The following is a 72,089-nucleotide window of genomic DNA, read 5'->3' on the forward strand; positions in this document are numbered from 1 at the left end:
TGCATCGCCAATGGGTTGGATAAAATTTAAAAGCGCAAACCGGGAATGGAAGCACGAAATGAGTAAAATAATGAACCCGGGAATGGGTCACCATATTGAGAATTAAATCCCATCCGTAAGGATATGGGTTAAGTAGATAAAAAGGATATTTCGACAATTATTTCTAATAAATAGTATATGTGATCGGGCTTTCCGATGTCGCATATTCAGTATCAATGTTGTTTTGAAATATTACAAGACTAAGAATAAGTGGTATATAATTTTGCAAAGTGTTTTCTGAAGTCCCGGATCATGATTTTCATGTACGAAAATCGAATAGGATTGAACGGGTAAATTATAAAACACAGCAGCAAAACTGGAAAACGACAAGGCGTCGCCGACGCGGCTATAGCCGTCGCCGACGCCACCCTAAATGTTTCAAAGTTGTCGACGTCGTATCCCACTGTCTACGACTGCATGGCGTCGACGCCTTTTTTATGCAGCATCGACGACGCGACTAGGACCGTCGCCGACGCCGTCCTTGGTTTACGAAATCCTGATTTTGCCATTTTAAATACGATTCACGTTATTTGTTCTATTTGTGTTATAATTCTAATGTATTGTAAACATTTTCAGTTTTAGGTTCGTAATAACTAGTGGATGATGATCAAGCGGCCATTAAAGAACCGAACACGATGAAGAATTTAGCTTCCGTTTATTTTGTTTAATCATATCATGGTTTTGTAATCAATAGTGTTTTGGAAATACTTTACGTAACTGAACGGTTGTTTTAAATAACATTATTATCTAATGTCTAATATTTTCATATAACATTATGGAAATTTTTCTTAAAATAATAGATGTTAAACTATATTTATCAAAAGATTGATAAATAAATAAGGATTTTACATCAAATCAAATCAAACAAAACCCCTTGTGGGCAGAATTAAATTGATTTAGTTAGACGTAGCGAATAAATCAAATAAGCGAAACATAAAATATAAACTTACTAAACCAAAAAGAAATAATTGTCTTGAAATCAAAACCCTTAATGTGTTTGATCGTTTTTAGATGTCGAAATCCCCTAGATTGTTTTATGCGTTACTTTTTTTTTAAAAGCAACCTTTATTAACAACCAAAACAGGCCGAAGCCAAACAACCAATTACAACATCTATATACAGAAACTGAAATCTAACCACTTATCCCACTCTAGATTCATATCAATTTTTAATCCATTAGAATCCAATCGAACGTAACTCGTCTAAAATGTTCTCAACAACAACAACCCTTTTAGATCGAAAAGATCACTTCATTCCTGAACTTCCTGATGAGCCAGCAAGCTAGCATTGACACAACATGGACGACTTTGGTTTTGACCTCCGAACCCCCAAAATAACGGTGCATGTTAATGATATCAGATAGAGAGAACACGAATACCTACGGTACTGCCCACCCCTTTTATTAACCTCAAATTACCAACCTAAATTCTTCTTTGGATTCCCTTTTTTTCTCACGTGGGCAGCCCAATAATAAAGTCCAATAATGTTTTTTTTCTGTAATATATAATATTAAACCCACTTATTTTAGCCCGTATAGAATTTTCCTTGAAGCCCATATTACAATTGCACGTTTTATTTCTAGCATCCCCACACGTTTTATTTCTAGCATCCCAGAATTAATTTCAAGGGAAAAATACATATATCCCCTTATTTTCAATTCAAATTACATATTTAGCCGATCCAAATTTTAATTGATAGTCATTGTGTTTGGGTTTTAGTTCTCAACTAGGTTTAAAAAAGTTCGTCGCGTTGCGGCGAATTTCTTTTGTTATTTAGTATTTGTTTACATGTGTTTTGAAATCACTACGAGCGTGTTGTTAACGGAACTGCTGACAAGAATAATTAAAAAGAAAATGTAGAAAAAAACACTAAAAGATAACCAAAAGAAAATCAACCAAAAAAGTTGTATGGTAATGATGTTGTTCGTATGAAACCCGTGGTCAGAGATGAGCAAATTGTTCTGGGTACCGGTACCAAATTTGTCGAATCGAAAGATCTTAAGTACCAATTCAGTACCGACTTTTGGCGTTCCTGGTACTGGTTCACTACCGTTTTTTACCTTCAAATACCGGTACCGTAACTGGTATTTTCGGTATCAGTACCGATTCTGTATCGGTTGACACCGAGCTCATCCCTACCCCAAAACTAAAAAAAGAAAAAAAAATTAAAAGTTGAAGAAAATCAACAAAAAAAAATTGTACGGTACCGTTGTTCGTACGGTAACCGTGATCAGGGATGAGCAAATGGTACCGGGTAGCAGCACTGAATTTCCCGAACCAAAAGATTTCCAATGTCAATTCGGCACCAACTTTTAGCGTTTTCTATATTAGTGGTGCCGAACAGGACCGTACCGGTTGACACCAAGCTTATCCCAACCCCTGATATTATAAAAAGAATTAAAGTTAAAAAGTAAAGAAAATAACTATTATTATAATATTAAAATAATAAAAGTATTAAAAAAACTATATATTATTATAATATTAAAATCACTATTTATTTCAATTCATTTATTAATATGTACTAGTAATAGTAATAGTAATAATAATGTATTTGTCTTATCGGTTTTAATTGACGTGGGATTTGTTTTGATCTGATTTGGGCTACAAATTGAGGTATGTTTTTTTCTTAAATGTATTTTTATTTTAGTGTGTCAATTTATGAGGTATGTTTTTTCTTAAATGTATTTTTATTTTAGAGTGTCAATTTAAATTTTCGATTCACAAGTTTGAATAAAAAATACATTCTGATATAATAAAACGAGTTATTGTAAATGAATTTGTGTTGGATCTGTGAATAGTGGTAGAACAAGACTTTTTGGTTGAGATCGGTAACTTAGATTTAAATTAGTTAATTCGGTTTCAACTGAATTTGTAATTGAATTCATATTCGGTTCGGTTAGGCATTTATTCAAATTGGTTTGGTCTGGTTCGGTTTTCGGTTACAACCGAAAAAACAAAAATGAATTAATCGGACGTAACTAACCAAATTAATCGATCCGATGAACACCCCTAGTTAAAATAACAACCGTTTTCTGCTTTATCATACAACCAATATTACCAATACGACTCATATGATGTGAGTCATGTGACAGACTCGTGTACAAATTGAGCTATCATAAAACACAAGAGGGATACTTTTCGATAAAAGACACCAACACATGGACCCATTTATATATACTCTAACTTTCAACATTTTGGTGTTGTATGAGTTGTACAGTTTGCATAAGTTATGTTTTGTGCTAATGCATGTTGTATGTTATGTAATATTAGATGTACAATACTTTTTAGAAGTTGTGCCCTTCCTTTTGCTGATGCATGTTCCAGACTTTCACTTTTCCCAAATTTAGATCTAGGGTTAATGAGAGAGACGATTCTGGAGAGAAAGATTCGCCGGCCACCGGATACACAACCCGTCGACTATCTGGATATATTGATAGAAGTGGGTGTGAGTCCAAAGAATGCAATATTGTGAAAATCATCAGGAGGATCAAACCAAAGGCTATATTTCCACTTCATTCAAACTCTAATTTTACCATCCTTCTAGAGCTTTAAGAAGAAGAATCAAAGAAGAACGCAACTTTCCACTGATCTCCACTTCATTTAAACCCTAATTTCAACGAAGGTCCACCGTAGCAAGTCATAGGCTCGTAATCTTCCTGTACCAAAACCCTAATTTACAGATTCATATGCAATTTCATCATCGTTACTGGTGCTATTGCTAATTGTTCCGGGGTTTCGTTATTTGTTCATGTGTGTCAGGGAGATTTGGTTACAAAGATGAATAATAATGTTTTTCTTTCCAACGTGGCTTCTGTGGTTAAACGAGTGAGGAAGATGACCGACAGAGTTTCGTAAGTTCTTTAATTTTGATGCTTTGTTGATTTTACACTTCTTAATGAAATTTTTAACCCTGTGGGTTGTGCAAGTTAGGACATACTTATTGTTAAATTGCTTGCAGTGGTGTCTCAGACTCTCAGCTGAAGGAAGTGGTGTTACTGTAGAGGGATCTGCTTCTTTCACAGAAGAGGCTGATACAACTCCTGTTGCTGACACAAAGGTATAATGATCTTAGTTTTTATCATTTTTTTTGTTAATCTGTCTTTCTTATTGTTTGATGATTTGTTATGTGGTATACTGGTGTTGTATTTATCACTTTTTTTAACCCTCACTAAAATGTGATTTCATGCTCATGTATGTATTATCAAGGTTGCTATTGATGAAGATGATGACTGTGGTGTGGATCTTTTTGGTGAAGAGACCGAAGAGGAGAAGAAGGCTGCTGAAGGTCATGCAGTTGCAGTTAAGGCATCTGGAAAGAAGAAAGAATGTGAGTTTTTGCTCATATTCTATATTCTTGATATTTACTATATCTCTGAATATTACTTTTCTCAACATGGTTTCTGTTTTATTTACTTTTATTCTCTTGGTTATGTTATTAGTTGGAAACTCTTTAGTCTTGAATTGATGGATGTAAATTGGTACAGGATGCTAATATCCCAGTTCTGGATATAGATTGTACCAATTATAACTCTTTAAAAGTAACTTTCATTTTATAGGATGTTAACATCCCAGTTCTGCACCCATGTATATAAGACTATGGGGTATGGGGCGGGGGTTGGGGCGTGGGTTGGGTGTAAACGCCCAAGTCACCACCCCGGGTGGGCTTGGGTTTCGGCGTGGCCCCTTGGGCGGGGGTTTCAGCCTGAGCGTTGGGCGGGCCTAGCGATCTTCCGTGGCCGGCTCTCATTGGCTGGGTTGGCTAGGCTATAGGTGTAGGATTTAAATTTAAACAATAACCATTTGGCCAAGCCAAACCGATACCCCAAGTACTGTAAAACCCCCCCACCACCTGTCCACATCGCTACCCCAACCCTTCACTCCCCCTACCCGAACCCACTACCCACACTTGAAAAATGGCCTCATGGACGCATGAGGAAGAGATAGCACTTGTAACGAGCGTCGTGGACGCGATGAAGGGCCGCCAACCCGGTGAGACCCGTTACTGGTCGGAAGCTTTCGCTTGCTACCGGCACAACGTGGGCGCACGAGGAAGAGATAGCATTTGTAATCCTTTTTTTGGTAGGATTTTGTAATTTTTAGGAAATTTTAATAATAATTTTAGGCTTTTTTTAATTTTGTGTGTATTTTTATAATAATTTTAGGCTTTTTTCAATTTTTTTTATAATAATTGACACGTGGCCAACCCACGCGGGCTAGCCACGCCCCGCCACACCAACCCAACCCACACGTGTCAACCCATGCCCCAAACCCCCGCCCCACCATACCCCACGGTCTAAATTATCAAGGGTTGTTTAAAAGTAACTTTCATTTCACTTGGAACGAAAAAATATAGAGATGGAAACTTGATCTTTCACGTTACTTTGTAGTTCTGTGTGTTAGTTATCATCAACTTTTAATTTTGATATATCTAAACATAGCAACTCAGTAGCAAGATGCTAGAAACAGGTGAGTCATTTAAAAAAACAAGGCTTTTTCTAATACCAGATTTTTCATTCAACGCAAGTATTATATCATTCAAACGTATTATGTATTAGTTAACTTCACTCCATGATTGATAATAATTGTATATCAGGGCTCTGGAGGTACAACTTTGTTTCAACTACAAATTCTCTTGCAAAATGTTTGACAAAGCCTAGCATTTACATTCCTATCAAGATACAAAAGGTACATATCACAAACTTCTTATAGATTTGTGGATCTGGCTTTTGTGTTACAGTTGAATTACAAATAAAATGTGCTGAACCATATGTATAAAAATATAGATAATTAATTTATAATTTTGTTTAAATTGGCAAGAACTACTGTAGCAACTACTATTTTCCTAAGCTTAATGAGATTTGGGTTGGGTTGGTGGGTTACTATGGAACTTGATCATAACACTAGCTTATAGAATACAATAACCGACCCGACTGTCAGTGGCGCATCTTTTATAGGGCGGGCGGGAGGGGGCGGCCGCCCCACCGAACTTTTCGCTTATTAGTGGAGAGTATGTAGTTTTCGTATAAACTTTTTTTTTGGTATACACGTTTTCAACCCCCCGGTCTTATAGAAATTTTTGGGTATATACATTTTCGACCCCCGGTCGGAAATCTCAAGCTTCGCCACTGCCGACTGTGTTGCCTAAGCTTCAGTTAAAGGAGATGAAAGTTTTGATAATATAGACAATGTTTCTTATGGTACAGTTGTGTGAGATCAAGTCTTTTTTCAAATAAATACGAGTATGAGTGAGAATTGGAACAGTCTAGGTCTGGTGCTTACAAAAGCTTTGAAACAAAATTGTTTTTGAGAATGGGTCAGGTACCTTGGCTGCTGCTATTGAAGGAACATAGGCGATGTCTTAGTTGCAGGTTAGAAACCGTTACCGGGTACTGGCGCTAACATGGGAGCAATGACAAAAGTTTGATATGGGTCAAGTTGGGTAGTGCAGCTTGCTGGGTATTGCTGTTGTATGCCTGTATGATTTAGTTTATTATGTTTGTTTTCCTTTTTGTTTCCCTTGGTGTACTGGGGTGAGCCTCTGGCTTGTGGTTTTTTTATGTGTTAATAATAAAAATGGTGTTTTGTTTGCCAAACACGGCGGGTAATATATGTGGCCCCGGCCGCAACGCGGCGGATGCTATTTCTAGTTTACTCCAATTGAGCTATCATAAACAATGGCGATCTAGTGGCTACAGCATCCATGTCATAAGTGGGCTACACCATAGTTATGATATTACTTTTGTATGACACTTCTTATGGGAATCCCAACGGTATCAAACTCAACAAATAAATTTAGGTTAATTTTATTTCTAACATGAATTCATATCAATATAAGTAGTTCATCATCTATCTATACTTTCTATAAAAGGAGAAATCCAAATGACATAAGAAAAGCTGATGTGTCAGCAGGAGAGGGTGTCCAACAAGGCTTTTCTTATCTCATTATTACATTATAAAGCCTAATATATAAATCACTTTAAAATACATTTAATGTTCTATCGAACCACTGCTTGTGTATTCAAGTGTTAAAGGTCTGACCCACATTCCAAAGGGCAAACCACTGCCCATCTACAAGAAAGTAGCAGATGGTTCCTTTGGTAAATGTATACCTAGCAGCAGATGTTTTGAAATTGCGGGTAATTTGAATTTTAAAATGCATGGGGATATGTAATTTTCAATTAATGTATGTCACCCGCCAATAAACATCTGTTGAGATTCAAAATTCTGGCTCCACATTCAAAATTCAAAATTCAAACCATATATTCTAACCCTATAAATAAGGGTTAATAATTTGGCTCCACATTCAAAGCTCTCCCGCTCACATCTATGAGCGTGTCTCTCCCTCTCAAATGCATCTTTCTCATGATTCAGCCGCTAATCTCCGATTACACTTCTTTGTTCGAATGTTTGGTGATTATGTTTACATGTTATCGTCCCAGTATCATTGTTCCAACATCGTCGTTTCAATGAAGCTTCCCATCACACATCAACCTTTCAGTATCGATGTTGCAGTATCATTGTTGCAATATCGTGATTAGTTGCATGTGATATCTTCTTCGATGGGAGACTTACATGGTTTTATAGAAAGTATATATAGATTCGTGCAATATCGTGAAAAGTCAGATGTAGTACAACAGTTCTGTTTCGCCCTTTGCATATTAGGTTTGTTTCTTATTTTGATTAACTGTTGATGATGTTGAGAGTTTTTATAGACACTGAAATTTTAAAATATTTTAAGATGCATGTTTATATTATTAAAATGAGCTATTACATAGAAAAATACAAATTTAAAGAAATATTTATAAAGGATTACACGCTAGAGTTAACACTTGCTAGGATTTCATAGACTCTGGCCTTTCTCCATGTGATTTCATGTTCTCTTTTGATTTTCAGGTCAGTTAGCATGTTGCAGATTTTCTGATCCTGTTTTAGAAGTTGTGTCAGAAACCCCTCTTCATTCTTCTGGAACTCTGATGGAGGAGAGTCGAGGACTTCATCGAGCAATGCTATGTTGTTCCAGGTTTTGTTGTAATTAGTATCATTTATTATGTCGACTTTCCTGTTTAGTTCTTCGTCTGTTCTTTGTTCTTTGAGTGACCACATGGAGAAGTGTGTTTTAACATTGCTGGTGTCTAACCAGTGGTAGAAGCTGAAGTTTGCCATGTAGATTTTTTGTTGGTTTTCTGGTTTGGAACAATTTTTGACAGAAAGTGATTTGTAGGACAATTTGTTGATGTTTTGAATCAAAAGTAATCATCAGTCTTTTATAGAGTTTAAAAAACGCGTCTACATGGTAAATCAAGAGGTTAATTGTAATTGTGATAATCTAATTTAGTTCTTTGAACTTCAAAATTTTGTCCCTTGGGTTTCTTGGTATTTAATTTTACAGTTTTCCCATAAAAGTTGGGGTTTGGAAAGGTGTTTGCATTAAAAGATTGATATTTTAAAATATACATTAATTAATATGTTTATATTAAATGTACACGTTTTCATAATACCAAATTTCAGTATATAAACTCATAGTCACTTCACCTGTTTTTCATCACGTTTCCTACGAAGATATCATAATTTCAGGAAAGTCGAGTAATATAGTTTATTCAAATGGCATCATTCACAAATGCAAAATCAGATGATTTCAAGCAACGTTTTGTCAGGTAAATCGAGGAACATGTGTATGAAGATAGGGCTACTCTTCAAGAGTTGAAGAGATGTTTTGATGGATTGCAAGTTGGCCTGTTCACTAGAGAGCAGGTTTCCAGAGATCTTATGCGGATGCCTTTAACCTCTGTTCGTGAGCTTTGTGTTGTCAGTAATATAGAGTGCGGTGATAGAGATGTGGAGTTCATGGCGATGTTGAAGGACATACATCGAGAGGTTCAGCAATCGATGGAGTTGAAGCTAAAGTTTCTTAATTCTTGCTGTTATTGTTAGATTTGACAACTAATGTTGTTCAGTATTTGATGTTATTATTATTATTGGAGTTTTAAGTTTTAATGTTATGAATAAATGAATAAATTTTAGATTATGTTCATGTTGAATTGTGTTTGAACATGTTGTGTTTTGATTTTAGTTATTTAGTGTTTGAGTAAGATTTAGATTATGTTCATGTTGAATTGTGTTTAAACATCTGTTTGGTAAGTCAACAGAGGTTTAATAGTATGAAGGGTTGGTTTGATGGTGAACAGATGATAAAAAGATAAAACAAATGTTTAGAATTTGATCAGAAATAGCAGCTTTTTGAAGAATTTGTGCTCCTGCAAATTACAGAGAGTCAATACTTCGAGTTGTAAAAGGTCTGTTGTAGTTAAAGTTTGGCAAAAGAGAACATTTGCTGATGATGAAAAAACTGTGTATTCTAACGACTGTTGATACTAACAGTGGTTGGGCTAATGATGAATAAGTATTATTATATAACGTCTGCTGTAAGTATTATTATATAATTTTGTTTATCAATAACAGTTTTTTGGAAGAATTTACGGTATATTTTGGTGTTATAAAATTTGTGTTGTAGCTAAAATCTGACAAAAGAGAACATCTGCTGATGAATAAATGTTTGAAGATACAAAGGTCTGCTATGGGTCAACAGATGTTAAAGAACAACAGATGATATTCAATCTGAAAATGCTTAACAGAGGATTTGATATTAACAGTGGTTGGGCTAATGATGAATAAGTATTATTATATAAAGTCTGCTATAAATATTATTATATAATTTTTTTATCAACAACAATTTTTAGGAAGGATTTACCGTATATAATAATGTTATAAAAGGTGTGTTGTAGCTAAAGTCTGACAAAAGAGAGCATCTGCTGATGAATAAATGTCTGAAGATGCAAAGGTCTGCTATGGGTCAACAGTGGTTGGGCTAATGATGAATAAGTATTATTATATAACGTCTGCTATAAGTATTATTATATAATTTTTTTTATCAACAACAATTTTTTGGAAGGATTTACTGTATATTTTTGTGTTATACAAGGTGTGTTGTAGCTAAAGTCTGACAAAAGAGAGCATCTGCTGATGAATAAATGTCTGAAGATGCAAAGGTTTGCTATGGGTCAACAGATGTTAACGAACAACAAATGATATTCAATCTTAAAAATACTTAACAGAGGATTTGATACTAACAGTGGTTGGGCTAATAACAGATGTTAGAATTACGACTGTTGAGTTACACTGATTGAAAAAAAATGTTTTTGAAACTTCTGCTTGCCTAAAAATACATCCACTGTTAAAGGTTACCGTCTGTTGTCATAATTTCTGTTTATCCTAATGATTGTTGATTTACTAAACTGCTGACTGTCATCCATTATGACTACAGAGGTTCTGACGTGGGCAGATGTTAGCTAAAAATAAAACAACTGCTGAAAGTTATCATCTGTTCTCATAACTTCTGTTTATCTAACGATTGTTTGACTCACACTGTTCCCAACGACCAACAGAGGTTTCCAAACAACTGTTATCGGTTGGCGCAAGAGAGCTTCTCATGTGGACAGATCTTAGCCATCAAATATTTGTAACTACTGCCACGTCAGCATTCACTTCTTCTCTCTATATAAAATTACATTTATTCAACCCGCACAATAAACGATGTTCTTAAATATATAACTTTTTATTATTTAATATATAAAATTATATTTACTCAACACGTGTAATAAATGGGGTTTTTAAAAATATATTGTTTTTTTATTTAGTATACAAAATTTCATTTATTTAACCCATGTAATACACGGGGTTCTAACCTAATTAGGAAATAAGAGAAATTTCTAACCATGCAAATAATTCATGTATATAACTATAATATTTAAAATTATTAATTGTTATTTTACTTACAAAAATAGTCTATAAATCAATACCACTTTGAATCTTAGTACAAAAATAGCTTGAAAACTCACTTTAATTGCTAATTTGTCGTAAAAATTTTTTTTAGAATCGGACATAATAATGAACTGGTTGCCTTATCGGTCCCTTGGTAGAACCTGTTAGACGGGTTTTGACATCATAATTACCTTTTAAAACATTTAAATAATACATAAAATATTAATATATCATATTAAATTGAAAGTTTTAAATAAGTATGTTGTTATACTAGTAATATTAAAAAAACATAACTATATTTCTATAAAATATATTTAAAAATAATAAAACAATAATGAAAATTTCAAAAATAAAATATATTAAATAACTTTGGAATGTGTTTAGTTTAAACTAATGGGTTATCATTCGCACTCCACGTAAGGTTCAAAACGTAGATAAAAATAAGCAAATAACCAAAGTGATGATAAAAAAACCACTTGTCCACGTCTCGACGGGGTATAGTTGAAATTCACGGAAAAGTTACATCGTTATATACTAAAACCAAGTTAAACAGTGAAAAGAGTAACTAATTTAGGACTCACGCGTTGCGATGGGTTCGTTAAACGGGGAAAATAGACGTATAAACATTGAACCACATATGCATGTTGTAGCTTGTTAACTCGTAAAATTTAGACCAAAACGTAAAATAAAAATTCATTGTGTCAAACTTTGTAAAAGATGAAAAACATGAAGGTTAAAAGTAAAAAAAAAACTACAAAAGAACAAAACCACAAAATAATAAAATTGGTGTTATTCCTAAACACCATAAATGTGATATATAATAATTATAATACAATACTTTCCTTGTAGAGTTGAAAAAAGCTACCGACATTCTAAATGACAATATGATTGATGACTATAAAATAATTTCAATCTTGATAAAAATTATTGATTTACTTATTTTTTTCCCGAACATTCAACATACTTATTAGACATAATAAAACAGGGCCAACAAGAAAATGGAAGTCTCAAATACAAATGTTGAAAAATAGGAAACAACTGACAAAAGATGATTACATAAAAACATCTCTAACATTGAAATCCAACCAACCATCCTAATTTAAGCCAACAACCTTGGACCTGTTTTGGATCCAAATAAATGAATCATATTTTACAGACTCCACGATCTTCTCTATCGATCATCCTCCTCTACAAAATTCTCTATCATATATGTCTTCCAATAGCCCCAAAATGTCATATAAGTCACCGCTAGAACAACCTTTTTCCATATTTGCAAACCCGATTATTTCTCTATCCATTCCACCACTTCTCGACTAGAACATCCTGACAAGGGAAATGGATTTTGAATCATCTCATAATATTTCACCTGAAGGATCTAGCTTCCAAACAAGATACAAACAAATGTTTCGTGTCCTTCAGCATGTACCCACGTCGTTTGCACAAAAGATTTTTTAGTACAAACTGAAAGTCCCCGGGATCCCCTGGATTGATGACGAACAACATTATTGCACTTGATTCATGACGTGAAACATCAAAATATGAACAAGATAGAAAGATGTAGAAAATGAAAACCTTTATTATTGAATCATTCATCACATATTATATAACCCGAAAGAGTATACATCATCTACAAGCTGGTTTAGATCACTAAGATCTAAAGCTAGCTTTCTCTCACTAACACATAGTTTCCCTCTCTAGAATGTGCACACACTGATCAGGAATTACAGGAGTTTGTGAGAGTTGCACAAAGCTTCCCCTAATCTAACCTATACACCACATATATGGGCTAGGGCAACAAACTCAGACACATAAGTCCTGACAAAGATACCTAGTCCGAATTTACAAGGCCTAGTCCGAATTTACAAGGCCTAGTCCGAATTTGTAACATAACAAATTCAGACACTACATATAAGGAACACTAATAAATTCGGATAGCACAAAGTAACTAGGAGGTCCGAATTTATATCATATTGAACTCCTTTACAACATAACAAATTTGGACAGCTAGTCCGATTTTAACTAAAAAATTCGGACATGCATACTTTTGACTTCTTGACTTGGACTTCTGCTTTGGTTGACCAGAACTGATAAAGTACAGTTACATGATGGGAGTTGCACTTACACAAACTTCTCTATGCAGCAAGGCCATTTTTGTAATACCCCACTCGTAACCCGGGTGATTATGAACTATTAATACACTTACAACGGAAACAAATTGAACTTCCATTAAATCTTATAATCGTCTGAGTATAACATATTATTTATTTACAATATTTAGCATCTAGAACTCTAAGTCTTCAGGTCTCACTTGTCCTCTCTTTATTCCTGACGTTGTCTCACTTATTCAGTTTACAAAACACAGTTGAGATGCATGAAACATGGTGTAACACCCCAATCGCGTAACACAACAACACGCGGCGGAAACATCAGGGAGTCACGTTACAAATTGCTCACAACACATGGTACTAAATTGTTTCATTATATTAACATTTTTTTCAATACAAAGAATACATGTAATTGTCTTTTGTTTAAAGAAGTCTAAGGTCAGATGCGATCCAATGTGTAGCATGCTTGAAATAATCGAAAACCTGAAACATATGTGAAAAAAGACCTCAACAAAGAATGCTGGTGAATACATAGGTTTTGTCAGCGAAACTAATGGCAAAAGGTTTGGTATTGCAATACTTTGACAACTACGAGAGTTGTCAATTGAAAATGGAATCTTTGAAACCAAACAATTGCAAAAAGGTTTAGCATTGCAATACATTATCTTGATTATGAAACTTGTGACAAAAGAGTTTTGTATATGGCAATATTATTATTACTAGGTAATTTTTATGCCATTGAAAATTGTACTTTGGTCTTTGTTACAACATTGAAATCAGTCATAAACTTGTGAGAGTATTATTAGAAATACGATCAAGGATTTATAATAGTACTTTGGATATCCTTCTAAGAATCTAACATATTAAAATATGGAAGATTCTACAAGGATTTGGATATTGAACATTTGAATCAACTAAACACAAGAATCCTAAAGTGATTTGGATAACGCTACAAGGGTAATACAATAAGAACACTTATATATAGGAAGTACCAGCGGTATATCCACTATGTTTTTATGCTATTACACTAGTTTCGGTGTCTAAATCACTACTAATCACATAAACACATAATCATCAACTTGGTCACTTCTTCTTGTACATACACATTAAAGTACACAAAGAATCTAATCAAGGACTTCAATCTAGCACTTTAAACATCCCACAAGAATCTAACTATGAAGATAGATAGATCCTATAAGGATTTGGTTTGGTCACATCAACTTGCACATACGCATTAAAGTACACGAAGAATCCAATCAAGGAATTCAATTTAGCACTTTAAACATCCCACAAGAATCTAACTATGAAGATAGATAGATCCTATAAGGATTTTGTTGGGATTGAACCCTACCAGAGGAACAGATAATGTAAAGCCAAAACCGGATCACATCAGAGGACTACAATAAGCAGCAGTTTACACTTTGCTTTCCCCTTGACAGTGGTATTCTAACAGCTGATGGATCTTATGTACTGCTCACTACAACAACTGATGAACCAAACACTGATGAAACTCTAAAGAACTGCTGAAGACAAACATTGTTGCTCTATCTACTGCTGTTTTCTAAGTATTGCTGAAGACACAAGCACTGCCCACTCAAAGACTGATCACCTTTGAAGAAAGCACTGAAGTTCAACATCAGTGCTCAGGCTACAACAGTGGAACGTGAAGCAGTTGTTACCTCTTGGTTTGTATTGTACTAATAATCAGATGTTGCATATCAGTAGTTTGTTTAGAACAGTGTATATAGGTTGTTAGTTTGTTAGATGTCACTATCATGGTGACGTCAGCTGAGATGCGTCAGTGGTTTGGTTTGCCTATAAATGGAGCAGTACCCTGTACTGTTACATTTGATTGACTGAGTAGATTCTTCTTCTCCAGTCCAATCCTTTCATCTTGTGCAACCAACCTTGGGGTATCAGGCTGAGGGGGAGCTTAGTATTGTAAGCATGCTTGTAATCTTTTGATTTTCATTGTAATCATTCGACTCAAAGTAAAACAAGTGTTTAAACATACTATTCTCTTCTATGTTTGTGTTTACAAAGTTTGTATCCATTTCCGCTGCACTTTTCACTGTTTAAATATTCTCTGACTGTTCAATTTATACAAACAAACACAATCATGAGAGCCTCTGATCCTAACAATTGGTATCAGAGCTTGGACAGTCAAATTCGATCTAACAATCAATTTGACATAACAGTTCAGCTCACAATTCATTGATACTAAGGTTGGTCGTATTTCAGTTGAAAAACAGAGTAACGAGAAATCATGTTCAAAATGATGACTCAAAAGCTCTGTAAAACAACCAAGATGTCATAAGATTTACAGATCTCATACAACTGGTGATGTCATGCACAAATCACTCATGGTTTCCAGATCTGGAAACTTATCTGAAAACTATGGTGTGTTCATCTTCATTCAAAATTGATTTCAACTGTTGTTATGAAATTTGTGATGTTTTCATATTTTACATTAAAGTATGTACCTCAGATCAGCAAAACCTATGTTCATCTAAACACTAGTGTTCTGCTGACATAGAAAGAGGGAAATAAAGCTTTAGTCAAAATTTCTTATGTGCTCAAAGGCAGGTTGAGAATCCTCAAAAGGACCAAATCAACTTTGTCAAAACACATTAAGAAAATAAGGTGTCAAAACAGTCCTAATCATACGTAATGTGAGATCTGGTAATAAAGCATGCACAAATGTGGTCAGATCTCTCAAAACATTACTTCAAAATGATTCTGGACTAAGCTTGTTCAAAATAAAATCTCCCAGTGAGTATTTCTGAACATGTGAATAAAAAGGGTAAAAAGGGAAAAAGAAAATGAACAAATCTCAAAGTGTGGTTATCTCAAAACTTTTGAAATCAAAAGAAAAGAGTATAAGCATAAAAAACTCTTGAGGTTAAAGTTGGGTAAAACAATGGAATCATGCAACTGTGTGCATTCATCAATACAGGAATTGTTCAGGTAACAATGACATTCCCAGTGATTAACCTTAAAAGAAGAATTTACAATCGATTGACAAGAAAATGACCCCAAACAATGGTCAAAATAACTTGAGAATGACATAATCATGAACTTATTGAAAAGCTCTCAGATCCTTTTGATAAATTTCAAAACTCCTTTAAATTTTTTTAAGGTGTTTTTCTCAAATAAAACCAGATATATATTACTTCTTGTAAAATATATTTTGTACTTTTACTCATTTTTGTTAGTAAAAGTTCATCTCTGGTCAGGATCCAATTTCCTTATTTTTGTGTGAAATTACTATCCTTAAATCTGATCAAAAGGAAATGGCACACATATCAAGGTCATGTTAAGCTCAAGTTTGGTTGTCACAGATCAAAAATTGATTGCAAATTGATTTTGAACTACTGAGATAATCATGTTCTAGTTCAAGAATTAGATACAAAATGAGTTGTTTTAGTAGAAAAGTTTTCATCATCTGGGATGCTAAACCACTGTCTGGAATAATGGACATTTGGCAAAACCTTGAACAAAAATTTCTGTAGATAACTGCTGGCAATTTAATCTTGATAATATACATCTAAAATGTATTTTGTTAAGAATAGCAATTCTGGTGTTCAACAGATGCTAGATAAGATATTGTGCTTTCATAAGACAAAATCAATTCCTACATCTGGACAAGCAGATGCTTAAATTATTTGTCAAAAGTCAAAACACTGCTGCACAAACAGTTGTTACACAAATGATCCTCATTATTGTTTTCAACCACTGCTGTTTCTTAAATGCTGTTGTGCCTCAACATCTGTTCTCTAAAGTATGTCCACTGCTAATAGTCAACCCCTGCTCGTTCAAAAACACTGATGTTTAAAATCATTGTTTTATCCACTGATACACCCACTGCTTCATTTCATTACCGTTGTAACTACTGATGATTGATCCATCAGAGGTTGTCAAAACAACTGTCCTTCAAAAACACTGATGTTTAAAATCATTGTTTTATCCACTGATACACCCACTGCTTCATTTCATTACCGTTGTAACTACTGATGATTGATCCATCAGAGGTTGTCAAAACAACTGTCCTCCATTATTTACCATTTCATCAAGGGTTGGCACGTGGTCAGCTTTTAGCCGTCAGATCATTATAACCGCTGCCACATCAGCATTCACTTTTTTCCTAAAATAAAACCCTGATTAAATCCAAAAAGGGTTTCATTGTCGAATTGAATTCCAAACATTCTCTTCAAAGCAGTTTCCCTCTCATAACTCCAAAAACTTTCTTCGATCTTCTTCATCAAAAATGACGAAACCAAAATCGAAGTCAAAATCAAAACCATCTTCTTCCTCCACCCCATCAGACGCCACTCAAATGGCCGCTGAAACCACAGAGATTCGCTACAAATCTCCACACAACTATGTGGGTATACTCACAAAACCCACAACTGACAACACCTTCGACTCCATCATTGACATCTTATCTGCATCAAAGTACAAAACTTTGATAACAGCAGACGCTCCCATTTATCTTCAAACCCAGAGAGAGTTCTGAAAAAATGCCACCCTTGAAAAACAAGGAGACATCATCACAGCCATCAACTCCTCGATACAGGGTAAGAAGGTTCACATCTCTCCACAATCCATTTCTGAAATCTTTAAACTCGATGATTTGAAAGGAAAAACCTCATTTTCTAAAGACGAGTTGAAAAATGATTTCTTAAACAGGGGCTATGCAGAGCAACCAAAAAGGGATACCTTACAAAAAGGTTATTTTCCTTCTGCACCCAAATTTTTATTTCACACACTGTTAATGTGTGTTTCTAATAAAACAACGTCTTTTAATGAAACACCAACAAAAATTCAATGCCTAGGGTATGCAATTTTAAATAATAAAAACTTTAATTACTCCCAGGAAATATTTGATGATTTGGTAAAAAATGTTGATAATAAGGCATTTCTGCTCTTTCCAAGATTTTTAAGCTACTATTTTGAACAAAAGTTTGTAGAGAAAGAAGCAGATTTGCCCAAATAAGGTGCCTCTTTTAAAATAAACTGCTTAACACCTGAAACATTCTCTAGAATGTTGGCACCAATAAAAACAAAAGCAGAGGTGCCTGAGCAGAATTTAGCAGATGAAACTGCTCCTCAGGTATCTGCTGCTGAGCCCACTGCTCCAGGTGATCAAAGCAGCACACCCACTGTTTTGAAACCCACACCTGCCACCACTAAAAAGACAAAAAGAAAAACATCCAGAAAGCCCACCAAATCCAAACCAAAGGCAACTCTGGAAGATGAGATCCCAGAGTCAATGCTAGTGACAGCACAAAAGTCACCAATAACCACTGCTGCTACTTCCTCATAGCAGATGGGAGAAAGATCTCAATCCCAGCCTCAAACTCCTCTTGCATCCTCACAAAAGGATCAGGTTGTAAGCACAGGGACCCCACAATATGAAGCTCTGGACCCACTCGGATCCATCTTCCACAGTCCTGATCCCAAGGACATGTCTCTTTCAACCCCTTTACCCTCACCCCACATAATACCACCATCCACCATACCTTTGTTGCATACAGCAGATGTTACTCAGACACAAACCAGTTCCTCTCAACCACCTATCACTGAGAGTATACTTCAACAGGTGACTGGGTCTGATGTTGACACTTCTGTTATCCCAGCAACAACTGAGGAGGTCACACAGAAGGAATTACAAGTAATTCCTGACAGTAGTTCAAGTGGAGCAGCCACTACAAGTGTTGAATCTACAGGTTTACACTTGGACAGTGGTTTCATTAGTAAGACTCCCTTGAAGGCAATTTCTTCTATAGCACCCCTAAGAACCACCAGTGAGTTTGTTTTGACTACTGGCAACATCAAAAGGTTATCAAGTGCTGAAGAAAGAAGTCCCCAGTACCAAGAACAAGGGGCATCAATGACTGATTTTTGGGACACTGTTCCTAAATCATTCATTGGTAAAACCACTGCTGGTGGGGATTCAGATGATCCTGTTAACTCAGGTGATGATTCAAGATATCAGGAATTGACGGGCAGGGTTGAAAACCTTGAAACTTCAGTTGCCGAAATAAAGGATATGGTGCAGCAGCTGTTAAAAGCTCAGAAAGCCCAATCCACTGCTGCTTCAGCTCAAGCATCTGCTCAACAAGCACCTGCTGCAAATGAGTTATGGAACTTATTCCAACCACTGCTGGAAAGACAAAAGCAGATGGCAGATCAGCAGCATGCCATACATGTTCAAAAGTTGACAAATATGGTGGAATCAAGAATCAAGGATACTCAGGCGGATATAAAAGCTATAAAAGCTCATATTCAAAGTGCCTCTGGAAAGGTTCCCTCCACTGTTCTCTTCATGAACGAACCCTTCTCAGATAATGCCAAAAAGGGGGAGAAGATCAAGTGGAAGAAAAAGGGAATTGACGATGGTATATATGTTGAGCCAGAAAGTAGCCAAACCAAAACTGCAGTATCAACACACACCACATCACCACACACCACCACAACTACTGTTCCACCACCATCTGTGTCTACAGCACAAAAACCACCATTACCATCACAAACAGCCAAACCATTATCACCCCCTGCCAAAAAGTAGAAGACAACAGATGTTACAACATCTGTTGTAATGGCAACAGTGGTTGAAACACCAGTTGTTTCAACTACTGTTAGTCAACCACTGATCACCACTCAAACAACTGCCATCATAACCCCTGCTCAAAAGCAGAAGACATCTGCTGATACATCAGTAGTTGTAATGACAACAACGGTTGAGCACCAGTTGTTTCAACAGCTGTTAGTCAACCATCCACCACTGCTCTCACCTTTTCTATATCACAACCAAAGCTCTTCAGTAGAAAAAGAAAGCCAATCTCTGCCAATGAGGGTATACATGATCCTAATGCTGCACAATATCCACTGGAACTTGAAGCTATCAAAAATGAGATGAGGCAATTCTATACAGAAGAAGATCCTTCAAAAAGAAGATTCTCCTCACTCATAGGCTACATGCCACCAGAGGATATGGATGATTACCTCAAGATCAAGGCAAGGCAAGCTAAACTAAGAGCTAAAGTTGAGAGTGAAAGTGAAGGTCTAAGCGAAGAAGGCATTGCTAAAAGACTGGATTTCTTCTTCACTAAAGTAAAGCAGATAGAAGTGTTTGCACAAGAACTGAACAAAGAAAAGGCTGAACAACGAAGAAAATTAATAAAACAATACCTAGCCTACATCATGAAAGAAAAATTCTATCCTGCTGAAGAAAAACAGTTTGAAGAATGGCCACTAATCGCTCTAAAGCATGAGGCTGATAGGATTGACAGAATCAAGAACGATCCTACAAAGAAAAGGAATGCTCCAAACTGGAGCAAATTCAAAAAGCTCATTGCTGACCTCACTGCTGAGTACAAAAGAAAGAAAAAGGAGCTGGTGGATGCAAAAATGGATACTGCTGAAGCCATATCAAAATGGTCAAAACAGCAGACTGATGAAGCCTATGAAAGGCTAAAGAAAAGAAAGATAACTGTTTCAAGTGCTTCAAAGAAACGTGAACAAATGATGAAGCTTGAACAGTAGATTGAAAACCTCAGAACATTGTTCAAATCAGCAGACAAACCTATTTTTGTGTCAAACCAAGAAGAAGGTAAACATCTGACTGAAGAAGAGGTCAAAGAAAAGAAAGCAGAGTACTTCAAGGACACCATCATGAAAATGGGTCTAAAAGAAGACAGCTCAACAAAGCTTCAAAACCTTGTTAAAAAGGTATTAAACAAACCTGCATCACCAAACACTGCAACAGACATGTCAGAAATTGAAAGGCAAGAGCAAATTGAAAAAGAAACTGCAGAAGACATAGCTGCAGCAAACAAAGTCATTGAAGAAGCCTTCAAAAGAATGTCTGAAAGTCTGCAAGTGTTCACAAGGCCATCATCTCCTAACTCATCTAAGAATAAATCTCTCCCAAGAAACCCATTTGGTTTAAAAATACTAAAGTGGATGTCTGATCAAAAGACTCACGTATTGACTCTTGTCAGAACCAATGGTGAAGTGAAGTACATATCAAGGAAAGAAGCACTTGGCCTGAGTGTTGAAGATTTGCAGGATCTCCTTGAACTTACACTGTGTAGGGATGAAGATGACCAGAGTGCCAAGGAATTTGAAGCTGAATTTAAAAGACAAGCTAAGGAACTCTTGATTGAGAAATAAAGGTCCTGAATAGTGAAGGGTTTTGGCATTATCTGTTCCAGGGGGAGATTGTTGGGATTGACAAGCTAGAATAATGAAGGGTTTTGTAAAGCCAAAACCGGATCACATCAGAGGACTACAATAAGCAGCAGTTTACACTTTGCTTTCCCCTTGACAGTGGTATTCTAACAGCTGATGGATCTTATGTACTGCTCACTACAACAACTGATGAACCAAACACTGATGAAACTCTAAAGAACTGCTGAAGACAAACACTGTTGCTCTATCTACTGCTGTTTTCTAAGTACTGCTGAAGACACAAGCACTGCCCACTCAAAGACTGAACACCTTTGAAGAAAGCACTGAAGTTCAACATCAGTGCTCAGGCTACAACAGTGGAACGTGAAGCAGTTGTTACCTCTTGGTTTGTATTGTACTAATAATCAGATGTTGCATATCAGTAGGTTGTTTAGAACAGTGTATATAGGTTGTTAGTTTGTTAGATGTCACTATCATGGTGACGTCAGCTCAGATGCGTCAGTGGTTTGGTTTGCCTATAAATGGAGCAGTGCCCTGTACTGTTACATTTGATTGACTGAGTAGATTCTTCTTCTCCAGTCCAATCCTTTCATCTTGTGCAACCAACCTTGGGGTATCAGGCTGAGCGGGAGCTTAGTATTGTAAGCATGCTTGTAATCTTTTGATTTTCATTGTAATCATTCGACTCAAAGTAAAACAAGTGTTTAAACATACTATTCTCTTCTATGTTTGTGTTTACAAAGTTTGTATCCATTTCCGCTGCACTTTTCACTGTTTAAATATTCTCTCACTGTTCAATTTATACAAACAAACACAATCATGAGAGCCTCCGATCCTAACAGATTTGTTTTGGTCATATTGAATCACAAAGTCCTAATTCCTAATGGTGATTCAGATAACGCCACGAAGGGTAATACAGTAAGAACACTTATATATAGGAAGTACCAGCGACGTATCCACCGTATGCTTATTGTATGACTCTAGTTTTGTTATCTAAATCACCAACAATTCTCTACACATAAACAATAACCATCGGCGCATTCATACGTAAAGCACTTCTCAGAAATCTCACGATGAAGATAGAAAGATTTAAAATAGTACTTTAAACATCCTACAAGAACCTAACTATGAAGATAGATAGATCCTATAAGGATTTGGTTTGTGTCAATTGTCGGGTCTTTCTTCGTAGGAATAATACACAAAAAGCACTTAGTAACACACATGTATGCCATACATTGAGAAAAATTGTTTATACATATGAATCACCCCAAAACATTTGAGAAACGAAAAAGAGAGGACTATGTACTCACAGGTTTGCGTATAAGTCTTGTTCAATTGAATAGCAAGGCTCAATGTTCAAGTGTTGAAGTGGTTCCTAGTGTATCCGATACTATGTGTTAGCGTATCGAAACGGGAGATCAGATAGAATGAGGTTTATAAACCAAAAAAGAGTTGGATCTTGTATAACATGGTTCATGATACCATACATTCTGATTTGGAAGTGTTTCATAGTGTTTTGACTTGTTACGGCTCGCTAAAGCGGTTTACGCCACTTTAACGGGTCGTAAACATAACTATGGGTTCAGATGGTTAAATACGTCATATGACGAGTCTAATATGTCAAAACTAGTTTATATAAGTTGTATAATCAGTTTAGATGTCAAAATAATGTTCTTATATGTTCAAAACTATTTTATGCGCAAAAAGGGTATTTTTGGCATTTTAAAGAATATAATATCGACTCGTCATTTGACTAACCAAACGATATGACCAAAAGGTATAACCACAGTAGGTTATTCCCTATTATATTATGGTCATAATAAAGGGCTTGGTCGGATCCTAATGTTGACCAAACGGGTCAGATTCGAAAGTTAAAGCGGTAGTCAAACAACTCGACTAACGACTAAGGAAATAAGCGCTAAACTATAAATAACGAGTTAGACATGTTGGAACATGTCTAATTATGTTTATAAAACTGATTTGGTGTCAAAACTTTAAGTTTTAAAACCCGAAAACCATTTCGTCATAAAATTCACTTATGCACATCTTTGACTTTTAATAAACAAAACTTTGACTCGTCACTTCGCCTAGTAAACGTGGAAATCAGAAGGTGCAACCGCAAGGGATTATAACCTTCATGATTACGATCATGTTGCAAAGTTCAATTTGAACTTTGACTTGACCAAAATGGTCAGAATCGAAAGTCAAATAGAAAGTCAAATTATTTGACATTTTGCTTATAACAAGCTAAAATAAAGAAATAGACTAAGGAAGAACACTTACTTGTGTTCTAGGAAGTCTTTGAACTCAGTAGGAGGCCTCTAAGAAGAAGCAAACTCCAGAAATGAGTGATAGAGAGAAAGAATTGGAAATGAGTAAAGAATGAGATGAACTTGAGTGGCTATTTATACTTGAAGCTTGATCATAGGATCATGTCAAGTGTTAGAGGTTGTTACAAGATCAAAACAAGTGTCTAGTGAGGTGTCTCAACCAGAAGGAAGGTGGAAGTTTCGAGCTAGGTGTCAAGAAAGGAAGCAATGAGGCAGAACTTGATGGCCAAGCAAAATTTTATTAATGGCACTGGTTTACGAACCGTATGGTCCTAATCTCTTACGGTCCGTAAGCTTGGTCTGGGGCCAAGTTTTGCTTTTTGGCAGATTTGGCCCCTGGACTTGTATTGTTGCGTTTTGTCACTTTTACCCCCTTTTAACCTAATATTTAGGTTATATAAAGGTGTTAAGGCATGTGTAACTTGGATTTTGTTAGGAAAGGTCGTGGGTGTCGATTCGTTCGATCGTACGGTTACGAGTTTCACAAATAAAGTACGAGACTTTATCGTACGCGAATACGATCGAAATTGCACGATGATTGAAATTATGCATTCTCGCAAATAAAATACAAGATTTTATTGAGAACTAAAATGTTCGGATTTGTACATATAGTCCGTATGCTGAGGGTTTGGACAGACTTTTGCACTTTGTCAAAAATGGTCCCTGAACTTGTATAAACATGTTTTTTCATTCCTAACCCTTCAAAACTTATATCTAAGTTATGTAAAGGGCATTTAGGGTATGTGTAACTTATGTCCTTGTCTCGGTGTGTAAGTTACGTTAAATTGATTACATTTAAGTATCGGTTAACGAATTATTTCCAAAGGAAAAAGTTTTTGAAAGTTTAGAATTTTGCACAAGGGTTACACATGGGTTGTGATATTTTGGACCAAGGGCAACCCTATGCCATTCATGACATTTTCACAACCACCAACAATGGGCTGGTCAGACCCCCAGGCCAACACATAGGTATGATAGTGTCGTGATGCATACGAGGAACCATATCCTCTTTTCAGCTTGTTCCAACACATCCCATTAAGCATATAAGGATCCAAATATTAGGCTACCCAATACCCGTCATTGACAATAACCCTGATACCTAAAAATACTAATACTAACATTAACAATAATACTACTACTAATAGTAATGCTAATATGAACTACTAATAATAAATAATAAATACTTAAAAATAAACTTAGACGAGAACATACCTTAAAGCTATCTACGGTAAATTGATGTAGAGTCTCACTACTCGTACCCCTACTCCTGCTCCCACTCATGCTCCAAAATGACTACTAGCAACACCCAAAAGGATACTGCATACTCGTGATTCTCTATACTAGAGCATTCTCATTAAAGAAAACGATACTCTAAAGTCCTCATATGTACTTCTACTTATAAAAGAAGTGAAGCCGTCGATATGGGATGAGAATGTGGAGGTTGCTAGCTTATCTTAAGTAAACTCTTTTGAGTTTTGTATTATTATAATTAAGTTGCTTCACTCGTTTTTCTCGTATAACTTTTAAAATATAACATTTTATAAAATTACGAATATAATATTGAGACAGGCTTATTTTTCTCTATGTTTTGACATAAGTTTTATTAAAAACGGAGTAAGGTCAAATATAATATATTTTACTATTAGCATTAAATATTATTTTATAATGCCAAGTACTTGTCTATATCTCATATCCCAAATTACATCTTACTTGTTCAACAATACATGAAAGTAAATTTTTTATATATATATATATATATATATATATAGGGTTGGTTAACATACAATTTGTGTTAACGTACGGTGCGTACGAGATTGAGTTACAACATGCGAGTTTTTATTTATAACATGCGATTGTTTTTTTTTTTTTTTACACAACATGCGAGTTTGATATTATCAACATGCGATTTGTGTTTTTATACAACCATGCGACTTTCTTTCATAACATGCAATTGAAGTTTATAACGTGCGACCTTCAAATCTCGTACGCTCGGCATACTTTACATTACACTTTCACTATATATATATATATATATGTATATATATATTGTTTACAAAACGGGGTGTTACAACTCTACCCCTCTTAAATTAGGTTTCGTCCTTGAAACCTGACAAACCATGAATAACTGAGGGAAGGATTTTTTCGTCTCGTATTCACTTTCCTTTATTTAACATTTGATCACTTCATATGTTCCCATTATACTAACGCTTGTTTTATGTCATATGGCAAAACTAATTTATCTTTGTGTCTAGGACCTTTACAAGTTGCTCGATGACCCGTTTCAAAGCCTATTAGCTAGAGTCTTGGCCACAATTTTGTATATTATCCCTATTAAGGGGATTGGTATGAAATTTGATATTAATAAAGGGTCTACATTTTTTGAATTAGTTTCAAGAAAGAGGAGTTACAACTCGATATGATCTCCCCATTTCAATGACTCGAGGTTTCAATTCCTACTAAAGGCATTTCATAAATTAAAAGTTCATACCGTCTGGGCCTGAAGCTTTGTCTCCACCACAACTCCACACCGCACTTTTGACCTCTTCCATCGAGAATGGGTTTGTGAGCATCCTGCTTTGGTTTATATTACACCCTAACATGTTTTACTCGAACAAGTTACAGCGGAAATACGAACTATAAAATTTCTTTTGATTTAATCATTCTAACATGTTGAATAGACTTCTAAAAGAGTCTTTACGATAAATACATTCTTCATTTTCTATTAAATAATAAAAATATGTCATACATTTATCAAAGCTACATAATTACACACTCCCATACAATCTATTATGTGACTCGATCTTCATCGCCTTGTTTCCATAGAAATGTTTTCTGATATTGCACAACCTGTAGCCACCACATACATTCGCATTATTAGTACTTGGTGACTTTAAATATAACCTAAAGGTGCATATTTAAACGACTACACAGCGTCCCGTTCTTAAATACATTTCGTCTGTTTAGTTTTCTAGCTTCATACTTTACCATTCTCGTATCGATCCTTCAATAGTCCAATATTAATGTACCTGAAAATCATTTCATTCTCAGTAACAACATGATTACAACCAATTATACTTATACGTATGGAATCTGCGCCCCCGAATGTACATGTCATATTCATTAGTACATATTACATTCCATTACATTTATACATCTATAAACTCTTTTATTTAACTCTTACATACAGTCCCTATTTGTTCCCTTCTATATTATCCAATCGTCATTATACCTTTTGACATTCAAGTTTACTAGTTTACATACTTATTTCCTTTCCATTCGTACTCATATACGAGTTTCATACCCATTACACCTCGCCTAAACTCCTTAACAAGGTTGAGGTGCATTTCGGGAGCTTATCGGAACATCGGGAGACGATTTGGATCAACTGGACACACGGAACAAAGACATTTGAGAATCAGACTTAGAGTTTGCATCGGCGACGGCCTAAAGTTGCATCGCCGACACATCGCCTTGGCTGGAAACACCCGTAGACAGTAGATTAGGGCGTCAGAAGAAAACAAGTCAGCAAGTTGCATCGCCAACGCTTGAAAGGCACGTCGGCGACGCATCACATATTGTTGTTGCGCTGCATTTAGCAAATCTTGGGTTTTTCGTCCGTTTCAACACCCTCTCGCGCATCCTGAGAGTTTAAAAATGTGAAGTTACATCATTCAAACCCCAAAATCATCCTAACATTAAACCCCATGCCCCAACATCTAATTTCCATTCCTCGACACACTACTTTCTACATTTGACTCGTTCACTTATACCGTGTAATTCCAAACATAAACAACTACCCACGACTTGCCACAACATTACTTACCTTGGTACTTACCCTTACCCGTAACTCCTTACATGGTTCCCTATATTCAACATACCAAACTTCATTTATAAAATAAGAGGTGATTCCGGAAATCACTAACCTTAAGTGCCCGTATTCATAATCGTTTCCTCACCTCCTCTTGACCCGTTAGCCTTCCGTGCTTGCGCCCTTGACATATTGCTTATCCTTACATGTCACCACAATTACATTCTTGTTAACATACATGATATTACATATCACCAAATCATCGCTAATTCTATAACAACCTTCCTAAATTATTTGAAACACTCCTAAAATATTTAGAACACCCCTATACGTCCTAAAATACACCCCGTATATAAAAAATGGCCCTAAATACCTGTATTTTTATAAAAATTAAATAAAATAAAGATTTAATGGGTGCTCACGGGCCGCGAAGACCATGTCTTCGTCTTACGCGGGCCGCGACAGCTAGGCCACCAGGAGCAGCCCGGAGCCGCCACGTGTCGTGCACGTGTTGGGTCTAGGGTTTGAGTCAACCAAGCTAGGGACTACCCTAGTTGGCCTCGCGGGCCGCGAAGCCCTTTGTTGAATCTTTCGCGGGGCGCGACAAACCCGATATCAGGCCCTATAAATTGAGACGATCGACTTTCAGTTTCCGACGTTCAAAACTTAAAATTCTCTCTCAATTTCTATAGTGTAAAAGTAATACCCGGGCATTATACCCCCCTAATTAGCGAAGCTCTGCCTCGTTGTAAGTATTTTAACCCCCGGTTACATATTAGATACGTTGCCCTATTGATCTAGTGCTCCGTAACGACTGTTGAGGCTCTGCCCGACGTAGTCGTCGGAGTTCTGTCGCGGGGAGGGCATAACTAATGTAAAATTGGGTTATTATACTAACACATGTGCATTTTTTTAAATTTATAGATTATAGCCAGGAAGCCACAAGAAATTACCTAAGATAGCAATGTGAGTAATCTCCGTTTTGTAAACCTTTTTGCAAGATGTTTTTACAATAGTCAATCTTAACAAGCACAAGGCGTGGACTTAACAATTCAACATTCCAAATTTACGCAATTCATTATACCATCAAATATAATATATAATGAGCCATCATGCATCACCCGATCCTCCTAGTTTTACAATCATATTAAGATTTCTAATCATCCTATTCTCATACTCATTAACTTTTCATAAAGTCAACGGTCAAGTATACAAACTTCCAACTTAGGAATATTCGTCCACATCAATGTAGTCGATTGTACTAATGGCACCTTAAACATTTTATACCCATGTAGTAAAATACATATAATCATGTAATCACCTAGTTATATGCACGCACAAACATAATCAGTTTCTTCCATACTAGTAATCTCATAATTCTACAACTAACCATAACCATGGTTTGCTAACCCAAATTATCATCCCAACATTGTCCCGTCTTAGTACATTCATGTTCTTCACAATTAACATCAAATTGTTCCCTAACCTCAACGAACAATCAATCAAAGCACATAGTGTGTACCATACCATTCAAGCATAGCACACAAGCTACAAATGCATAATTCTTACCAAATTATACAATCAACTATATTTCCACCTAAAGCATATTCCGCATGTTAGTTTACTATAAATCATATCATTATCACATTCTTCACATGCCTATCCATTGTTAGCATATAAATTTCACAAACTAACTTGTACTAGGCATTTCATTAAACACTTGGTGTGCGTACCACTATCTAAGCATAATGTATAAGTACTTCATGCTTTTCTTCCCATTTCTTGTTTTCATTCATCAACAAAGTAAAACATCAATTTGATTTTATACCATATTCAACCTAACTAGTAAGGATTCATCACATACAACATAATATATCAAGAATTGAACAAGGAATGAAAATGGTTGACACACCCATGTAGCCATCTTCACCAGTAGAAGTGGGTTTTACCTTTAAATATCAAATTACTTAAAAGCATCCATAACCAAGTTCTATTTGATGATTTAATACACATTCATGCGTAATTTCATACTAATTCCAAGATTTGTCATATACTCATTTCTTATAACATCACTAAATTCGAAATTAGAGCTTACCTCTTGTTTATTAGGATGGATGATGAGGAATTTCATCCCATGCAAGAGATCAAGCTCCATTCCACCTTCAATTTATGGATTTTTGGATGAGTTGGGAGAACTCCCTTCTTCTGTTCCTTATGTGTGTCGAGACACACTCCACCCCCATATAACATCCCACACTTTCTATTTTCTAGAAAGTTTAATCCAAAACTCCCATTTCAGTCCCTCCAGTTTATTACTTGAGCAAAATTGTTTCAACTTTCATTTCTTTCTATTTAACACATATTCTAAGTAGGTTAATTAGAATAGTTAGACCACTTCATGCTATATACAAGAAACTTACTAGTAAACCAAACATTGGGGTTTTTTTGGGGCGTTAGAGTTTAAAGTGATCTTCTTAAAATCATCAACTATTAACATCAGGCGTTTACGCATTGGCTTTTTGAATTTTGAAAAAAGGCCTTTTTAATCTCTGTTTTCATCTCCTTCGGGTTGCCATGAATACTGCCATCAATTTTAATAGAATTAATCCTCCTTCTAGAATGTTGTGTTTCATCCCCGTTCTTAACCTACTCCAGCCGAGCTTTTTGTTGCAGATCACTAACTTTATCTATCTTTGTGATCCTTTGTTTCAAATAGACTCTTTTTTCTTTCTCGATATTATTTATCTCCTTCCTTCACCCGTTTTTTCTAGTAAGTCTAGGGCACTAACAATATCCACCAAATTCGGTTCCTCCTTTTTACCCACAGTCCTCTACTCCTTAATGTTGTTTTTGAGTTTTTTTTAGCAATGTTGGCATATTACAATTACAACCATTTGCCTCTTTTTTCACCGGTCAATTACAACCTCTCGCAACCCATCCTTCTCAAGCCAGCTATTAAAAAAATTAAAAGGGGCGAGACCAAAATCCAGAAGCTCACACATATGCAAGTTCATATGAAATGCACACAAATAAAAACATATACCAAATAGAAATAACTTGCTTTTACAGACATAAGGTCAATAAAAAATATGAAAATCCTCGTTGAGTCTTCAAAACATACTCTATCTTGTGACAATTAAAATAAACCGTCCTTAAAAGAGTTTTACAAAAATAAAACAAAAAATTTAGCGATTAAAAGAGTTTTACAAAAATAAAACAAAAACTTTAACGATTAAACGAGTTTTACAAAAATAAAACAAAAAAATTAACGAACCAGTCCAGCCAACCGAACCAAAATGGCAGTGAGTCCGGTTCCTGTGGGTCGTTTTCAACATGATCATCGACAGGAAACAACGTGCATACCGTTACACTGCACCCGTAACAGACAAACAAACTCCACACTATAGCTGTACGTTCTTTTTTAATTTTTTTCCTGTAGCTGTATCTTAACAACCCAGCAATATAATTGACATCACCATTTAATAATTTCCACGTGGCACCTTCCCTTGTTCATCGGACCCCAAATCCAATCCAAAACTAAAATCACGAAACCATTTCAAGTCCGTCATCAAGAAAAATAAAATAAAAAAAAATAAATAAACAAATAAGATAATTCCGAAACAAGCGAGTCCCACATGGTCAAAGCTTGTAAGAAAAGATCTCTGAAACCTCATAGACTCCCTTCGTACTTTGCATTTTCACATTTTTCTAGGGTTTCGTTCGCGATTTTGTGCTCATTTTGATCAGATTTCGGTAGATTTTGAGCTAATTCAGCTGCAGCGTACAGGTAAATTGTTTGTGTTTTGTTCTCGTTTGATTATTCTGTTGTTTTGTTGTGATTTTGTGCTTAATTTGATCGGAATTTGGTAGATTTTGAGCTAATTCAGCTGTAGCGTACCGGTAATTATTGTAGTTTGATTATTCTGTTGTTTTGCTGTGATTTTGTGCTTGGTTTGATCGGATTTTGGTAGATTTTGAGCTAATGTAGCTGTAGCGTACAGGTAATTGTTGTTGTTTTGTTCTCATTTGGTTATTATGTTGTGATTTTGTGATGGATCGGAGCTTTAGGGTTGATTATCAGGTTAGGAAAAGTAAGAGAATAGTTCAGAATCATGGAATCTAGGGTTTGTGGAAGCCTGTTTGCAAGTATTTGATTGAATTTTTGGTTTTGGAAGATGATATAGGATTGTGTTGTAATAGGTGTTTTGTTGAAATGATTTGGATGATGTAATGTTGGATATGTGTTTTGAAAATTGAAAATAGAAATCTGTTAACAGGCTTCATCATCTAGGGTCTGTGGTTGGAGTTATATGGGATATTAATTGGAAGGATATGGATATGACCTGTTTATTTATATTTGCGGCAGTTATAAAATGCATGTACTGTTTTGCAAATTTGAAACTGGATAGATTAGATTTGTCATAGCTTATGCAGTTGTGATCTTCATGGAGTAACAGATATGTCATATGATGATATGGGTAATTTTTTTTATAGTCTAGCAGAGCATAATCATAAACGAGTGAATGCTTCCAGTTGTTCACATGTAATTCGTGCTCAGGGCGGTTAAAGTTTAAACCAGCGACAAGCCGGCACTATCCTTGTAGCCTTGTACAATCAAGATTGGTTAATAAAGCATTACCCTAATGCACTAATATGTTTGTAAAACGTCTAGACATGTTTTTATAGGCACTGTTAGCTGCATATTTTTCCAGTTTATCTGGGTCGGGGGGAGTAATGAGATAACTACTACAATTGTTGTTGTTGATAAGCCGATTTATTTTTGCAAGCTCGTGTGAATTTAAATCTGTGTACCTTTTCTTTTTGATGAAATCAATGATGAGCTACTACCATTTCAATCGCTCATGTGTGTTGAGAATGCTAATATATCTGTTACTTACATGTTTCACGTTATTATACTATAACATAACTATATAATTCACAAACTTAGTATACAATAAGATCATAAACATATATACTGTTGTAAATAAGAAAGTGGAAACACTAACTACCATAAGATCCTTTTATAAATAGAAGAAGTAAATCAGAGGGGTTAACAAAATCAAATAAAATATAATATTAGTACGCAGCAACATGTGCTGTGCTAATGTCATGTTTGATGTGGGGCAATGCAGAGTAGCAGCTGTACTGTGCTGGATCTGTAACAGATTGATATACTGGCTTTAACTTAGTAATAACGGCATACATTTCAATATCTTACTAGAATATGCACTTCAAAATGATGATGATGATGTCCTAAAACCATATTCATGGATCTGACCATTAGTTACTTTTGTATATATGCATTTTTATTACTCTGTTGTTTATCTTATGTACAACATTGAATTTTTATAGTTGTTGTTACACAGATACTTGCAATATGACTGGTGCCTAAGCAACAACTACAAATCACCTCAACTATGGCTTCAGGTGAAATGGGTCCTACTGCAGTTGAAAAAAGTGGTTGTGATTCTATGTCTGTGGACAAACTGCCTGAGGAAATCAATGAAATGACAATCAAAGATGACAAGATCGAAAAGGTTGACTTTTTGACTCCAGCTGGACATTTTTCTTCCATTTTTTGGTGTATCAATGCTGAAATTGTTGCTAAAAGCTGCACTCTTGTAGGAAATGGAGGCGACAGTTGTAGATGGGCATGGTACTGAAACTGGCCACATCATTGTTACTACTATTGGAGGTAGAAATGGTCAACCTAAACAGGTAAACCTAGTAAAAGTCATAATAAGGCATATAAAGATCAAATATATTCTTTTAAGCCAAGTGGATCTCTACAACCCTTAGGTTGTGACTTTAATGCCCTATAGAGACGTTAATGTATTATTTACATTTTTCTTGAATGTTTTTACATATTTTGCTTAACTTTGTCTTTTTTAATGATCACTTACAGACAATAAGCTATATGGCAGAGCGTGTCGTTGGCCAGGGTTCTTTTGGAATTGTGTTTCAGGTATAATTTATGCACATGCTTTAAATTGTTAACTTTTCGAAGAAGTGACGTTTGACCCATTTACTTATGAAATAGTCGATTTGAGTTATGATTTATCTCTATCAGGTCAATGTGTTAAAAGAAATTTACAATCAACTAAATCTTATTATATAAAAAAAACAAATTATTTTTTGTAATAACATGGTTTTTGTGATCATATCGATGTATTACCTATTAATCAAATATGAACAAAAACTTTGCCTTGCAACTACCCATTTTTCAACCAGATTGGCTAATTACCTTGTATTTCATTAATCTGAGGTTTTAGAGCTTGCGTCGTGCAGGCAAAGTGCTTGGAAACAGGAGAAGCCGTTGCAATTAAAAAAGTGTTGCAAGATAAACGATACAAGAACCGTGAACTGCAAACTATGAGGCTTCTTGATCATCCTAATGTTGTTTCACTCAAACACTGCTTCTTTTCTACTACAGACAAGGATGAGCTGTATCTCAATCTGGTTCTTGAGTATGTTCCAGAAACAGCTTATCGTGTAGCAAGACATTACAGCAAGGCAAATCAGAGGATGCCTATGATATATGTCAAACTATACACCTATCAGGTTTGTTTTTGTAATTTGTATGCAAAATACTTCTGCCTCTTCTTTAATCTTCACCTAACGTTCATTCAGCTAATGTAATAATTATGACTATGTTTCAGATTTTTAGAGCCTTGGCTTATATTCATGCAATTGGGGTCTGTCACAGAGACATTAAGCCTCAAAATCTTTTAGTATGGTTCTAATACTTATCTCTTACCATAATATGAAGCTTTTATATAGATTTAGTGTTATAAGGCACACTTTATGCTGATCTGTTCTTCTGCAGGTGAATCCTCATTCTCACCAGCTCAAACTCTGTGACTTTGGGAGCGCAAAAGTTCTGGTAATACGCTGATTGCGACTTTGTTCACACTTTTACTATAGTGTAAAACTGTGTCTTGCCTACTACAATCTTTTAGTATAAATCTTTTAGGTTATCCTTTGGGTGCTGTTTGACCTGTTTCCTTTTTACCAAAGTTCTTTATGTTTACTCGTTTGCTTTGCTATGCTGGATATAAAACATAAACGAGTTGACCAATACATATATAAACGGGTCGAAATTGCCACATATTACAAATGGTTGTAGCTTAGCTGCTTAGTTGTCCTGTTCATCTAAAATTTAGGTTGCTAATGATAATCTATCTATCCATTACATATGTACTCTCTTGTGTTTAACAGGTCAAAGGGGAACCAAATATATCCTACATATGTTCTCGGTACTACCGTGCACCTGAACTCATATTTGGTGCAACCGAGTACACAACTGCAATTGATATTTGGTCTGTAGGCTGTGTTCTTGCTGAGCTGCTTCTTGGACAGGTTCTTTGTACAAACGCTATACATTTAGCCATAATTTAATACGATTTTTGAAGTTCATGCTTATTAATATACCCCTTTGTGTGATTCTGTACTCAGCCTCTTTTCCCAGGTGAGAGTGGCGTGGACCAGCTTGTAGAGATTATCAAAGTAGGTTCTATGTGAAGATTTTATTTTATATTTTGGAGTAAAATGCCATTTTCGTCCAGGTTTGGCCAGTTTTGCGACCGTTGTCCAAAGGTTTGTTTTTCCGCATCTGGATCCAAAAGGTTTGAAATCTTGCCATTTTCATATGTCTCGTTAATGCCATCCATTTTTCTCCATTAAGTTAGGGTATTTTCGTCTTTTCTTGTTAACTTAAGGGTATTTTCGTCTTTTTTGAATACTTGTACATTATGCTAAATGCTTGTACATAAAGTGAAAAAAAACCCCAAATTGCCCTTTAAGTTAACAAAAAAAAAGATGAAAATACCCTGACTTAACAGAGAAAAATGGATGGAGTTAACGAGACAGATGAAAATGGCAAGGTTTCAAGCCTTTTGGAATCAGATCCGAGAAAACAAACCTTTGGACCAAAGTCGCAAAACTGGCCAAACCTCAGGGACGAAAATGGCATTTTACTCTATATTTTATAAATCAATTCTGCTTATTAATCCTTTTTTTTGCATTATTGATTAGGTCCTTGGCACACCAACTCGTGAAGAAATTAAATGCATGAACCCAAACTACACAGAGTTTAAGTTCCCACAAATCAAGGCTCACCCATGGCACAAAGTGAGGATCCTGCTTTTAATCTCCACCGTAGATTAGTGATGGTAATTCTGTAACCTTTATGCACCTGTCTGACACAATGATGTGAAATAGATTTTCCACAAGCGGATGCCCCCAGAAGCTGTAGATCTTGTCTCAAGACTCCTCCAATATTCTCCAAACTTGAGATGCACTGCTGTACGTGACACTGTCTCTCATATCTTCGCATTATTAATATACTTTTGTTTTTATGCATTGCTGTATTGCTTCTTAAATTGGTTTGATGGCCCATGATATATAGTTAGTTATATACCTGTATCTTCTTAATGTCCCCCATCTGCATGATGTGCCTATTTTACCCCCTTTATACCACATTCTATGATATAGGAAATAAAGAATTAGAGATTTAGAGGCAAATGAGCAGATTGTGTAACGAGTTCCGTAAAAGTGTGTTTTAACTTTCTTTACGAGTCGAAACGGGCCAGGCTGGGTTGATCCGAAACGCTTTTGTCAAGAATTTGCATTTTTTAACAAATAATTATTGTGAAAAATATATTAAAAACTATATAATTGTAATCGTAGCTTACATTTTGGAATTAAATGATTTAAGGGGTTTTAGGCATAGAAATATACACTTGTGGAGTTGCGACTTTTGACCCATTTGCTAATTTCTGTTTTCTGTTACCCGTTAGACATCAAACTTAACCTGTATCGACTCGTTCAATAGCAAATGTGTTGAAATTGGCAACTCTTGCTAGAATATAACCTATCAGAGATAATTTAAATAAAAACATAATATATATATATATATATATATATATATATATATATATATATATATATGCCAAAATATGAATTTGAAATTTGCTATATTTTAAAATCTTCAAATGAAATGTTCCTCCATTAGACTACTGTAGAGGAAGACAGGTTGACTAAAGACAGCTTTATACTTTTGTTTTTTAAAACAGTTGGAGGCCTGTATCCACCCATTCTTCAATGAGCTTCGTGATCCAAACACTCGCCTTCCAAACGGACGACCTTTGCCACCTCTCTTTAATTTCAAGCCTCAAGGTTAGTTCCCAATGATCGATCTTATCTAATCAATGTGACTTCTTATTATCAAGTGTCATTCTCATGCTGATTACATTCTTTAGAGCTAAAAGGTGCATCAGCTGAACTTCTGGCTAAACTCATACCAGAACATGCTCGGAAGCAGCAGTGTCCTGTAGTTGGCGGTTAGCATAAGTAATTGTCGTTATGTATCAAATGCCATGTTTATCTTCCCCCTCCTTAACTTAAAGATTCCGGCCAGTGCCCACTTCTTTGTTTGTTTTGCTAGATTTATTCTCGAAAGAGATAATTATCTTTACTACTTTTGGATTGTGGTGTTTGTTTCACTCATGAACTGGTGCGTCCTGATGCATGTTTGTAGCTTTGTCTGTGGTGGTGGTTGGCGGTGTCTGGTAAAGACTAGATTCATGTTTGGTGGCTCATCATCAAACCATCCGGCCCGCCTTGTATTTCTCACGCGTGAATCCGTGACCATACGTGGAACACCGCGGGAGCCGGAGTTACGTTGTCCACGGCGTGGAATTTTCCACGGGTGGAGAAAGGGTAAGACGCTGGGGTTTTTCATGTGGAGGTGAGTGATAGGGTGTTAGATCATATGATATATGAAAGACATTTCCATCATGTGATGGGTATGTGATAGGTGTGTAAAATGATGTCGCTATGTCGCTCTCAGTTCCTCTTCACAAAAATAAATTAAAGTAGGAGAATAGTGGTTTGAGTTATGACCACACCCTTAGGCTGGAGGGTGTGGTATAAAGCCCCTAGGGGCTTTATCACGCCAGGTTAGATCTACCTAGGCGTCACGTCATATGGGGGGCTTTAAAGCCCCTCTCTTTAACTTGCATTCAATGGTTTAAAGCCCTCTATTAAACAAAATTAAAAAAAAAAGATTTTATTGGTTGAAAAGAGGTGGGCCCCACCTGCACACACCTTTAACGCTCGTTAGCACCATGGCGGAGAACCCATAGCGCCCCCCTATTAACTTGGAAGGGATGGTGTATCGCGCCCCGGGGCGCTATAGATGTTGAGGTGGCGCTAAGCCACACCCTGTGGCCTTAGGGTAGTGGTTTTGGATAATGGAATAGAAGTGGATGACATGGCGCTGTTGTGGAGGATCATAATGACCATGAGGGTTATGACTACACCCTATAGCCTTGGTTTAAAAAAGCGCGCCTAGATGCGAGGTGACCTAAGACGCAAACCAAAACGCCTTGTGTGACATAAGGCGCATGGTGTACAAAAGGCGCAGGTGAGGCGCGCTTTTTAGGCTAAAATTTGACTTGAGGCGGAGATGAGGCGCGCACCTTTTGTACATGGGATGTTTCTGTGCAACTGAGTGTTGTACAACAGGCTTTTTATGTTGTACATTTCTGTTTTTTTTTTTTTTTTTTTTCATTTTAAAACATATATGAAGCTTAATTTTAGCTAAATCAAAGGTAGGGGATGCTAAAACCTATCAGATGTATAAAATAATTTATATAATCACTTTGCGCCTTGCATACGAAAAGCTCACCGCTTTTGCACTTTGCGCCTCGGTTTTAGACATCGTCGCTTTTGTGCGCTTCCCGCTTTTTTAAACCAAGCTTATAGCCTAATAAATGTTTGTATGTAAAATTATACTTGTATGTGATTTGTAATTTCATATATTTTACATATGGCTTGGTGGTTCATTAGTAAAGGTAAAGCCTTTAGGAACACATGGATTTGGAGGTCTTGGGGTCAAGTCCTAAGACAGTCGGATTAAAGAAATTCGCCTTTAAAATATGTAATTTTTTTACTAAACTTATATACTATTTGTTAATATTTATTACAATAGTTATATAGTATATTAGACGTCATATTTTATATCTAACAATCTCGTTAAGACTCATGAACTCGGGCAATTTAGATGTGATATATTTCATAATGAGGTGCAAGTTGCTTTTGACTCTTTTGAGTAACTAATAGTCAAGACTAGTGAAATAGAAGTGACTTGGGTTGCTAATAGCCCAGATCGAATTAGAAAACCATAATCAGGTTGTGTATACTAAGTACTAAATGTCAACACTAAAATCTATATAAAAATGAACTATTTAGAGATCCATAATATGCAAGCCCCTATAAAGTGTTACCTCCGCGACATCAGATTTAAAAACTTTCGTAAAAAAACCTTCACCTGTAGACTTGAGAGTTGAGATGAACCAGATGTGTGCCACAATGTGGGCTGACGAGGCTTGGAGGTCCGCTGGAGTCCAACGTAGAATGGACAGGTAAAAATCTTTACATTCTGGATGCTCTTGATTAGTAGTGGTGGTCCAAAAACAAATAGTTATTGTTTTAACTTTTTTAGTTTTTTTTTTCTCTTTTCTAAAAGAAAACTTCAAATATTAACTATTTTAGTTGATGTTCAATATTTGATACTATGAAAAGTGACTGAAATGAAAAATGAAAAATTGTAAGGCTTAAAACTAATAAATTTACACATTTATTTACCATAAGGCTAACTCCTCAATCTCACGGGGAAGATAACTTTCCTTCACATCTTGATACCGCTATACGATAAGCCCTTTGGTAAAACATTAGTTTGGTAAACCTAAAGTGTATAAGCTTGAAACTTTTTCCATTCCTTAGTTTTTTAGAGGTACTGTATTTTAGGTCACTCATTTCGATTGTTTTAGATTTTTAGCACAATCCGATTTTGGAACGTTACATGCTTGACTGAATGATGCCCATGGATGGTATGGAAGCAAGACGAAGTGGTATGGGGTTGATGTGGCAAGGTGGTAGTGCACAGAAACACTACCCCACATCTAGATACCTCAAAAGGCAAGCCGAGGTGGGAAGTGCATCTTGATAACTATCGCGATTGAGAGGAAGTGAAGAAGAAACGGGATGATGTGAGAGCGAGAAACGGGAAGGGAGAGAGCGGGAGAACAAAGTACCACCCCTCCTATGCGATGCATTAAATGATGTGGGATGGAGCGTCAGAGTGATATATTGTTGTTGCGGGATCCATGTTTTGTACCCCAAGATCTTATATGTATTAACATACTATTTCTTTCGGTTACGTTGTTAGTTCTTTTTATTTATGAAATTAATAACAAGCTAGTTGTACTGAGAATAGGTGAATCGGGGCTTTAATCCCGCGTTCGAACCTAACGGAGGGCGAGAGTTTACGGATTCCATCCAGTTCCTATGCATTAGGGGGTACGGTCTTATGACATAGCCCCAAGCAGGGTGGGTTTACACGTAAGATTTTTTGCCTTTCAAAAAAAAAAAAAAAAAAAACAAGTTAGTTGTTTAGAGTTATTCTTATTTTCAAATAAAACAAGATATTGTAATAGCTAGTGTAGTTTATTTTACCAATACTTATAACTTAATTTTAACTAATATAGACCAGTAGCTTGACAATTTGAACCACTTGATACCGTTCGAACAATATCGGTGTTGGTATCGGTGTCTATTTTCTGTCGATGTAAAACACGTGTTGATTTCTAAACCGAGTGCATCAATTCTACCGGTACTATAATGAACCGAATCGATACCGATTCAATACCCACGGTAATATACCGTCACAACGCACGGGCAAATAACATGGAATGTTAAAAAGATATAGATGCAAATTTAGAATCTTTTTTTTTAAGTTAACGAACGTAATTTTATATAAAAAATCAAATTGAATGCTAAATAAAATACTACTAATAAAATAATATAAAAATACAAATACCTGAAAATGATCAGTTATCATTTGTTACTGCTAATAAAAAAAACAAATACCAATTATTACTAAAAAATAAATTAATAATAGATAAAATATTAGTAAAAAATAAAAGAACAATTATATTAAATAAAAAGCAATCACTATTCATGGCAAATTTCTATTGGTACCTATAATATATATAAGAAAGGTATTAAATGTAATATTCGAAATTAAATTAGACTGAGTATGGGGTGTGGTTCACTAGTAAACTATCCTTATCATCGTCCACCTTAGCGTCACGTCAACATCTCTTTTCGCTATCTCTCTTCCGCTAAATTGGCCAATTGAGGGTGTGGTTCACTACCCTTCACTATCTCTACATCTTTTTTTTTCTAATTCATTTAAGAGTAAATTACAACCAGTGACTTTTACGTTTGCATCAAATTATAACCAGTGTCCTTTAACTAAAGAAATTACAGGCCCTGTCCGTTATGTTACTGGTTTTTAACACGTTATGTCCTTTAGACCTAACCTAGTTAAGTTTTTTTGGTTAGGTCTTACCATGTGTCACTCACATGAGGGCAACATGGCCTTTTCATCTCAATTTTATATTAAAAAACGAAATAAATAAATCTCTTTTGTCTCCTCCATTTTTTCAGTCGATCGCTCCTTTTTTCAGTTAATCCAAACGAAATAAATAAATCTCTTGTACCGCTCCATTTTTTGAGATGAATATGAACACTCAAATGTATGTTATGAGATGCAAGGGGAAATCGAAATTCATGTTAAATTGAGATAAAAAGTCCATGTTGCCCTCTCATGTGAGAGGGACATGGTAAGACTTAACCAAAAAATTTAACTAGGTTAGGGCTAAAAGACATAATGTGCTAAAAACCGGTAACATAAAGGACGGAGTTTGTAATTTCTTTAGTTAAAGGATACCGGTTGTAATTTGATACAAACGTAAACCGGTTGTAATTTACTCTTCATGTAATTTTGAACGAATAACATAACTTAAAATTACATAACACATAAATAACATAACGTAAAATTAATAAAATACATAAAATTAAGACTAAAAAATTCTTTTCATTGGGGATGAGCTCTCGTAATCTTCCAAGCCTTAAGATGAGAATCGAATTCTTTGGGCTCGTATGCCCGTTTATCTCACGTAGTGGTACCTGAATGGTTTCCTCCTCGTCTGGGGCCGCCTGAATCGCCTCCTTGAGTAGTGTGTCAAACTTGACACCATTGATTTGGATTATATGTCGTTGGTTCATGAGCTCGTATACCTTGTGTGTGGTGTTACCAAATTTTTTCATGAAATGTTGCGAGGATTTAATACCACATCTCATAAGATCCTCGAAACTTGTTTAAGGCTAGCTAAGCCAAACCTTCACCAAAATGATTTCTTCATTTTCGGTCTACTCCGTCATTTCATTAAAAAGAGATTGGTTTCAATCAAACACATTACCAAACAATATGAAAAAAAAATGTCCTATAACACATAAAAAACACCATATCATCAATGGAACCACACAAACAAAAAAAATGGTAAAAGATAAATCCTAACCAGCCTCAAACTTCCATTTTAGCCCTCAAACTTCCATTTTAGCCATAACTGCACTGAACAACAATAACAAACCTCATTTACATGCAAAATCATACATTTAATAAATGACTATCAACTTTTAACTACTTATGCCAAAAATTATCGGAAGTAGGGCTGCAAACGAACCAAACAAACACGAACATAACCTTGTCCGTGTTCGTTTGCTAAGAAATATATGTGTTCACAAACTATTCATGAACACTTACCTAATGAGATTTTATGTTTGTGTTCGTTTGTTTAGGAAATAAACTTGTTCGTATTCGTTTGTGTTTGTTTGTTAATTTTAGGCAACGAACGAAAACGAACAAATGGAAACAAACGAACACAAACAAGTGTTCATGAACAAAATTTATAGTACACTGACATTTATTAAATACTTTATTTGTCGAAATTTTGAAGTATTTAAATATATTATAAAAACTAAAAAAACCAATGAACTATCGAACACAAACGAACACGTTACCGAACGTTCACGAACATAAATGAACGAACGCGACCTCAATTCATGTTCGTTCGTTTAACTAAATGAACGAAATTTCTTGTTCGTGTTTGTTTGTTTAATAAACAAACACAAATAAAATTTCCGCCGAACGTTTAGTTCGTTTGCAACCCTAACCGAAATCGACTAAAATCCCAACAACTTTAAAGCTAACGCCAAAAATGCAGTTAAAATAGAATAATCAAGTACAAAAATCATTACTTAACAAATCTTGTAATAATAAGCTTGGTATTTATTCATTTTTTTTCTTACAGTAATACGTTTGGCATTTAATAATACGTATTCATTTTTCTTTTAATAATATGTTGGGTATTTAATAATACGTATTGGTCATGTCGGGTCAGGTAACATGTCGAGCCAGAACAAGCTACATAAAAAGGGTATCTTGGTTCAACTTAAAATGGGTTCCGGCCATAAATCACAATATATTTGATATTTATTAATTACTTGAATTTAATATTTTTAATTTAATTTTCTTTTATTCATTTTTAATTTATCATACAACCCCTAAACTTTAATAAAGTTATATTTTTTTAAACCAATTTACACTACAGTCCCAAAACATAAATAAAGTTACTTAGAGCATTCACATCTCTTCCATATTTTACCATATAATTACATTAAAAATAAAACAACTATATTTTATCTCTTATTTCAACTAAAAAAATACGTTTTTTATATCTTTATTATACATTTTCTATCTTCACTATTTACAATCACTTTTAAAATATATTAAAAACTACATAGTTTGACCAGTGTTCCATTAAATATACAGATGAATAATAACATTTTTTTTCTCTCCTCCACTTACAACTACTTTTTATTATATAAAATCTCTCTGTCATATACGTAAGAGATTATATCTTTATTATACATTTTCTATCTTTACTATTTACAACCACTTTCAAAATATATTAAAAACTACATAGTTTGATCAGTGTCTCATCAAATATATAGATGAATAATAACATTTTTTCTCTCCTTTACTTACAACAATTTTTTTATTATATAAAATTTCTCTGTCATGTATGTAAGAGAGGTTTTTATAATATACGTAAGAGAGTTTTTATATTATAAAAAAATGATTGTGAGTGAAAAGAAAAGTGTTATATTTGCGCTTTAACCATTTTTTTTCCAACATATCAACGTGATTTTTAGTTATTTTCCTCCGTCGTATCTACAGAAGTTATAAGACGCGTGTAACCCATGATACATCCATTTTATTATTTAAGTTCGTATTTCATTGTTCGATACATGTATAACTTCTTCTGTTATATCTTTTCATAAAAAAAAAAAAAAAAAAAAAAAAAAAAAAAAAAAAACTGTTTCTACAAGTACTCATTTCTGTTTCAGTTTTCGTTCTGCGTATCTATATTAGGTAACAATCTCTGTACTTCTTGATTAGGTTATAAAATCAACAGTATTATATGAACAAATTCACAAATAATGCTGTTGCACTGTTCGATTATTCTTTTTTTAACTGCATTTTCGGCGTTAGCTTTTCAATTGCTGTGATTCTAGCCGATTACGATCAATTTTGGCCAAAATAGTAAAAAATTCATGTTAATCCTGTTAATTATATGATATTGCATGTAAATGCGGTTTGTTAATGCTGTTCAGTTGATCATGTGCTGTGTTTGATGGTTATTTTAGTGCAGTTAGGGTTTCTGTTTTACTGATTTTTGTTTGTGTAGCTTCATAGATGATATGGCGTGCTTTGTTATCTGTTTTAGGACATATTTTTCATATTGTTTGATAATGTGTTGATGAAACCAGAATATGAAGGTTTTGAACCTCTTTTTAAAATGTAGTGCTGTATCTTGTTTGATTTTTTTTATTTTAATTTTCACATAAATTGATGGAATGATGTGCATGCATCCTAATACCTGTAAGATCATCCTTTTGGTTCTTGATTATGAAATTTTTACATTTCATTTTTTTTTTATATTTATGGTGAATCTTTTTCTTTATGTTGGACAGATCGAAAGCTTCTTTCTGCAGGGCTAAAGGTTACAGCGAAATGGTACTTTTTTCTTAATTCCATATATATGTATATACGAGTGATTGCTTGTCATGTTTTTTCGCTTTCACGTGACATACATTACATTATATATATATTGAAATCACTTGTATAGGATCATCACATTTCTGATGGGGAGAATGCGGATATTGATTGGAATACCGATGACGAACTTGAAATCCAGAATATAGGCCCGACGTCTTGTACAACTTTAGTAACTAGGGATGCTCAAGCTATAATTAGCAACGGGGAGGTAAGTTTTTAGGATAATTAATATTAATTATTACTTCTATAGTGATGATACAAGTTATATGGAGCAAGTACATAATATTGCATACTTGAAATCCAGAATATTGGCCCGACGTCTTGTACAACTTCAGTAAGTATGGATGCTCAAGCTATAATTAGCAACGGGGAGGTAAGTTTCTAGGATAATTATAACTTTTATAGTGATGATACAAGTTATATGGAGTAAGTAGGTAATATAGCGTACAAGTTATAAATTTTCTATATTTAAAGTCAGATTTCCTGCGTTAAAATTGACTTCTCTTTATGTTTTCAGGCAAGTTCATCAGCAGGTTCTTCAAACTCCAATCTAGTTCAGCATTTCCTAGGGATGGGGTTCTCTGAGAGATTGGTTATACAAGCAATTAAAGAAAATGGTATATGATATGATTATTCGTTTAAGATCAAGCTTAACTCCGAGATCATGCTTTACAACCTTCTTATTTTATATGTGTAGTGGAAGGTGACACGGAGTCTATACTCGAAACCCTACTTACACACTCGGTGGGTGAATTTTTTACTTTCTTAAATTATTGCATATGTTCATGTAATCTACATATACACATGAGCGTTTTGTTCGGTGTGTAGAATAAAATTTAAGTGGATTGAAATTATATGACTATTTTGCTCGAAAGATATGCAGGTCTTTTAAGATATATATATGTTTTATCATTGTTTTGCAGGCTCTTGATAATTCTCCAGAGGAGCATAACTCATGTGATCTCAGTTATCACCAGCAAGAACAATGTGTAAATAATGATGAGCTGTCTTCTGACTATGATGAGAGTCTTCTTGAAGAATTATCGGAATCTGACAGTTGGTCTTGGTCCGATAGTGAAACTGTAAGTGTGTGTGTGTATATATATAATTATATATAACTGTTTGAAATATCTATTAAAATTGTAAAACATGTATGGAATTTAACATTGATCTTGTACAGGAGAATGGTGATTCTTTGCTTAAACATGAAAAACCAATATCGGACTTGATAAGTATGGGGTTTACAGTAGAAGAGGCTTTGTCAGCAATGGAGAGATGTGGTACGTATGACTGTCGTTGCTATATTTTTATCTACCTATTTGTGGTGAAAAAATGGGTGGGTTTGGGTAGCTGGTCAAATGGGTAATTTTATGACTGTCTTTTTGCTCTCAATCTTTTTAAATTTAAATAGGTAACGCATCACATATTATTATATCAGAAACCATATTACCAAAATGGTTTTATAGTTTCTTTTGAATAAGATGATTCAGGATATTGTAAGCATTTTTCTACTCAATTAACCCATTTCAATTTCAGCTAGTTTTCTATATTTTACACAACTTGTCAACAAATTACGAACTGAATCGACAAGTTTTTATGTAGGTCCTGATGCCTCAATTGCAGAACTAACTGATATGATATACGCTGCACAAATGGCAAAGGCAGACACTGTATTTTTTGAGGAAGAGGTGTTTACTTTTCTTGATAATTCAGTTTCTAAAAAGTAAAAACATATATATGGTTAGATACTGTCGATTTCGACCAGTTTAGTTATGTGAATGGGTTGGTTTGAGTAATCTTTTTTCACTAATTGGTCAAATGGCTAAGATAAAACATTAATTAAATTCAAAAGGAACCATGCCAAATGAGTCAAAAGTAGCCCAAGTGTATTTTCACTGCATTCAACCTCATATATATATATATATATATATATATATATATATATATATATATATATATATATATATATATATATATATATATATAGGGGAGGGTTTAAATGAGAACGCTAAATATTTGTGAGAACCGTGAGAACAAATGAAAAAACCATGAGAACTCGGTCAAAAACAATTCAAATTCAAAATTTTTTTCTGCACTTATCATTATTATTCGAATACAATGTTAGAAATTCAATTTACACGTTTAAATTTACGTGAATTCATAAATAAAGAAAATTTACACATGTGTAAGTTTGCCATTTACACATGTGTAAATCTGCTATATTTACACATGTGTAAAAAATCTAAAAAGAATGATTTTGAAATGAGAAATGAATTATTTGATGTTATAAATTATTGTTTTGATGTTGTATCTTAATTACAATGAGGTTTGTATAAAAAAATTTGGTTTTGATTGGTTTTTTCATTCGTTCTCACGGTTCTCGCAATATTTAGCGTTCTCAAGATAACCCTCCCCTATATATATATATATATATATATAGAGTTCTGTATCATATTTTACACACTAATTATTTATAAAGTAAATCCTTGAGCTTTGGCCAGTTTTGCGACTTTCATCCAAAGGTTTGTTTTTCCGCATCTGGATCCAAAAGGTTTAAAATCTTGCCATTTTCATCCGGCTCGTTACCTCCATACATTTTTCTTCATTAAGTCAGAGGTATTTCCGTCTTTTTTGTTAACTTAAAGGGCAATTCGGTTTTTTCAGGGGTATTCGGTCTTTTTACATAAAAAGAAAAACACCGAATTTCCTTTTAAGTTAACAAAAAAGACGGAAATACCCCTGACTTAACGGAGAAAAATGGACAGAGTTAACAATCCGGATGAAAATGACAAGATTTTAAACCTTTTGGATCAAGATGCGAAAAAACAAGCCTTTGGACGAAAGTCGCAAAACTGGCCAGACCTCGGGGACGAAAATATCATTTTTCTCTTATTTATATATTTAATTTACAAAAATGGAAAGGGTGTTTCGGGCCAACCCGTTACAGTTCACATTAAAGGTTTACCCATTTAACCGGACCTGTTTCCCAACTCACGCTCTTACCTGCCCATATTTGATCAAACGTGCTCCAGTTCTCTTGTTCTCTAACTTTTATCATATTTGATCAGTGCATATTTTTATATTCTTTCTGTTGACATAAAATCAGAAACCCAAAAACTCGTGTGGTCTGACCGCGAAACAGAAGAGGAAATTGTACGCGCTGGAAGCACGCAAAAAAAAGAAGCAAAAAGGCCCACTAACCGAAGAAGAAGAGGTGATTCGTCTTCCAAATCCCATGATAGGCTACGGTATTCCATCAGAATCCAGTGTGACACCTCCTCATAGAGAACTCGCGGCTGCAGCCATCGGGCCTCCATACTTCTACTACGAAAACGTCGCTCTAACTCCAAAAGGCGTTTGGGATACAATATCTCGATTCCTTTATGACGTTCAGCCTGAATTTGTTGACTCCAAGTATTTCTGTGCAGCCGCAAGAAAAAGAGGATACGTTCATAATCTTCCAATACATAACAGATTCCCGATTCTTCCACTTCCTCCTCGAACCATACACGATGCAATACCTTTGACAAAGAGATGGTGGCCCGAATGGGATACACGTGTCAAACTCAACTGCTTACAAACTGTTTACGCGAGTGCTAAATTGACGGATAGGATCCGGAAGGCTCTAGAGAAATGTGGTGATTATCCATCGCTTGAAGTGCAGAAGTATGTTATGGACCAGTGTAGAAAGTGGAACCTTGTTTGGGTAGGGAAAAATAAGGTTGCTCCGTTGGAACCTGATGAGGTGGAAATGTTGTTGGGGTTTCCCCAGAATCATACGCGAGGAGGTGGTATAAGCAGGACTGATAGATACAAATCACTCGGTAACTCATTTCAGGTGATGATTTTTTTATTTTGTTATTTTATTTTAATGTTGTAGTAACTCCACAGTTCTTGTTTATTTATAGAAAATAGAACTGTTGGACTTTAACTTTATTCAACAATTTAGATTATATAGGCTAGGAGTTGGCTACAAAGTCCAAATTTCCTAAAAAGTGTAAAAAGTCATAAAACACCAAGATATCAACCATAAAACACACCTATAACCCACAAATAACAAAATGAAGATTACTAAAACATGATATATGTGGGCTGTGTTTTGTGTTTTGGATGATAAAGCTCTGATTATCGAATGACAAACATTATTGTGTTTTATGTTGATTAGCTTGTTGTGTTTTATATTCATAGTTCTACGAGTGTGTGTTTGAAGTTTTTATGGACTATTATGGTTTGAATATGGTGTTTTAGTGGTCTTCGCTATGTTATTTGTGGGTTTTAGGTGTGTTTTATGGCTGAAATTATAGTGTTTTATGACTTTTTACACTTTTTAGGAAATTTGGACTTTGTAGCCGAACCCCACCCTATATATGTAACTACAATATTGTTTTTGTAATCATAATAAATTAATTATTTACTAAAGAGTAAAATGCCATTTTCGTCCCTGAGGTTTGTTTTTACGCATCTGGATCCAAAAGGTTTGAAATCTTGCCACTTTCATCAGGCTCGTTAACTCCATCCATTTTTCTCCGTTAAGTCACGGATATTTCTGTCTTTATTTGTTAACTTAAAGGGCAATTCGGTCTTTTTCACTTTATATAAAAAGACCAAATACCCCTGAAAAAGATTGGATTGCCCTTTAAGTTAACAAAAAAGACGAAAATACCCCTGACTTAACGGAGAAAAATGGATGGAGTTAACGAGCCTGATGAAAATGCAAGATTTCAAACCTTTTGGATCCAGATGCGGAAAAACAAACCTTCGGACGAAAGTCGCCAAACCTCAGGGACGAAAATGACATTTTACTCTTTACTAAAATATTTACTAATGGGCAAAAAGTCAGGCCGAACCGCCATGTGCTGAAACATATCATTTCAAACCGAATCTGTTTCGACCCGTTACCCAACCTCCCTGCACACCCATCTTGCCACTGGATGTTACAGCAAGTCACCTTCCTTTTTGGAACTTATACAGTAATATTTAGTGATATCTGCATGAGTTTCATAACATAACAATCCTCATTAACCCAACACTAATCATGCATTTATTATCCTCTTGTCCCAGGTGGACACAGTAGCATATCACCTCTCTGTATTGAAGGACCTATATCCAAACGGTATAAACGTGCTCTCTCTCTTCTCCGGTATCGGTGGTGCTGAAGTTGCTCTACACAGGCTTAAGATCCCCTTAAAAAACGTCGTGTCAGTTGAAATCTCAGAAGCCAACAGGGACATAGTCAGAAGCTGGTGGGAACAGACACGGCAAACGGGCAATCTCGTTCATTTGTCTGATGTTCGACAATTAGACGGTGGCCAACTGGAGGAGTTTATCAAATCTTTTGGTGGTTTTGATCTTATTGTTGGCGGAAGCCCATGCAATAATCTTACGGGGAGTAACAGGGTAAGCAGAGATGGACTTGAAGGTGAACATTCTTCTCTGTTTTTTCATTATTTCGACATCTTAAATATGGTTAAAGATATAATGAAGGTAAAAAACTAGTTCTGTGGGCCAAAACTAGGTTGATGGTTCATTTTGTATTTAACTAGAATATCCATGGCCCTTTTTCTTTTTAGTTTTGGTATGCTTTTGGTTTGTGTTTGGTGAAGTTTAGATCAAGACTTGCTAGTAATGTTTGATGTCGTAACAAATGACTTGGGAAGCGCAGACGGGTCTCTGCAGATTTTGTATAGGTGATTATAATATAATATATGCGGATATTATGTGAACTTGTCGTTCATCCGAATTTTGGTGCTTGATAAATATGGTCCATGTGTATTTTCATTGTTGGTATGCATTCAAAAGTATGTAACAGGCATGTTGGTAATCTTGAAGCAGTTGATGGCTAATAATTATAAACAAGTTTGATTAACTATTTATCTTTTAAAATGCGAAATGTATTTGACTTTAAAAAAAATCATATAATAGCTTGAGTTAGACAGTACGAAAAACAACTCTTGAAAACCATGTGTCCATGCTAGAAACGCCCGTTTACAAGGAACCCAAGACTTAAACTCCCATTCAATTGCTAGTTTATAAGGCTATTTGACCGTTTAATTGCGTGGCTATACGGCTGTTTAATTGTACTAGTCAAGATCAAATACTCATTTAGAAGTTGAAACGACTCATGCGACAGGTAGCAGGGGTGTTCATGAAGTGTAAACCATCTAAATGGGTGCACGTATGGAAACATCATTGCATAAAAGAATCAGTTAAACCTTAAAATGTGAGAAAACTATTGAAATAGGAGTGACACGATGTTCCCGCTTAGGCCCTTCGTGCCACCTCAGCAACTCGCAAGGTGCAGGAAGGGTATAACACATGGTCTGGTGGCAACCGTAATCGACAATGTAAATTTCTAAAATCTTCATTAGCAAAATAAAAACATTCAATCATTCTTTTAATAAAAAATGTGGGTAGAAAATAGTTTCTTTAGAAGTATATCAAGTCTGCAAAAACATATCAGTTCAAGTAAAATTAGATTGTAGTAGCAACCGTCTTGATACCAACAAACTTTTTGAGTTTCTTCTCATCTTGGTTAACACTACTACCTGAGCTTGTACCTAACACAACCATTGTTTTAACTTTTTAAGGCAATTCAGTCTATATGTGAAATTTTAATAAACGAGGGTATATATGCAATATTTGTTTTAGATTTTGTAATTAAGAAGGTTAAGGAGATATATCTACTTCTCCCAATGACATATAACTTACTAAATCGCTTTATTCAGGCCACTTGTAGTGGCACGTTATATCACGCCATTTTTGTATATGGCCCCCCCCCATAGCGCCGCCAACACCACTACGGCGGGCGCTATGGGGTGTTTTTTTCCTCCTCCCGTGAAAATCATAGCGGCGTGAGGTGGGGATTATTTCATATACTAACTCACACACACATATATAAAGCCCCATACATATATAATCCCACTACACCCTCTTGTGATATAAAGCCACATAAAACCCATCTCTTACGCGTTTCGTCACTTGTCGCATAACGCCCCCTAAGGGACTTTATGACTATATCTCTTTTGATCGTATTTAACAAATGAATATATGAATAAAAAGTGACCTAATATACTTGTACTGATTCGTTACCCAACCCACCTATTTTCCCACATCTGATATTTTTAGACTACTCTCATTGGTGACCTACCAGGAGATAGGTTGCCATTTGTTAATCTAGTATTAGTTTTCCTAAAATAAATAAAAAGAAACAAAATTTAACCGTCTGGTTACCACTTGTCCAAATTTGATTGGTGCACATTTCGTTCTTAACTACTTATTCTCCATCAGTTTAATTACTCAAATAACTCTTTATATATAAACTTAAATAAAAAAAACAGTAAATATACAATGTTTTCCACTAAAGCTTTTGCTAATGGTAGAAGGAAACCCTTTAGATGTTTAGTTTAGATACCCGAGAGTGTAACATTTAGCGTTTAAAAAAAATACACAGTATTTCTTAAAACATTGTGAATATACCGATATAAATTATATTAAAAACAGATTTCGTTCAAATAAACGTGTTTTTTTAATATAAAATACATATTGATCATTCGATAATTTTTTTTCTTTTGCTTATTTTTATATTTAAAATAATAAACTATTTGCTTCAAAATAAAAAGATTTTAATGTTTTTAATGTAATAAAACATATTCATAAGTCATATTTATTTAATAAAAGGTGGTTTGGGTTGGGTTGCTAAATGTTAGGTTGGGTTGTGTAGATGGGAGAGAGAGAACTTTATTTTTTTTTATTAAAGATTGGGTTGAGATAGATTGTGAATGTGGATAGTGTTACAACACAATACTTGTTAATCAGTAACTTTAAAATAGGGGCGGACTTATGAACAAACATCAGTTCCCAGGAACCCATTCGGTTTATAATTTTTAGTGCAAATATATATAACAAATTGAAAAGAGACCCAAAAGTAAAATATATAGTGAACCCACAAACGAGTAAATTGCCATTTTAGTCCCTGAGTTTTGTCCAAATTTGCCATTTTAGTCCAAATAGTTTTTTTTTGCCTCTGGGTCCCTGACTTTTCCCTTTTGTTGCCATTTTGATCACATACACTAACTCCATCCAAAAACTCTATCTTTAACCAGGGGTATTTTGGGGATTTTCATTTTAAATGTTTTCAATTGCCATTTTGATCCAATTCCAAAAAATCAAAAAAATTCCAAAAAAATCAAAAAAATTCCAAAAAATTCTAAAAAATCATAAAAATTCTAAAAAATTCTAAAAAATCCTTTTCGGCGCGAACCGTTTCGAACCCGAACCGTTTCGAGCTGAACCGTTTCGACGCGAACCGTTTCGACCCGTACCGTTTCAACCCGTACCGTTTCGAAGCCGAACCGTTTCAAGCCGTACCGTTTCAAACCGAACCGTGCCTTATCGAACCGAACCGTTTCGAGCTGAACCGTTTCGACGGTTCGGGTCGAAACGGTTCGGTTCTAAACGGTTCGCATCGAAAGGTATGGTTCGAAACGGTTCGTGTCGATAAGGCACGGTTCGCATCGAAACGGTACGGTTCGAAACGGTTCGCGTCGATAAGGCACGGTTCGCGTCGAAACGATTCAGCTCAAAACGGTTCGGGTCGAAACGGTACTGGTCGAAACGGTTCGCGTCGAAACGGTTCAGCTAGAAATGGTTCGGTTCGAAACGGTTCAGCTAGAAACGGTTCGGTTCGAAACGGTTCAGCTCGAAACGGTTCAGCTCGAAACGGTACGGGTCGAAACGGTTCGCATCGAAACGGTTCGGCTCGAAACGGTTCGGGTCGAAACGGTGTGGGTCGAAACGGTTCGCGTCAAAACGGTTCAGCTTGAAACGGTTCGGGTCGAAACGGTACGAGTCAAAACGGTTCGCGCCGAAACGGATTTTTTGGATTTTTTTTATAATTTTTTAGAATTTTTATGATTTTTTAGAATTTCTATTATTTTTTGGAATTTTTTTGATTTTTCGGAATTTTTTTGATTTTTTGGAATTGGATCAAAATGGCAATTGAAAACATTTAAAATGAAAATCCCCAAAATACCCCTGGTTAAAGATGAAGTTTTTGGATGGAGTTAGTGTATGTGATCAAAATGGCAACAAAAGAGAAAAGTTAGGGACCCAGAGACAAAAAAAAAATTATTTGAACTAAAATGACAAATTTAAAAAAAACTCAAGAACTAAAATGGCAATTTACTCCCCACAAACAAATAAGTTTTTGTGGTCCACTCGTTAATTCGCGTTCTTCTTCTTTTTAACACGAGGTTCGAATCCCATATTAGGCGATTAGTAAATTTTTGTTCCTTTTTCTTTTTAGTTTCTATTTTTATTTTCCTCTTGAAAAAAACCCATTTAGGGTTACAACAATCCACCCATTTAGCGCAGAACAATAAACAAGACTCGCAATAACAACTGAACAACAGCACAGCTCCTCCTCCCTCAGCGACCACCTCCGGCTGTCCTCCTCCGGCCGTCGTTCTTCACAGGTTTGGATGCTTTGTTTTTTTTTTTTTTTAAATCAGGATTTAGGGTTTATAATTTTATATCTCAAATGGTTAAAAGTGCAACCCCCAGTGTTGATGCAACAAGACGTTATATTGTGGATTCTCTTTTAAAAGGGGAATTTTTCTTTTAAAGACACGTACTTTGTGTGTTGGTATGTTGAATTATATTTGATTGTATGATCACTAGAATGTTTTCAAGCTTGAAACATGCTTTTGAGTATCTGAGCTTCATCGTTTTGTTGCCCGAAGTGGTTATATGTTGAATCTTTCAACCCAAATTTGAAGTACAAATGAGTTTATTTGGAGCCCTAGTTAGAAATTTGGTGTGTGATTTGCTTTTTGTATGTAGAATTGGAAACGTTGAGCTTTGATTATGAACTAGACATCAATGTGTTTTTCGGGTTAATATGTAAGCTACTATCCCCTCCGAGTTCGATTCTTGCATCATTGTGCTTTTAGGTTTATTTGTTCTTTTTTTTATTTGCAAAACGCATATTTATTTAGGGTTAAACTAAAAAAACGCATGTTTGTATCTGTAACTTGTGGATGATATGCATACAACCTACTTTAGCCATTATGCTCAGTATTACATCTTTCTATATTTTAGATGAAAGGAACTGTAGGCAACTTGTGTATACATTATTTCTGATTCTCAGCAAATGGATTCGGTTTTTGATTATTTGCAAAAATTATATGAAGTGAACACACCAGTTTGATTCTTCAATGCAACAGCATTTGGGAGTGGTTTTATGGGTTCTGAAATTATTGAAAAGTAGGGGTCAACAGTAACATAACAATTACTTCATCTTGTCATGCTTAGACTATTGGAGGAGATTTAGCTGAGTCATTTGGTTCACTAACTTCCAAAGATGATAGGGAAAAAGTGACTTTAGTGATAAAGCCCGACCTGACCTGACCCGTCTTGACTCAAATTACTTTTGTAAAAGTTTATTAGAAATCACTTTAGAGAAATGTGTTTCTATGGAGACGAAGATAGATAATAGGATAGAAATCTTTAGCGATAAAGCCCGACCCGACCCGAAAATTCTAACGTCGGGTTGAACGAAATTCGAGCGCCTAAAAAAGTGAACCCAGTGGAAAAAAATCCTGGATTCGCCACTGCCCCGCAGCCTTAAAGAAGAAGGTCGGTGGCTGTCACATCATAGTCACCGCCTTCTTTTATATATAAGAAAGTTTGCTCTAAATCCTAATTTGGTTTGGTGGTTGTTTGTGACAGATGTAAACAAAAGGACATGGGTTCGACCCTGCTTCATCTTTTTTCTAAAACTCCAAGTCTCATCCCTTTTTTTTAAACTCCAAGTCTGATCAGTGTTCTGTTATCTTTCTTTTCTCTTTCTTTTTCTTTTACTAGGGTCTGTCCATTTTGATTTATTTAAATTAACTAATTATATTATATTATTATTTAACTTGTATTTTTGTTTTATATTTTGGTTTTCTGTTTTATCTTTTTTTTTATTATTTAAGTAATATCTTTTTACATATTTTTACCAATATTTTTTATACTAATATTCTACCTAACTTTACACTTGAAAGTATTTAAACTTACATTACTTTTGTGGTGATTCGAATACCATATAAATAAACCACTAACTCATGTGTGTTTTTTTAATTATTTAACTAAATAACTTTGTAATTGATAAATATAATGTTCTTTAATACAAAGAAAAATCAAAATTGAAAAACTAACGAACCGAACACGTGTTGATTCAGTTGGTGTAGTGATTGGGGGTACCATATTGGTACCTACCAGTCCCGTAACAAACTGAGTAATATCGATTAAGTTCTCACCGCGTCCCCCGCCGCAAGGCACGGGTTAAATAACTGGTATAAACTTAAAAACCATGGTCGGTGAACCATGGTCTTAACTTTTTATGACCCTCAAGTTTATAGACTTTACATACTCAACCCCAATCTTTTGGTAACCGACACATTGACCCCTGATTTTTGTCTACTTAATAACTTCATACCTCATCTTCTCCAACACTTAAATTCTTTTGTTTAAATTACTTTTAAGACTTTACACCACAACATGTGAGACGTTATACTCTTTTTATCTATTCCTAAGTCCTAACCACGTTAATGCCACTAACGTAATGTGTGTAACAAAGTTAAAAACGCATCACGTCACACGTGGGCATCACGCGTTAATATCATTTTTGTATCACATGTAACGAAGTCACAAACGTGGTTTGCTGCTGCATTGCGTGGCACGAGTGAAAATCTAGTGAAACTAGACGACCCAATTGATAAAAGGGCCCGGTTTGCACACAGGTTTTACAGGAGGGTCTGAAATTGATATAATCCAAATCTTTATTCATTGATACCACTAAACTAACCTAGGGTTTTACACTTTTGTAGAAGAATCTGCATACTACTGATGGATGAATCGATTCAAAATGAGCAGCAACGTTTGACTCTAGTAACCAGAAAAGCATGTTTTGGTCTACCAACAGCTTGCCCTTCGTGTTTGCCTGTTTACATCTATCTCAAACTTGCCAAAGTTCCCTTTGATTTGTCTTACAATCTCTCTTTTCCTGATTCCGGTACGTAATTACGTGATTGCATTTCAGTTTTACGCTTGCTTAATTTGATTGTTAGAAAAAGTAATATTGTGTTTTTTAATTTGATATCAGAGTATTATGCAGTGTAATTTGTGATTTTATGATAACATTATTGACATAGGTTTTGGCTTTCTTTAATCCAGATCAAATTCCTTATGTCGACGCTGATACATATGTTGCTTACAACAATGAAAAGGGTGGAGTAATTGAAAGCTTAAAAGAAGATAACATCGTTAACCTGGACTCGGAAGTCCAGAATCTTCCTGAATGGGTATCGGCACTTGCAATGATTAATTCATGGCTTTCAGATGCTATCTTGTATGAACTATGGGTAGCTTCAGACGGAAGTTCTGCACACAAGATCTATTACTCCGATCTTCCATGGCCAATAGGAAAGCTTTTATATCTGAAGCAAGTGTACAATGTGAAACAATTGCTTGGGATATCGAAAGATAACGCTGAAAGAAGGGAAGAAGAGGTTTGATTTTTTTTTTATTCTGCATGCTTTTTTGTCTGTTCCTTAAACATTCACTTTAACTAAGATGGTCAAACAAGTATGCATGCACAAACAAGCAGATATAGTAAAAGACGAGATTGAATATTTTATGTCGTTAATCCTTACCTTTTTGTGTTTTTTACCAGGCACTCAGTAACTAACTAGTAAGTTTACCCGCCTAGTGAAAACGTATTATATTTGACCCGACTAGTTTTCGGAACAAAATTTATGTTAAAACGTAAACCTCGAACAAAATTTATGTCAAAACGTAAACCAAGTGAAAACGCACATACAAATAAGCACGAAAAAGTATTATATTTGACTTGACTCATTTCCGAAAAAATTTACGTAGAAACGTAAACCAATGTTTATGCTAACACATAAGAATTTTTTTTTAAGTTATAGAATTGTAAACTTGAAACTTTAGAAACCCGAGTGGGCCAAAATGACAATTTACAAAGTTTTTAAAAAGTTGAGGGGATGTAAATGTCAATGCTAAAAGCTGAGGGGGTAAAATACAAAAATAAACTAAAAAACCAAAAAAGAAAAAAACCCACTGTAAGACAAAAAGTTAGTATCCATTTTGTTTCAAGAATTGTTAAATATATATAATGCTTGAATTTGCGGGAACTTTCTGTTACAGATTTATAGGAGAGCTACTATGGCTTACAAAGCTTTGTCAACTAGATTAGGTGAAGATTCATTTTTTTCTGATAACAGGCAAGTCATGAGATGGCGAGATGCTACTTTATTCGAAATATTTTCATTTTTTATTATCACTAAAAAATCCTCTAGCTAATGAATTGACTGATATGCCTGTATGTATGTTTATGTATTGCAGGCCAACTAGTTTGGATGCTATTTTTCTTGGGCATGCTCTTATTACACTCTATGCATTACCGGTCAGTATCAATCATCCTATTGTATCAGTATAAATGTCTTATATTACATTCATGTTTTGTTTTTCGTATGTAGTTAGTTACATTGACTACGCTTTATTATTCTCCAGTTAGGTTCTTTCTTTGTCCCCTAGGCCTTAGTTAAACTCTGTTGATTGAAGCCAGGTAAATCAGATCAAGTAGTTAAATAAAAAACGATCTGTTAATTGTCTAGTTGTAATATAATTGTATGTTCCTTTTGTCAAATTTCCACTCTTCTCATTCATATATATCTGCTCCGTTCATAGTTCGTGAATTTGTTAATTATTGAATTTCCCAAATCTGAACCTCACCAAGCAACCAATGTTTGAATGTATTTAGTCAAACTCCTGAAATCATTATGTCATAAAACAATTACAACACTTGCACGAAGATAGGGTGATTACTGATTAGATTAACAATTTGAAGAACAATAGTTTACAGAAGGAGATAAGAATAGGAGTAACGGTAACATGAAGATCTTTGACATGTGAAATCGGTACTGAGTTCGTTTTTAAAATCAAAATCAACTGAAACTGTCTGAATTCGTTTTTAAAAACAAAATTGACTGAAACTGTCTGAATTCGTTTTTAAAACCAAGATTGACTGAAACTGTGATCTTGGATGTTGACATGAGATCCTGGATACCTATACATATATAGACACACCGTCAAACACGTCTGTACATGTGCTCCTAATTCCTATATCTATCTTTATAGATGTATATGTAGGTGTGGGTGTATATATGTACATTGATATATGTATAACATATGTATCATGTATGTGTGCATAGGAAAAACTGTAGTTGCTATCATTGTTACCAGTACCACCAAACAAACTATTAGTTTCTATATGTAGAAACAAAGCATGTGCTGTGATAAAGATTTTTTTACCTCATAATCACACTTCTTAACGAGGACAAAAAGTGGCAGGTTTCATGGTAAAACTAGTGGTAGCTATATTTTTTTTTTATTACTCTCTGTATATATACACCTATGTATTCTTTCGTAAAAAGCTTTTGTCGATTTAGTATCTTAATTTATGTATAGTAGTGATTTTGCGATGTCGTTTTTCTACTTCTTGTCTAGAGCATATACTGTGTATGTACGTAGTAACATATATGTATTCACACACATGCGCATATATATGCGTGAGTGTGTGTGGCAGTTTGTTCAAATATTTTCAATGTTATGGATTAAATTTTATCTTTGTTTGTGGAGATGATTAGTCTGTAAATTTTTCAAGTACTCTACTGGGCCCGATTAATATCCAAACTGCATAAGCTGCCTATCAAGTCTGGAAATGTTATAAATCGTTAGTATTCATATAACTGCAGTTCTCTCTTTTTTTTTTTTTTTTTTTTTTTTTTTTTTTTTGAAACATTATTTCAGTAATGAAACTTAGTCCTCATTTGCTAATGTTCAAATGCCCATATAATCAAAATAGTTTGAATGAAATATTTCACCTTTTTATTAAATATAAATATTTTATTTTACAGGAAACATCAGTGCTTCGTGGGAAGCTGTTGGAGCAAGCTAACCTTGTCCTTTATGCTGATAAACATAAAGCGGAACTTTTAGATGCCGCTTCCTCTTCATCTTCTGATCCATCATCATCATCATCGTCATCTGTACCAAGAAGAGGGCCTTCAAACTGGAGTAAGTTTTTGAGTTCTACAAATTCTTATTTTATTTTATTTCTACCCATATATTATAAAAATGAGTTGTTATGTTTTATTTCTGGTTTTCATATCATACTAAAAGGTTCACATATTTTAAACCTAGGTTCAAAACCGAAGAGCCAGCCCAAGAGGGAAAGAACACAGGAAGAGAAAATTTTTAGAAGAAAGGCGAAGTATTTCTTGATTACTCAGATGGTTGCGGTTCTTGTTTTTCTTAGTCTTCTTGGTGGATCTGAAGATACTGAAGTTGATGATGCCGATGGTGATGAGGGTTTTGATTATGAATAATAAAACACGAAAAGCGTCTTTTTGATCTTTGAAGTTACCTTGTTCATTTCAGTTTTTCTGTTATGTGGAAATTTTTGAACACATGCACATACATTCAACTGAGTTGTGAGAAATAGATGAGATAAACCTGAAGCAGGATAGTTTGCTTCTTGGTTCTTAAAACAATTTTAAGATTCAAAATGTGTTTTGTTTCATGTTCCATACTCATTATTTTTTAGTTCATATCAATTTTAATCATTTAATTTAGTAAACATGGTTTGATAGATAATGTTGAGGAACTCAAAATAGCCAGGTCAATTTAATTCACTTTAACATAAAAGGTAACTATTTACACATACATGTGTTATTTTTTCATGAAAAAAATTACATGTTAACAAAAATATATAAGAGTGCTACTTGAGTTAAGAGTTAAAAAGGGGTGTTTTTCAAAAGTACAAATCATTTAAAAAACTATCAAAATAGGGTACCCACTATATGGATTAGAATCAAATATTTTTTTGGGTCCTAATATTAATACATGCTAAAATTTTATTTACACATAGTGTATACGGGCCGTATACAGTTATACGGCCCGTATATAATAAAATAAAACTAACAAAGTCTGTGCCTTCAGACTTTGTCAGTTTTTTTTCATTCCATACGGCCGTATAACTGTATACGGCCCGTTTACACCATGTGTAAATAATTTGCCTGGTCGTATACAATGGATACGAATAATTTATACGGGCCGTATACAGTTATACGGCCCGTATGAAAAGAAATTAGATTTTACCCAAAGTATTTAATGGATTTAAGGTGTCAATCACACGAGACATTTTACAGTCGTTAGGTGGTCAAAGCTTTCTAAAAGTAGAAAAAAATAAAACTTTAACAAGTAACAAAGACTGAAAAAAAAAAAAAAAAAAAAAAAAAAAAAAAAAAAAAACGTGTCATATGACTGTAATAAAAAGGAAGGGTGAGGCATTTGATGAGAGTTGTAAGGAGAAGCGTTTTAATCACTTGTTTTCAACGGGGATGTAATGCAATGATTACACAGGGTGATATGAACCCAAACCAACTGCTTTGTCTTGAGTCGTCGGGAAAACTTTTCCTCAGGGGAGGGTGAGTAGTATGAGTCTGAGTCCATTATGGTTCGTGAATGTTTCAAGGTCTTAAGTGATGGACAATTGGTTAAAAGATGTATAAGATTTTGTTGGTTTGTTTCCAAGTAGGGTTTAGAATGTTTGAAGTATTCTTGGTTCAATACCAACTCTTCTGAAAGACAAGAATACAACGTTCATGTATCACAAGGAATGACCGATCTAAGGCAGAGAACCTGATTTAGATACACAAATTCATCACCGGTTTCTACAGCACAAGCACATACACAGTTTGTTGGAAGAACCCTACACGTCTTCTGCTAGTTACTTTTTTCTTCGATTTCAACAAATCTTTCAAGGTCTTAAGTGATGGACAATTGGTTAAAAGATGTAGAAGAGTTTGTGTAGAGAAGCGTTGGGATTCAAGGGTTTATGAGTAAAAGATGTTAGTTTCTTGACAATATGGTTTCTCGACAAATGAAGTATTATCTGTCCTTGCTGCCTCTTCGGTTGGTAAAAGACATAGGATCGTTTCTAATACAGGCTCTTTGTCAGTTGTGGTTGATTTATAGAACAATCCTTGACTTGAATTTGTGGATTTCGGTTGGATCAGAAAAACTTAAAAAGAGAATCAACTAAAAAAATACAATTGATTACTCGGTCGAATAACCGGTCCGTTAAAGTTGAGCTTCCTGATGCAACTTTCACAGTGGTGCCAATGTCCTACTACTACAATCCTTCCAACGCCTAATTCCGATACAACCCTCGATGTTGATGAGTGAAAGAGTTAACATTCTGATTTAGATTCAGGAAGCAGATGTTGATGAGTGAAACAGTTAACATTCTGATTCAGATTCAGGAAGCAGATGTTTATGAGTGAAAGAGTTAACATTCTGACAATATGGTTTCTCGACAAATGAAGTATTATCTGTCCTTGCTGCCTCTTCGGTTGCTTTATTCTCTTTAATCTATTAGAACGATCCTTGTTTTGTCACGTACATGCGTTTAATTCCCAACATCATCTGTTCATCATTGTTCTTGAAGATGAAGAAACGAGGGTTTATTCTCATTAATCTATTAGAACGATCCTTGACTTGAATTTGTGGATTTCGGTTGGATCAGAAAAACTTAACAAGAGAATCCTTCCAACGCCTGATTACGATACAACCCTCGATGTTGAAACCGGTTTTACCTCATGAAAAGGAAAGAGTTAACATTCTGATTCAGATTCAGGAAGCAGATGTTTATTAATGTTTGAGAAACTAACAAGGTAAACCTGAATTTTCAAAATTTTTTACCATGCGTATACGGGTCGTATACCTTTTATACGGCCGTATACGACTGGTAAAAAATATATTTACCGATCGTATACTATGTATACGATGATTGTATACGGGTCGTATATTGTTATACGGCCCGTATACTATGGGTAAAAAATTGTAAAAATTGGTTTATTCTCTTTAATCTATTAGAACGATCATTGTCTTGAGAACCTGATTCTGATTTAAACAATGGAATTTGTAGATCAACAGAAATAACTGAAAATAACTCGCCATTCTCTTGCATCTGTATACGTTGATTGTGGATTTAAGTTGCAAGAATTGTGTCTGTCGCATGGACTCAAACTCATACTACTAGCAGAAGAACCCGACACGTCTTCTGTGATGATTCAAAACATTCCGAATCATGCCGTTTTTTCTCTTCCGGTTACCAGGCCGAAGAACCCGACACGTCTTCTGTGATGATTCGAAACATTCCGAATCATGCCGTTTTTTCTCTTCCGGTTACCAGGCCGAAGAACCCGACACGTCTTCTGTGATGATTCGAAACATTCCGAATCATGCCGTTTTTTCTCTTCCGGTTACCAGGCCTATCATCTCCGTCTATGTTTGGTTTCAGCTACTGGAGTGAAATATTTGTTGGAATTTGTGGACCAACTGAAATAACTGAATACAACCGGTCAAATCACACACTATATAAAGTGTAAAGTTATCGTGTGTTGTAGCTTGTAATAGATTAACTAGACCCCTCAAGTTGTCATTCATAACAACTAAGCGTCTGGAGAAGAGTATGTTGATATAGGAGAGTTGATGCAATTTTACAAGCATTTTACAAGTTCATCACCGGTTTCTACAACACAAGTTCATCACCGGTTTCTACAGCACAAGTTCATCACCGGTTTCTACAGCACAAGCACATGGAAAAACAAGGACCATTCACCTCTTTCAACCTACCAAAACACCAAAATCCGTACCGGTGATTGTTTATCCATACTATTCTTCATAGCCATATTCCCACTCACAAGTTGTTGATACTGAGCTTCCTGATACATATCGTTCGTAAGAAACTTTTCGTGCACTGAACCTTCAGTTGTGTATTCTTCAATCTTCTTGAGTATTTTTCTAACTTTATGCTTGCATCCACCACAGTGAATATTAACTTTGAGTGAAAGAGTTTGGAAACTGGACGGTAAAAACGAAGTAACTGTTGGAATTTGTGGATTTCGGTTGGTTCAGAAACTTAACAAGAGAAGCAACTAAAAAAATACAATTGATATCTCTTCATGTTACGTAGAATGTTCTAGAAATTGAAGGAAAAGGAAAAGATTTGTTCAAATCAAATTCAACAGAGATAACTTAATACAAACCTGTAGAATCACACACTATATAAAGATTACAGAGGTTTTTACCATATGTATACGGGCCGTATACGGTTTATACGGCCGTATACTCTCGGTAAAAATTTTTTTTACCGATCGTATACAATGTATACGAACGATGTATACGGGTCGTATATTGTTATACGGCCCGTATAGTATTGGTAAAAAATGGTAAAAATTGGTTTATTCTCTTTAATCTATTAGAACGATCCTTGTTTTGAGAACTTGATTCTGATTTAAACAATGGAATTTGTGGATCAACAGAAATAACTGAAAATAACTCGCCATTCTCTTGCACCTGTGTCCGTCACGTGATAGAAGACGTGTCGGGTTCTGCTAGAAGAGTATAAGTATTCTTGGTTCAATACAAACTCTTCTGAAAGACAAGAATACAACGTTCATGTATCACAAGGAATGACCGATCTAAGGCAGAGAACCTGATTTAGATACACAATTCATCTGTTCATCATTGTGTGAGATTAGCCAAACGAGGATGAAAGATACTCAAACCATTTGATCCCGTTGTTGCAAACTCCTTTAATGTGAGATTCTTCAAGTTTGCACATTTTGAGAAAATACCAATGTGTTTGTCAGCTTCGTCAACACACAAAGTGACATAATGACGTGGAAAAACAAGGACCAGATGTCGATTGTTGAAAGTTTGAACTGATTATTTGTTATCAGGTGAGTTCCAAGCATTTTATCGTGTGTTGTAATTTTAATGAAGCAATGAAGATTGAATATGCACTAGGGTTTTTTCTCTTCCGGTTACCAGGCCTATCATTTCCGTCTATGTTTGGTTTCCTCAACGAAGAACCATCAGCCATTATCTGCCCTTTTTCCTTTGGTTTCTGGTTGATTTTGTGTCACACCCCGATTTCCACGTGTCTCACCAGTGGGCCCGGTGGGGGATTACCGTGACGATGTTGGCAACAATATAGTCAAACCACACAATTATATAATGCACAGCGGAAGCTTAAGATAAATATATAAACTTCAACCTCTGGTTGTAATATCAAATGTATTACAGAAGTTGAATATATCCACAGCGGATCAAAAAGTAATAAATATTGTTCATTCAGATGCAGCATCGAGTTTGCGAGACTATGTACGATGCTTAGGACGCCTATACCAGCCCATTACGTATAGTACCTGCATTTAATCTTTTTGGGGAAAATACGTCAGTTTACACTGGTAAATACATTCAACTGACACATTTGAAAATGTTTATTAAAATTGATTTGAATGCACAAGGCACAAACTCTTTTATAACTTGGGAAAATTATAATAAAATCTTGTGAACGTTTTACATGTTCTTTTATGCGTTCAGTAGCCCGGGTCGTGCCGGGTTAAAGATTTATAGACACACCACATTGCGTAAAACCGTAGTATAAAAACCAACGGCTACGTCTTTTAATTTAATGTCGACACTTTATACCGGGTGTACGCCTACACCGGGATGTCGATGGTCGTGGCCATTTCGTAAAATGATGCCAAGGATATCCGGGACAACGGTCATTAAACCCCCCAAAGGCTTTTAAGAAACAAAACTGTTTAAATGAGCCGATCATATTATTTAATTAACCACCTAAGCGATGGAAAAATATAATGCTCAATCAAGCGGTATTAACATACCGTAACCCAAGCCCATATAGGGGAAATAAGTTAAAGTATTTACCTTTGCAAGTATATTTCCTTAATTTGGATTAAATCACCGATAGCTTTTACTGGGGCTCCTAATCTGGAACGAAGGTTTTAATTAACCTCTTAGAATCCTAACGAGTCGTTATAATGGCCGTAGCCTAGACCGGTTGGTTCCGATTTATATATAGATATGGTTTAATCGCGCGAAAAGGCGAAAACCGAGAATGGAGTGTGATTCTGACCCAACAAGTTCAGAGACTTGTTTTATACGGGTTTATGGTTCACACTTTGGATTTTGGGGTTCAAATAATATAATTTGACCCGTATCGGCTAATTTACGAAAACTAGTTTCATAAGCCGAACCGTGCGCGCAATAGGCGAAACGGTTAACCATGAGAGTCGTACGCTTATTTCCTAAGTCAATATGCCTTAAATGGGTTGTGGTATCAGTAGGATACCTTCCGTGACGCCCGTAACGAGTTTAAGTTAATATTATGCCCCGTAGGGGCTTTTCGGTCATTTTAAAGGCTTTTAAAAGGGCTTTTCGAGTTCTACAGGAAATCTGAGTTTCCCGAACAGCTTATAAAGCTTAAAATACTTTATTTATCATTTAAAATCAGTAGCAACTGGAATCGGGTCAAAAGACCTTGTAGAACTCATGTTTTGGCCGAAAAGGGCATATTCGGTATTTACCGAACCGTAGCCATAACCGCAGGTTATGAGCGAGGTAAAAATTATTAAAAATCTTTAAAATTCCCAAAATATTATTTTAATAAAGTGGGTAAAAGTTTTGGTGACGAAATCTTGGTTTAGATAGGTGTTATGCTAATTGCGCCGTTAATTACTAAAGTTTACTTTAAATGCGCCATTTAGCATAACTCTCATTCTAGACCTCGGATTGACGTGAAACTTTAAGGACATGCTTATAATTTATTAAGCAAGGTTCTGGTCCGTTCACGTATCCGAAATACTCGTTTTAATTTCAAAAGGCCGTTACGGTCAACTTTTAGGCGAATGACGGGAATGCGCAAAAGACTCGGATAACTCATGAACCGATCACAGAGGTTCATTCCAATATGTGACCTGGTCCTAAGAGAGTCCTAAGGTATATTTATACCTCACTAAAATGGGTCAGAACTGAAGTCAAAACAAAAGTCAAACTTTTGCGACATTCGGCTCCGAACCGGGTCAATATAGCAAATGATCGATTCAAACGAGCGCAAACAAGTTTGTATACTTAATATCATGTTTTACAAGTGTCAAAACAGGTTTCATAACATATACATTACAGATTATGCATAAATCGCTAAAATAGCTTTCTGTTGACTTTTTAACCGCACGTTTGACTCGATATTTGACATAGTTAGAGTGGTGATCAGGGGGAACCCTTTTAGAGGTTTATTACCCACATAAATACCATCTCATAACCACTTTTGATTCGTCATAAGACTGAACCATTTGCAAGTTATTATAATGACAACCGTTAGTTACGACGGTTGTGTTTTTAGGCTATAACTATGGAAATGTATGACCAAAATGGTTGTGAACGACTTACAGAAGTGTGTTCTTGCTTATAGAGCAGAGAAGAGGACTTGAGAGCTCTTGCAATGACCAGAGATGTGTGTTTTTGGTGTTGTGAAGGTTATGTGTATAATGTGGCTATTTATAGCCAATGCCAAGCATCTATGATCATTACAAACACTCACAACAGTCCAGAGATGATGGGTAGGTGTCCCTGAGGGCTATGGGTCGAGTAGGGGGCGCCCATGCTCCATTAATTGGTTGTTGGTCGTTCAAAGGCTCCAAAAGGCATGTAGTTACAAGTATTTTGCATCTGGGCGTCTAATGCGGCCCGCATGGGAGTTCCATGCGTTTCTAATGCGGGCCGCCTGGGATTTAAATACCAGGCGAGTAAAAGAGGAGGCTCGCGGCCCGCCTCAACTTAACCAAACATGCAATGCGGGTCGCGAGGGGCCTGTTTTTCAGATTTTTAAAATCTTTTGAAATGATTACGAAATCCTGGTAATTAATAACGAAATCTTTCGTAATGATTTACCTGACCTTTCGGGTTTGAAGGGGTAACTTTGCGGTTTGGCCCTCGGTTATTTACCGATAGGGGCCTCGTGTTACTTACCCGCATTATTAAGTCCCCGGTTAGTTTATTAATTATTTGGAAAGCCTTAACTTTCATTATTGACGCTTTTAACCCTTCTCATACGAATTCGAGTATAACTCTCTCGTTTTAAGACGGAACTTCACGGAATTTATACAGCATATTCTAGTGAGCGTATAATACTGTTACGAAGCCTTGGGAACGTTAAAGGGCCACTCAGAGGTATAATTAAACATGTTGACACAGTTAACCCCTGTAGCTCGAAATCTCTCACTTTCTTCCGCGTTTCGTCTCCGTACGATCTATGATTTATTCGTTTGAAGGTACAAGCATTATTTAGGGTTACTATACAGTATATTTTACCCTTGTTGACATTTATAACCCTCGAATTTATATACTTTCAAGGTTTGTCAAAATTAGTCCTTTATTTATTGTAGATGCCACGTGTAAACAAATGACACGTGTTAACACATCATTGGACACAAAAATTCGAGGTGTTACATCCTCACCCCCTTAAAATAAATCTCGACCCGAGATTTACTCAAATAAATAGGGGTACTTTTCTTTCATTGTAGCTTCGACTTCCCACGTATATTCAGGACCTCTACGAGCATCCCATTTGACCTTTACAATCGGTACGTGCTTTCTGCGAAGCTTTTTCACCTGTCGATCTTCAATCGACAAAGGTTTTTCTATGAACTTTAAGCTCTCATCTATATGCACATCTGTGTGTGGAATCACCAACGATTCATCGGCGAAGCACTTTTTGAGATTGCAGATGTGGAACACATTGTGAATTCCATTGAGCTCTTCAGGCAAGTTTAACTTATAGGCGACTGACCCGACCCGTTCAATGACCTCAAAAGGTCCTATATATCTCGGACTCAGTTTGCCTTTCTTGCCGAAACGCATCACCCCCTTCCAGGGTGATACCTTAAGCAACACTTTTTCACCTACTTCGAAGTGAAGATCCTTACGTTTTGGATCAGCGTAGCTTTTATGCCTATCGCGGGCAGCCTTGAGACGTTCCCTGATCTGGACAATCTTGTCCGTCGTCTGGAAAACAATCTCTGGTCCTGTTAATTGGACCTCTCCTACTTCCGCCCAACAAACAGGCGATCTACATTTCCTACCGTATAATGCCTCGAAAGGCGCAGCCTTTATGCTGGTGTGGTAGCTATTATTGTAGGAGAATTCGATCAGAGGTAGATTTTTATCCCAGTTACCACCTAAATCGATCGCACATGCACGAAGCATGTCTTCTAGCGTTTGGATAGTACGCTCACTTTGACCGTCCGTCTGTGGATGGTAAGCCGTACTAAAATTTAGACGCGTGCCCAAAGATTGCTGGAAACTCTTCCAGAAGTGAGACGTGTATCTAGTATCCCTGTCGGAGATAATAGACACAGGTATGCCGTGTAAGGCTACAATCTTATCAACATAAAGTTGGGCTAACATATCGGAGCTATACGTCTCCTTGATGGGTAGAAAATGAGCTGATTTAGTCAGCCTATCGACTATGACCCATATTGTATCGTTTCCTTTCCTGGTTTTGGGTAACTTGGTTATGAAGTCCATAGTTACGCATTCCCACTTCCACTCGGGAAGTTCAGGCTGTTGTAGCAAGCCAGACGGCTTTTGGTGCTCGGCTTTGACTTGAGCACAAGTCAAGCACTTTGCTACATGGGCGGCTACAGACTTTTTCAAGCCTATCCACCAATAATTTGCCTTCAAATCTTGATACATCTTGTCAGCACCAGGATGGACTGAGTATTTGGAACTATGGGCTTCCTGGAGAACAACATCTCATAGTCCTCCATAAATCGGAACTCATATACATCCGTTCAGCCTAAGAATTCCATCCTTGCTAAGAGTCAACTGCTCCTCAGTTACTCCCAGCTTTTCATTAGGGTAATTAGCTTCCAACACAGCCTCTCGCTGTGCAGCTAATATCTTTTTAATTAAATTGTTCTTGACCTCAATGCTTATGGCATTGATTCGAATAGGTTTTACCCTTTCTTTTCTGCTCAAGGCATCGGCGACTACATTCGCTTTGCCGGGATGGTACCTGATCTCGCAGTCATAATCATTCAGGGTTTCCATCCAACGGCGCTGCCTCATGTTCAACTCCTTCTGGTTGAACAGGTGCTGGAGGCTTTTGTGATCAGAATAAATCACAAATTTAATACCATAAAGGTAGTGCCTCCACAACTTCAGTGCAAATACAACGGCACCCAACTCCAAATCATGGGTGGTGTAATTCTTTTCGTGCACTTTTAATTGCCTTGAAGCATAGGCAATCACCTTGCCCTTCTGCATAAGCACACACCCCATGCCCGTGTGTGATGCATCGCAGTAAACTACGAATTCATCTGTACCTTCTGGTAATGTCAGCACAGGTGCGTTGCTTAGCTTTTGCTTCAGTATTTCGAAGGACTCTTGCTGCTTTGGGCCCCAATTAAACTTTTCTTTCTTCTTGGTTAGGGAAGTCAAGGGCGCAGCAATCCTTGAAAAATTTTCAATAAACCTCCGGTAGTATCCTGCTAACCCCAGGAAACTACGTATTTCGGTAGGCGTCTTTGGTTCTTGCCAGTTCATGACTGCCTCTACCTTAGCGGGATCCACTTGAATACCACGCTCACTCACAACGTGTCCTAAAAACTGAACCTCTCGTAGCCAGAATTCACATTTTGAGAATTTGGCGTAGAGTTTCTCACGCTGTAGTAATTCGAGAATGCAACGGAGGTGCTTCTCGTGGTCTGCTTGGTTCTTGGAATATATAAGGATATCGTCGATGAAGACTATGACAAATTTGTCCAAATACGGCTTGCAGACGCGATTCATGAGATCCATGAACGCAGCCGGTGCATTTGTGAGCCCAAAAGGCATCACTAGGAACTCGTAATGACCATAGCGAGTCCTAAATGCTGTCTTATGTACATCTTCATCTCTGACCCTTAGTTGATGATAGCCCGACCTCAAGTCGATCTTTGAGAAATAGCTTGCTCCTTGCAGCTGGTCGAACAGATCATCGATCCTTGGTAAAGGATATCTATTCTTTATGGTAACTTTATTTAGCTCTCGGTAGTCGATGCACAACCGCATCGATCCGTCCTTCTTCTTTACAAATAGGACAGGAGCTCCCCAGGGAGATGAACTAGGTCTGATAAAACCTTTCGTCAGCAGTTCATCCAACTGGGTCCTCAGTTCTTTCATTTCCGTCGGAGCTAATCTGTAAGGTGCTCTTGCTATCGGAGCTGCTCCAGGAATGATGTCAATTCTGAACTCCACTTGCCTATCGGGTGGCAAACCAGGTAGTTCTTCGGGAAAAACTTCGGGATATTCAGAAATGACAGGAAGATCCTCGATCTTCGGCTTAGGTTCTTCTATTATCACTTGAGCCATGTAAATTACACAGCCTCTGTTCAAACACCTTGAAGCTTTCAGCATAGATACGCCCTCGGGTAACCCATACTGCGTATCTCCTCGAATGGTAAGAGATTCACCACTGGGAGTCTTTAAAACTATCTGCCTTTTGCCGCAAATGATTTGGGCCTGATTATGGGATAACCAGTCCATGCCTAGCACGATGTCAAAACCCGCTAATTTGAAGGGAAGTAGAGATAAAGGAAAAGAATGGTTCTTAATGGACATTTCACATCCTTCTAGAACAGTAGAGACGGTTTCTATCGTGCCGTCTGCTAACTCTACTTCGTATTTCACGTCAAGGGTTTTGATTGGCATATTTAGTAGTTGGCAAAATTTCTGGTCTACAAAGGATTTATCAGCGCCAGAATCGAATAGTATTCTTGCAAATATATTATTTACGAGAAAAGTACCTGTAAGCACGTTGTCGTTCTGGACCGCTTCCTTTGCATCCATGCGAAAAACTCTCGCATTTGACTTCTTTGTCTCTTCCGCCTTCTTGGCATACTTAGGGCAGTTACTCTTGATATGCCCCTTTTCGTTACAACCGTAGCAGGTTGCATCCTTGATCTTTCTGCACTCCACAGTCTTATGATCCTTGGACTTGCATAGTCCACAGGAAGGAGTCTTTGATTGTGACTGTGAGTTTGATGCAAATCTGCACTTCCCAGAGTGGGGTTTCTTGCAGATCTTGCAGTTGGGCCTTTCACCAGCTTGCCCATCCTTCTTTGCCTCCGACCCTCTTTTGCCTTCACCGCTTCCACGGTGCTTCTTCCCTGATCTTCGTGAGGTATCATCCTCACGTTTTCTCTTCTCAGCCTCCTTGTTCCTTAGTGTCCTCAGACGGACAGCGTCTAAGGTAAGAGACAAGGAAAGGTCAGTAACTGACCTGAAGGTCGTCGGCCGAGATGCCTTTACACTCGCCTTTATTGCGGGCTCCAAGCCCCCAATAAAACGGGCGATTCTTCGAGGTTCTGGGGTCACAAGGTGCGGAACCAGGCGAGACATCGTATTGAAGCTCGTCAAATAAGCCTGGCAGTCCAGGTTCGTCATCACCAGTGACACAAAGTCAGCCTCGATCTTCTCAACCTCATGCTGAGGGCAGTAGTTTTCCTTAATGAGAGCAATAAATTCCTCCCATGTCATCTTGTACAAAGCAGACTTACCTGATGCCTGCACCAACGCTCTCCACCATGCCAGGGCCTCGCCCTTGAATGACTGTGACACATACTTCACCACATCTCTCGCTGCACACCCGCTGATGTCCACTATAGTGTCCATCTCATCTAGCCAGGTGATACAATCAACAGCACCTTTCTCCCCTGTAAATTCCCGGGGCTTACAAGATACAAAATACTTGTAAGTGCAACCCTTAGCATTTGATGC

At 35.9% G+C, this 72,089-nt stretch overlaps 4 protein-coding genes and 1 long non-coding RNA gene across 17 annotated transcripts; 4 read left to right on the forward strand and 1 right to left on the reverse strand.

Annotated features, from left to right (window-relative positions):
- Positions 1–3,311: 3,311 nt before the first annotated feature.
- On the forward strand, positions 3,312–8,910 carry LOC110879303 (elongation factor 1-delta 1). 9 transcript variants are annotated; one of them, XR_004867708.1, is made up of 6 exons: positions 3,318–3,889; positions 4,008–4,095; positions 4,245–4,365; positions 5,632–5,723; positions 7,932–8,058; positions 8,693–8,910. XR_004867708.1 is itself a non-coding variant. In XM_022127733.2 (6 exons), exons 2-6 carry the CDS (start codon positions 3,816–3,818, stop codon positions 6,435–6,437), a joined length of 456 nt encoding a protein of 151 aa, XP_021983425.1. In that variant the 5' UTR covers positions 3,323–3,696; positions 3,798–3,815; the 3' UTR covers positions 6,438–6,631. The 9 variants fall into 9 exon arrangements, 6 of the variants coding, with proteins under 6 accessions (XP_021983428.1, XP_021983426.1, XP_021983427.1 ...); XM_022127733.2 differs by lacking the exons at positions 7,932–8,058; positions 8,693–8,910 and adding an exon at positions 6,357–6,631 and having other exon boundaries at positions 3,323–3,696; positions 3,798–3,889; XM_022127732.2 differs by lacking the exons at positions 7,932–8,058; positions 8,693–8,910 and adding an exon at positions 6,357–6,631 and having other exon boundaries at positions 3,324–3,685; positions 3,798–3,889.
- A 17,324-nt stretch (positions 8,911–26,234) lies between these two features.
- LOC110874870 lies at positions 26,235–29,510 on the reverse strand. Its single transcript, XR_002556290.2, has 3 exons — positions 29,391–29,510; positions 27,411–27,496; positions 26,235–27,127 (listed from the first exon to the last, which is right to left on the reverse strand). It is a non-coding gene; the product is annotated as an uncharacterized LOC110874870 (long non-coding RNA).
- Positions 29,511–30,905: 1,395 nt separating this feature from the next.
- LOC110879302 (shaggy-related protein kinase epsilon) lies at positions 30,906–36,798 on the forward strand. 2 transcript variants are annotated; one of them, XM_022127729.1, is made up of 13 exons: positions 30,906–31,082; positions 32,662–32,832; positions 32,921–33,013; positions 33,201–33,260; positions 33,584–33,856; positions 33,955–34,026; positions 34,122–34,178; positions 34,514–34,654; positions 34,751–34,801; positions 35,330–35,425; positions 35,516–35,599; positions 36,370–36,472; positions 36,556–36,798. In XM_022127729.1, exons 2-13 carry the CDS (start codon positions 32,713–32,715, stop codon positions 36,639–36,641), a joined length of 1,236 nt encoding a protein of 411 aa, XP_021983421.1. In that variant the 5' UTR covers positions 30,906–31,082; positions 32,662–32,712; the 3' UTR covers positions 36,642–36,798. The 2 variants fall into 2 exon arrangements, with proteins under 2 accessions (XP_021983421.1, XP_035833682.1); XM_035977789.1 differs by having other exon boundaries at positions 30,908–31,082; positions 32,648–32,832.
- Positions 36,799–43,531: 6,733 nt separating this feature from the next.
- On the forward strand, positions 43,532–50,067 carry LOC110879301 (DNA (cytosine-5)-methyltransferase DRM2). Of its 3 annotated transcripts, none has more exons than XM_022127725.2 (11): positions 43,532–43,640; positions 44,243–44,285; positions 44,398–44,535; positions 44,632–44,700; positions 44,845–44,944; positions 45,025–45,071; positions 45,251–45,409; positions 45,508–45,607; positions 45,930–46,015; positions 47,434–48,165; positions 49,389–50,067. In XM_022127725.2, the coding sequence occupies exons 2-11, from the start codon at positions 44,283–44,285 to the stop codon at positions 49,821–49,823; spliced, it is 1,869 nt and encodes a 622-aa protein (XP_021983417.1). In that variant the 5' UTR covers positions 43,532–43,640; positions 44,243–44,282; the 3' UTR covers positions 49,824–50,067. The 3 variants fall into 3 exon arrangements, with proteins under 3 accessions (XP_021983417.1, XP_021983420.1, XP_021983418.1); XM_022127726.2 differs by lacking the exon at positions 43,532–43,640 and adding an exon at positions 43,695–43,811; XM_022127728.2 differs by lacking the exon at positions 44,632–44,700 and having other exon boundaries at positions 43,541–43,640.
- A 3,536-nt stretch (positions 50,068–53,603) lies between these two features.
- On the forward strand, positions 53,604–59,987 carry LOC110879300 (mitochondrial outer membrane import complex protein METAXIN). Of its 2 annotated transcripts, none has more exons than XM_022127723.2 (7): positions 53,604–53,800; positions 56,198–56,382; positions 56,544–56,878; positions 57,540–57,616; positions 57,738–57,798; positions 59,312–59,471; positions 59,598–59,987. In XM_022127723.2, the coding sequence occupies exons 2-7, from the start codon at positions 56,217–56,219 to the stop codon at positions 59,780–59,782; spliced, it is 984 nt and encodes a 327-aa protein (XP_021983415.1). In that variant the 5' UTR covers positions 53,604–53,800; positions 56,198–56,216; the 3' UTR covers positions 59,783–59,987. The 2 variants fall into 2 exon arrangements, with proteins under 2 accessions (XP_021983415.1, XP_021983416.1); XM_022127724.2 differs by lacking the exon at positions 53,604–53,800 and adding an exon at positions 54,093–54,227.
- The last annotated feature ends 12,102 nt before the right edge of the window (positions 59,988–72,089 follow it).

This window comes from Helianthus annuus, chromosome 9 (assembly GCF_002127325.2).
Source record: "Helianthus annuus cultivar XRQ/B chromosome 9, HanXRQr2.0-SUNRISE, whole genome shotgun sequence".
In the NCBI taxonomy this organism is placed as follows: domain Eukaryota; kingdom Viridiplantae; phylum Streptophyta; class Magnoliopsida; order Asterales; family Asteraceae; genus Helianthus; species Helianthus annuus.

Excerpts from the sequence above, each read along its gene's own strand:
- LOC110879302 (XM_022127729.1), top strand. The coding sequence starts at position 32,713 with ATGGCTTCAGGTGAAATGGGTCCTACTGCAGTTGAAAAAAGTGGTTGT. Across the intron at positions 34,655-34,750 it reads CTGAGCTGCTTCTTGGACAG|CCTCTTTTCCCAGGTGAGAG; the intron begins GTTCTTTGTACA and ends TTCTGTACTCAG. Across the intron at positions 34,802-35,329 it reads AGCTTGTAGAGATTATCAAA|GTCCTTGGCACACCAACTCG; the intron begins GTAGGTTCTATG and ends ATTATTGATTAG.
- LOC110879301 (XM_022127725.2), top strand. Across the intron at positions 45,410-45,507 it reads CTTGGTCCGATAGTGAAACT|GAGAATGGTGATTCTTTGCT; the intron begins GTAAGTGTGTGT and ends GATCTTGTACAG. Across the intron at positions 45,608-45,929 it reads GTCAGCAATGGAGAGATGTG|GTCCTGATGCCTCAATTGCA; the intron begins GTACGTATGACT and ends GTTTTTATGTAG.
- LOC110879303 (XM_022127733.2), top strand. The coding sequence starts at position 3,816 with ATGAATAATAATGTTTTTCTTTCCAACGTGGCTTCTGTGGTTAAACGA. Across the intron at positions 3,890-4,007 it reads AAGATGACCGACAGAGTTTC|ACTCTCAGCTGAAGGAAGTG; the intron begins GTAAGTTCTTTA and ends GTGGTGTCTCAG. Across the intron at positions 5,724-6,356 it reads TTCCTATCAAGATACAAAAG|GTACCTTGGCTGCTGCTATT; the intron begins GTACATATCACA and ends AGAATGGGTCAG.
- LOC110879300 (XM_022127723.2), top strand. The coding sequence starts at position 56,217 with ATGGATGAATCGATTCAAAATGAGCAGCAACGTTTGACTCTAGTAACC. Across the intron at positions 56,879-57,539 it reads CTGAAAGAAGGGAAGAAGAG|ATTTATAGGAGAGCTACTAT; the intron begins GTTTGATTTTTT and ends TTTCTGTTACAG. Across the intron at positions 57,617-57,737 it reads TCATTTTTTTCTGATAACAG|GCCAACTAGTTTGGATGCTA; the intron begins GCAAGTCATGAG and ends TATGTATTGCAG.